This window comes from Xyrauchen texanus, chromosome 17 (genome assembly GCF_025860055.1).
Source record: "Xyrauchen texanus isolate HMW12.3.18 chromosome 17, RBS_HiC_50CHRs, whole genome shotgun sequence".
NCBI lineage: Eukaryota > Metazoa > Chordata > Actinopteri > Cypriniformes > Catostomidae > Xyrauchen > Xyrauchen texanus.
In genome coordinates, this window is record NC_068292.1 from 13290723 (window position 1) to 13362811 (window position 72089).

The following is a 72089-nucleotide window of genomic DNA, read 5'->3' on the forward strand; positions in this document are numbered from 1 at the left end:
AACCAATCCTTGTGACATTTTCAAGACAATCAAAACAACAAAATGTAAATAACTTAAGCGAAATTACAATTAAAAACCAATTGTTCGTTTCCTTTATCTATTTTGACCTGTATGAGAATAATCAGTTGTGGCATTTTAACATTCATTAATAAGTCTTTAACAAACATTGACAATAATTAACAGATAATTTTAATTCAGATATGAATATAGAAAATAAATAACTCAAAGTTTAATGACATTATTAACTATTTGAATCTACATTAACTGATAATCAAAGCATTATGTTATATAATCAGGCATGTTAAATTTATGAATGAAAGTTCTTATTCAGAGTTACCAAAATTATATTGTGAGCAGTTGCTCAATAAACAGTATTTTTATTTTTTCATATTCAATGAACAGCTGTTAGTAAGCTGGCCCGATGCATCTGTTCAAATTCATGGGAAAAACTTATAACACACACAGCTGATATAAATGGAATTCTTGAAATTAGCCAATAGATAATTACTGACTACCAATAAAAATTGGAAAGCATTTTAAGCCTTTACAACATTTGTTAGTCTCGGTTCATAAATGCTCAAAGAAATTGTACAAATCTTTCAAAAAGCCAAGGTGAACCAGTGAATCAGATCCCAAATGTATAGTATATTCTGTGCACACTGCATAAATCATTGGCGGATGGTTACACATTCCTAAAGACTGTCTGCACATGATCCAGTGCTGACATCTCATAGATGGACACCCATTCCACCAGATTGAAAAAATAACTAATCTCAGCCCACCCACAAATATTTCACAAGTCACATAAATGTTAAATAGACTAGGGCTGCACTAATTTGACGTACGGTCCACCCGAACTAGTCCTCAAATAAAGAACAGCGGCGTCTCACATTCTTCAACTTCCAATGTGAAACTGTTTGAGCAGCAGTAAAATTCACATGTTGGGCAGGACATCCATTACCACACAGCTAATTTATAAGGCATTCCACAACCTACCCTTACTCCACTGGCAGCAACAGCCCTTTAGGATCGCTCCAATTTCATTGGCAGATAACTCTTTAATGCTCAGACCCTGACGCAGGCATCAACGTGCATACATAAGGTGGAGCACAGCACTGATCTGAACAGGATTTTTGACCGAAGGGAAGAGAGGGCATCTCTCAAACCATTTACAGCAGGAAATTAGTGGTGCATCTTGTTCCCTACTTTCAGAGGACCAGGGATACAGTCCTAACTGTAACTTTTAATTTCAAGTCAGTCACTTTGATGTTGGCTATGGTAATGTACTGTATACATCACTCCGTGCTTCAGATCCGCCCACACTAGCAATGCCTACTAGCCATTAGGGTAGTTAAAATGCACCAACAACTCCTCCCCTTCGTATTGCCGAAGGCTGGACGTCCATCACATATGGCTCCCCAGCCCGTGTTGAAAGTCTGTTGTGACAACTTTGTGACTGGTCACTTGATTGAGTGCAACAACTTTTTTGTGATAAAACACAGGCATTTTCCCAATGGTTAGCGTGGCTAGGGAGCAGTGTGTCACCACAAGACACAAGTGAACGTATTTGATACTACTCGAGTTGACCATACACTGGAGAGGCCCCATATGTCATAAGACTAGGGGGTAACAGCTGTGCCGGCAACCATCAGCCCCAAGGCGCCGGAAAGTGTTCAAATGGAAAAGCCCTCCATAGATTGAAGTTCATCAAGTGTCACAGGATAGTCTGAGTGGGATTGTCTATCAGACATGCCAACATGGTCAGTCCTAAAAGTTTCAGTCTTAAAAAGGAACCTTGATGACTGGGCACAACACACTCTTCGCCCAATTGGAGGCCCAAACGCTACAAATATGTAAGCAACAGATCCCTATGTTTGCAAGCTTTTCCTCTAAATGTGCTAAAAACAACCAGTTGTTGAGGTAGTTAACTACATTGCAGTACATTGGGAGTTGAAATGAGCTTATTTTTGTCCATTAGTTTAAGCCTCAATCTTTTATTGGAACCTGACAAAATTTTAACAACAGCACAAACAGGAACAATGTTGTGAACATCTTCTCTCCCATGGCTAACAACAGTGGAGAAAGTGAGAAATTTGTTCCTGACAAATTTAGACAGAGGTGGCACTGTTAAGTTATACAGGGATTCTCAGCCTCAATGTCTGCCCAAACTTGAAAAAGGCTTCAATCAGCTTCAGAAGGCACATGGACTAACTCAAAAATCAGATTCTTCATCACCGAAGCAATTTATTGAAAATCTTTCAGTAACAACTTGATCTTCTTTTGCTTATTTTCAGTGCTTAATTCAGATATTTAGCTTAATAAAATATACAGAGAATATACAAATCATATATATATATATATATATATATATATATATATATATGAGAATCACTATACACAGCATTTAGATTATTTAAGGATATTTAACTCATTTAAACAACAAACAATGTTACTAGAATACTCACAAATCACATAAAGTATATATTTACATAGTGGTAGCAACACTAAATCACTGAACATGGCCAGTTAGCATATTAGATGCTAAACCCGCTAGCATTAACAAACAACTTCCAAGACATACACAACGTTCTTTTGAACAGTCTGTAGTCACCAAAGAAATGAGTCTTTATCCTACCAGTAGCATCTCAAAGTTGATGAACACATTGTGGCATTTCCTCAGCATTTGGTTTACTCCAAACTCAATGGCTACAACCATGCAGGTTTTAGCAATCTATTTCCTTTTATATATATATATATATATATATATATATATATATATATATATATATAACCAGCAACAACACCAACTTGGTAGGAGAAGCATATCCACTTTGCAAACAAAGATCCCTCTGCATGCTGGTAATCACACACACACAACTGGTTCAATGTCCAATCAGCTTCCTTGTTTCTTCCAGATTGCTATGTGCTCATAATCAATAGCCTCCATTCATTTTGATCTCAAATCTAAACAAATGTTATCTGATATAATTTTTCTCTTTTTTTAACAATTATTTTTATTCTTTCTTAAATTTTAAGTTTAGCAGGCACATTTATCAGTCACAACAAAGGTGGCAGCGCCAGAGACCTGAGCTCTCAATAAATAGGGAGAACGTGAAGTCAAAATACGCTGTTTGAGCAGCTCTGAAAGAATAGCACAGGCAGCGAAACTCGAAGGCATACTAACACGGTGAATACCATCCTTTTTTTGTTTTTAAGGCTGAAGCAAGAAATTTCAAGCAATGCCATCTCAGAGGCTGCTTTCACCTGTTTTCCTGCCCAATGGGGAGGGGGGCTTAAGGCAGGCACCTTACCTGCGTGTGTACATGTCTCACCAATGAAGTGTTGGTATATCCCTGACATAATCACCACAATGAACGATTGCAGCATGCCAGAGCGAGCTGCAAATCGTCACAGAACAGGTGAGGCTACTGGAGATGGAGAAGAGGGAGATGCAGGCTCAAGCTGGTGACAATCACATTCAATCTCTCAATGCTCTGTATCCATTCCTCGCTAGATATAGGGAGAAGAAGGAACCAGCGTCACCTTCCTCAAAAGCAAGCCAAGATCGAGCCACTTTGAGTCTCAATGAACACATTTACATTTACACATTTGGCAGACACTTTTATCCAAAGCAACAAATACAACATAAGTGATTCATCTTAAGGAGACAGTAGTACAAAAAGTGCTGCATTTCAAAGTTTCAAATGCATCAGAAAAATACTATCCACGACAGATATTAGACTGCAACAATATATATATATATATATATATATATATGTGTGTGTGAGTGTGTGTGCGCATGTGTGTGTTTATGAGTATATGGTCAAGTTCTCATGGAAAAGATGTCTTTACCTATCTTTTGAAGACAGAGAGGGAATCCGTTTCATGGATGGTGTTGGGAAGGTCGTTCCACCATCGATGTACAGTCAAAGTCCGAAAAAGTGATTTAGTGCCTCTTTATATTGGTATGGCAAGGTGCCAGATGGTTCTGGTGGGAATGTAGCTCTGCAGGTTAGGTAAGCTGGAGCAGACCCAGTGACTTCTGTATGCCAGCATCAGAGCCTTGGACTTGATACGTGGAGCAAGAGGCAGCCAGTGTAGAGAGAAAAGAAACGTTGAACAAGTTGTGTGGCATGTTCAGAGAGGAAGGGTTTTATTTTCCTGATGTTGTAGAGCGCAAACTTACATGATCGGGCAGTTTTTCAGATGTGGTCATGAAAATTAGTTGGTTGTCGATAGTTACCCCTAGATTTCTGACCATTTTGGAGGGTGATAATGACGATTAACCTAGCTTAACGGTGATGTTGTGCTAAAGAGCAGGGTTAGCTGGAAAGACGAGGAGCTCAGTCTTTGCTAGGTTGAGTTGCTGGTGTTGTTTTTTCATCCAAGCCGAGATGTCTGTCAAACAGGGAGAAATTTGAGCAGTCACCGTGTGGTCGTCGGGCTGGAAAGGCAAGTAGAGCTTTGTGTCATCGACGTAGCAGATGTAAGAGAAATCATATGCTTGAATTATGGGTCCCACTGGGTCAGTACGCACTGAGCCCTGAGGTACCCCAGTAAGTAGCTGGCATGACTTGGACACCTCAAAGACCTAGCTCAGAGATAAATGTGGCAGGTTGTGGGGTAGTTGGAGAGGAGGAGTTTCGAGAACTCAGTGTCAGTCAGGAGAGAACATATGGCACTTTTCCACTGCACGTTATGGTTTGACTTGCCTCAACTCTACTCGTTTTACATTTCTGATCTTGTATTTCTACTGCAGTTTAGTGCCATCTCAACGTGAGTGGGATTATAGGCTGATCGTCATAGTTGCGCCACCTCTACTCCCATGACATCATCTTAAACACGACACAAACTGACCAAAACAATATCACAACCACCAGCTTTTAGCTACTAGCTCATTGTGCTGCATAAAGCAGTTGTTGCATGGTGATTTTACACAAGTGTAACAGATAAATTGGCCTGGTTGTTTTAGAAGCAAGCTTCCAGTAGCTGGTCAACTAAATAAAGTGAAGCTTTCAAGCAGAGTATAGATTTAACATAACTAAATGTACCATCCTCCATCGTGGCTGAGTCCAGGGCACTCTCCCTCCCATTGCTCGCCGGTTTAGATAGCGTCCATTTGGTTGAAACACTTCCACTTTTCCTTGATGGTTCTGTAGTCATTTTCTTTTCTTTTTTTACTTTTCCCTACTCTGTTGGTAGGTCCGGTGGTAGCCGTGTGCGGGCAACAGCTGAGACACTTCCTGAGAGACTTTTTCGTTTCGCTCATCGCTAATGAGTGGACTGTCTGCAACTCGTTTATTGACCATGCCGTGGTTTTGCGCACATCCATTTCTTTTTTCACAATTCGAAATTTGCGTGAACAAATGATACTGTTATCGCTGTTGCTAACTTTAAAACTAGTGGGTTGATGTCACGTGTCGGAAATCCAGTGATGGTGGTTGTGACGATTCACCCTGACCAATCGGTGATCTGAAGGATTTTGACGTCACATTTAGTATCGGTGGTACTAAAAAAAGTATCAGGTACCAGGTACTATCCACAATGGAAAACCCCCAAAAAGCGAGCAGAGTCGAGTTGTACCGTACAGTGGAAAAGCCCCAATAGAGTGAGAAGGGCTGCATACTGGAGGTGGGTGTTTGAGAGGGTGTGGTGCTGAAAATATACAACTTATGACTGTAACCTTATCAGTAAAAAAAGAGGTGAAGACATCGGCTGTCAGCGAGGTGTTAGGGGGTGGAGGAGGAGGACAGAGGAGTGTGTTAAATGTCCTAAATAGGCTGCAAGTGTCTGTGGTGTTGTTGATCTTGTCCTTATAATAGGACGTTTTTGCAGAAAAGGAAGCTAGTAGAGACTGATACATACTTAGATCTGCAGGATCTTTAGATTTCCACCATCTCCTATCAGCTGCCCTGAGATCGGTCTGATGTTCACAAAGAACCTCAGAGAGTTGGGTGGTGTCATACGTGTTGATATAGACTAGAGAGGACAGATGCTGTCTAGATAGGTTGTTAAAGTGGAGCATAGAGTGTCTGTAGCAGTGTTTACCTCCAGTGAGGAAAATAGATTTTTTTGAGGGTCGAGACATCTGTGGAAAGGTGGCTGGGTGAGAGTGAACGAAGGTAACAGCGAAAGGAATGTGTTAGTCAGGGTTGGGAGGGTTACTTTTTAAATGTATTTCACTAACGTGAATTTTATTGATAAAAAAATATGATCGTGTCTGGCAACGTGCATGTAAAATGGCTAGAAATAGCATTTTAGCTTAGCATAAAGCTGGCAATTTACACAAGGTTTATTTCTATTTCTTCTGCTCCAAACTTACTCCAAACCTTCTTCTCTGTCTGCTCGTATGAATGTAACATCATAAGAAAGTGTTTCACAGCTGTTCAAACGCACTTTGTATTGCATCATTTATAAATGTTTTCCATCTAAATGAACTACATATTAAATTAAACAAACGACAATAAACTGCAATGTAACCTCTTCAGTAATCAAAATACATTTAGAATATAATGTCTAGGTTACGTATGTAACCTCCGTTCCCCGATGGAGGGAACGAGACGTTGTGTCAGAGAAGCGACACTAGGGGTCTCTCTTGAGCGTTGATATATACCTCTGTTCTATGAAAAAAGGCCAATGAGTAGTTGGCAGACGGTATTTGCATATCCCGCCCCCGGACATACGGGCATTTAAGCGGGGCGAATACGGGAGTTCATTCAGGATTTTTCTGAGGAGCCGGAAATGGTCCGGCCACAACAGTGGCTCGGCTCAGCGACGTGGCGGGGAAGACACAACGTCTCCTTCCCTCCATCGGGGAACGGAGGTTACATACGTAACCTAGATGTTCCCCTTCTGTCGCTCTCTCCACGTTGTGTCAGAGAAGCGACACTAGGGGTCAACCTTTAAACGTGCCATGCGTTGAGCCATGTACGTGAACTGCTGATACTGGAGCGGTCAGGTATTTCTTACGTGCAAAGGCGACCAGCTGTATCAGGCTGCACGTACCCTTCCCCAATGCCCCATTAAATCCATCAGAATCCTTCTGGTTACCCTGGAGAGGGGAACAAGGTGATGCTTGCCAACCTGGGAACGGGCCAAGCCTGGCTGGGCCAAGCCTGGCTGGGCCTCATTTCTCTCTATGTTTCTTGCATAGTGCAACTACGGCCAGGGCCCATACATGTATTATGGGAAGGGGGTCTTACCCCGTTTCCTATTCTTTCAGGGGGAGAAGACCCTGCGGAGACCACACCTACCCTGCAGGGGAGGCAAAGAGTGGCGAATACATCACATGGCCGCTTAGGACCTATGTGGGAAAGTTGGTGCGGTGGTAGATCCAGCCTCGTAGAGGGGGGCAGCTTACAGCACGGCGACCGAGGCAGCTGGAACTGCCTAAGGGAGTTACACCTCGGAATTACACACAGGGGGAGTCCGAACAGGAGGCCTTAACCTGTGGAGCACCTATTCCAGTACAGGGTAGATTGAGTGCCCATAGTAGCTTGGGTTGGCGAGTTCCTCCGCTGAACTGCAGACCCAAAAGGGCTAGGGAGGAATCAACCAGGGATCCGAAGATGGGGTCTCCTGGGAACAAAGGTGCACTATTTTACCACGGCTGAGGGAAAGGGTGCTAGGCACAAGCGATTCACCCGGCCAGATCGTCAGCATGTTACCGAGTTCTACGGGCTCGGACCTGAGAGAACACGGGACGATACTGACTCAATTCGGAGATTGTAGAATCTCGCGAAAGTGTTAGGTGTTGCCCACCCTGCTGCTCTGCAGATGTCTGCTAGGGAGGTGCCCCTGGCCAGTGCCCATGAGGACGCAACACTCCTGGTTGAGTGAGCTCGGACCCGCAAGGGGGGGGCACGGCCTGGGTATGATAAGCCAGTGAAATGGCGTCGACAACCCAGTGGGCGAGCCTCTGTTTGGAGACAGTGTTCCCTTTCTGCTGTCCCCCGAAGCAGACAAAGAGCTGCTCAGAACACAGCAACAAAAGGGCTGGGTCTGCCTCCTCCCAGGGCAGCGCTTGCAGGTTCACAACCTGATCCTCTGAAGGGTGTGGTAGGAACCTTGGGCATGTAGCCCGGTCACGGTCTTAGGATCACGTATGTGTCTGCTGGACCGAACTCCAGGCAGTATGACTGTGTCTGCTGGACTGAACTCCAGGCAGTATGACTGTTTAAAGACAGTGAATGCTTGCAGGTCCCCGACCCTCTTGATGGAGGCGAGCGCGATCAGCAGGGCCGTTTTGAGAGAAAAGGGCCCTGAGTCCAGCTGAATCTAGCAGCTCGAAGGAGGGTCTCTGGAGGCCCGTGAGGATGATCGAGAGATCCCAGGAGGGAAACAGGTTTGGCCGGGAGGGAATTAGCCTCCGGGCATCTTTCAGGAACCTGATAATTAAGTTGTGCTTACCTAGAGACTTGCCGTCTATCGTGTCGTGTTGAGCCGCGATGGCGACATACACCTTGAGGGTTGAGGGGGACAGCCTCCTCTCCTGTAGAAACACGAGCACTGACCTAACGTGGCTGTAGAAACCCTTCTTCGTTTCAGTTGGAGGGACAGGCTCTATCGCGTCTTTGATTAGCAGAGAGGCGATTTGTTCGCGCAGGGACTTGGCATGTTCGCCGTATACTGCGGAAAAATGGATGCCCGCGAAGGGGGGCGGAGGCCTGGCAAACTGAATTGCGTAACCGAGTCGAATGTTCTGGTGCAGCCAGCGTGACGGGTTGGGCAGTGAAAGCCACGCCTCTAAATTCCGTGCTAGGGGCACCCTTCGCAGAGGGGCGGAACAGGTAATACAGCGTCAGGAAGCAGTGAAGCGTCCCGAGGCTCTGGTGCTGAGAACAGACTTGAAGCACTTACCTTGCTCCGCGCACCCAGCAGGGGAACGTGGGGATGAAGGCGGACTGTGGCCGCGTCCAGCATGCCGGGACTGTTGAGACCTGGAAGCAAAGTGCCGTGAGAACGGCATTTGCGGGCCAGGTGACCCAGAGACAAAAGGAAATAGCTCTATTATTGAGAATGTAATGAATTTAACAAAAAAGATTCTCCTCCCGGCCCTCCACCGGGGAACGGAGCGGTCTTACCAGCTCCAGAGCTACCATCTCGGTCTCTGGGTCGGTCATCTCAGGAGTGCCAGGGAGCCTTCCGGGTCCTCGAGGGGGTCCGTGAGACGAGGGGTGTCCAAATTCTGCAGGGAGCTCGACGCTGGGGCTGAGAGCTGGGCCCACTCTCTTTTGTTAGTTGAGGCGGAGCACCACTTTCTTTCTTTCTTGAAAGCCACAGGATGACGCCCTCGGCGAGTAAACAGGGCATGGCCCCTGGCGGCAGGTTTGCGGCAGGGCAAGATGTGTGAAATAGCCTCCGTCTGTTTCTTCACCACTGATGTCTGCTGGGCGGAGTCGTCAAGTGGTGTCACTGAATGGACGGAGCTGGGAGACGGGGGCGTTTTGAGAAACGTGCTTTGTCTGCCTCCTGTACTGCGACCAGGTCCTGTCCATGCGTTGCATTTCTGGAGCACGGGGGTTTGGCAACATCTGTTTGAGTGCAGTTCCTGCGGCACGTCAAGAACAGGACTACCTAAGTGCAGATTTTGAAGTGCCTTGGCCCGGTGGACTTGCAGGAGGGGGCCATGGCATGCAGTGGGGAGCGGTCTGGGACCACTCTGGGACTACAAGAAAAAGTCTACGACCGCAATGCTGTCATGGCTTTGTTCTCGTACTGAAAACATAGACCATTCATAAAAACGAAATCAACCGCATCCAGAAACTACACAGGGGCGGAAAAATCGTTTTTAAAAAGACGCGTCCTGAGAAGGACGTTCAACGGCGCTGTGTTTTGCTCTTTTTAGAGTGAAATGACTCTTTTAGAATAACTCTTTCGAGTTGTCTGCGCTGCCGAAGCGCCCAGGGGCAACAAAATGAACAGCCGTGCAAGGAAGGAGAAAGCCGCTGTTATACACCGTAAGATCCAACAGCATGCAGAGCGTCAGAGGATTAAACAGGAACTGGTGTGTGACTCGCAGCAGACTGCATGCACGACCATCGGCTCCGAAGAAATTTTCGCTTAAATGCCCGTATGTCCGGGGGCGGGATATGCAAATACCATCTGCCAACTTCTCATTGGCCTTTTTTCATAGAACAGAGGTATATATCGGCGCTCAAGAGAGACCCCTAGTGTCACTTCTCTGACACAACGTGGAGAGAGCGACAGAAGGGGAACTGTATTCTAATTACCATTTATTGAAATTGTAACGGTAGCGGAATGCAGTTACTTATATTTTGTATTTTAAATTTGTAATCCCGTTACATGTATTCCGTTACTCCCCAACACTGGTGTTAGTGTACAGTAGATGGAAGTGTCATGTCGTTATGAATAAATTAGTGATAAGAAGCACGTAAAGGAGTAACAAGAACATTATTAGTGGTACAATTAAATGTAAAAATTAGGTCCAGCTGGTTGCCAAATCGGTGTGCTGCAATATTGCAAACCCTTTCCAAGTCGAACGAGGCAAGAAGAACATGAAGTTCAGCAGCCTGTTGCTTTTCTATGTGTATGCTGAAATCACCCAGAACCACAAGTGAGCTGCCATCATTGGGGAAGGAGGATAGCAGCACATCAAGCACCTCAAGAATGTTAGACAACTGATCTGGAGGGAGATGCATCACAATGGGTTGCAAACCCCACGGCCCAAAAAAGCAATCAATCCCAACAACGTGCATGCCTGCTGAGATAACATCAGCAATAAAGCACCCCCCTTACCATAATCTCCGCCGAACGTGATTGTTTCATGCTCGTCAGCGAGCAGATCATCACTGGCGTACTGGACACGTAAAGCCGCTTTAGAGGGAAGAGTAGAGACACACACCTGAGTAAGCGTCAAATCATCCTAAAACTCTTCTTACTCTACATTCTCCCTTGTGCGGTCCCTTAGGAGGCGCAGAAGGATTATAGAGGGAAGGGGACAAAAAGTGAGGCAAGAGTGAAAGCGAGCTGGGAGCAAAGTGTTTCCAGTTTCATGGAACAACAATGAACGCAGTCACTCTCAGTGAGCCCTGCATCAGCGTAGGCTTTTCCCAAGCAATCACAGCACTCATACTGAATGGGCAAAGCCGCTTGAAATGGAGGAGAGGAGGCACCCAGGCGGGGCCAGTGACAAATCCTCCTCAAATCTCCATGCTCTATATCCCATTCTCATACACCTCCCTCGGGAGAAGAGAGGAATGGCTTCAGCTTTCAGAAAAAAAGTGAGCCAAGAGCAAAAAGTTTTGAGGTTCATGCATTTACAGAAAACACAATCAATCTCAATGGATGCCGCTTATGAAAAACAGTGCTCATGCCCATAATACAAAGGGATATTTTGCTTTGTTTTCATGTGCTTCTGGAAACATTTCCAAAACGCAATCTTTATAAAGACGTTGTTAAGCAAAAGGCTCTTTTAGTTTCTTTCACTAAAAAAAATACTATACAACAAAATGTTAAAAGGATACCCAGACAGCACACACACATCGCCGAGATGTTTGTTTTAGATCTTTTGATCTGAAAAGAATCACAACCAAATATATATCTGCTAAACATCTTAAAAACATCAGATTTATGAACATTCCAAATCATAAACATCTCAAAGACATCTGCTGAATGTCTAATAGACATCTGAGAGGAAACAGATACAATACGTCAAACAGACATATTGCAGATGAACAAACAATATAAAACACACATATCTATGGACGTCTGTGAGATGTACCTGTGCTATAAGGGATACATTGTCCATTGAACCACAACATATCAACAGCGAAGCGAGGCTCGTCCATCTGTCAAAGCACAGTAGTGAAGAAGAAATTAATCCACTAGCTAACGATGTGCAACATCAACAGCGAACCAAAGTCTGTCTGTAACTATTCAAGGCTTAAACAAAGATGATTTGACTGAGTTATATTTTGATAAATAATCAAAATATAAACATTTCATTATAAATTTCCTTACATAATAATGATGTAGAATAAGGACAGTTTAATTTAATTCCTAGCTCACTTACTGTTCCAACAGTATGCAACAATATTGTCTTACAGAAGAACTGTAATGACATAATTAGTTTTCTCAGTTCTCAGTGTTGTTTGACGTGTCTGTGACTGCTCTTTTCATGTGACTGTATGCGCGCTGGTGTTGGCGCAGTGCCCTGCATGTTGCGGCTGTCCGGCTGTTTCTACAGCATGCAAATTGGCATGAGTCAATAAAAATTAGGATCAATCGACATCATTTGTGGCATAATGTTTATTACTACAAAAATGTATTTAGTCTTGTCCCTCTTTTTCTATAAAAAATATCCAAAATCTGGGTTGCAGTGAGGCACTCGCAAAGGAAGTTAATGGGGCTATTCCGTAAACGTTAAAATACAAACTGCTTCACAACTATAGTGATATAATTCCACAATAAAGACAATTTAAACAACTTTACAGCTAAAATAATACACGTTTTAACAGAAGAGTTAATGTAAGTGTAAGTTCAAACAGATTCAAACAGCTCTCCTTGTTCACCGTTCCAAGATGTGCCGCAGTTGACATATTCAAACCAGCCAAATGAGGCATCTATGTATGATTCTCTGTGATCCTCTGTTGTAAACAACACTGCGCTTCAGTTTGTTGTTTCAGTATTTCATGTGTCAGAAATTGCCAATGTGATTGACCTTGACCCTCGTGAATTTTTAGTAAAAAAAAAAGTTTTAAATATTGATCAATTTCTTACACACCTAGCTTTTGCTTCAGAAGACAATAATTAATGCACTGGAGTCAAGCTTTTTTGAGCTTAAAAATGTGGCACCCATTCACTTGCATTGTATGGACATACAGAGATGAAATATTCCTCTAAATATCTTCGTTTGTGTTCTGCTAAAGAAAGACATACACATCTGGGATGGCATGAGGGTGAGTAAATGATGAGCGAATTTTAATTTGTGTGTAAACTAATCCTTTAAAGTTGAGGAATGAGTTTATAAGATTATATAATTTCTTAAAATTTTGCCAATTTTTTTGTATTAAACTATATTTAACTTGACACAGTGACCTAAACATTACATTTTTATGACGCAACACACCCGAGACATGACACAAGCAGGTCTGACGCAGGTCGTATGGTAGGGTGACCACCAGTCCCGAAATTGGAAGCTTTGTCCCGCAAGTCATAAGCAGTGTCCCGCATTTCAATTTTGTCTGTATAATTTTTTATCTTTATTATTATTTCGGCATCATTTTATTTCATCGTCCTTTAATTACACAATCACAAAACAAAAGTTAATAAGAAAACACTGAACATGCGCAGCGCAGCCTTTTTTTCTTGCCAGAGCGGGAAAACACTGGAAAAAAAACTGCAACAGAAAAATGGGTCTATCCGGACCTCCCGAGAAGATAAAGTGTCTTTGTTCGTATAATAAAGAATTGGAGAAAATATATACATGGTTAAAACAAGTTACAAGTCACCCTAAAAAAGGAGAGTGCAGGGTATGCCACCGAAGTTTCACAGACAGCTCTGCTGAAGCAGTTCAGTGCCCCAAACATGACAGCTCTGATATCTTTGGCTTTGAGCATTCCTGTCACCAACGCGTTCGTGGAGAGGGTGTTTTCTCTGATGACTGCTGCGTGGACAGAGACAAGAAACTGAACATCTGTGGACCTCATCAAAAGTGAACTCCTGGTGAAGGTGAACAGCTACACCTGCCAGGAGTTCTACAGTCATAATGAATGAGAAGGCCCTACTCGAAGCAGCCAGATCAGACAAAAACATTTTTATTCAAGATGCACTAAATCTGGCATGATCGCATTTAATCTTTCTAGTCTTTAATAATGGAATTGATGTGCATATTTGGAAATGTGCTTTTTAACGATTAGATTATTATTTTCACTGCATTATATTTACATTGAGGTCTGTGCTGTTAAAATGAGTTTGTATGGTAGACCTTATGCCAAACTGAGTGCCGTTCACAGCGCCGTCATTAACATTTAACATCACTGCAAAAATACATCTAATATAAAATCAATATTTATCCACCTAGTACAATAATAGTAAGTTATCTCTCCCTCGTGTCCCGCATTGTCCCGCAAAATCAGGTCTGCTGACCTGCAAGAGAGCAATAGCCTAGTGGTCTCCCCTATGTATACCCCTGGCTTGTTTCTTAAAAAACAAAAACAAAATTTGTCTGATGCAGGTGTACATTGACGGCTCCTTAAATAAGCCCTCATAATAAATCTCCAACTGATTGACAAATTCACTTGTGAAATGGATTGCTGTGAACTGTATGCCAATGATTGACTTATGATCAATAATATGGTAGTAAACAATACATTGTATTTTAAAGCCGCTTTTATATTGTTTTATCAATGATGAAATCTTCTGCCACAAGAATGTAATGCATTTTAATTATCTGAATATTTTTTATTTTATATATATATATATATATATACATATAATTTTTTATATTTAAAGATAATTGTGTATCATTATTTCATCATTATGTATTGAATTATTGTTATATGAGGGGCTTTCTCTGCAAATATTTGTATATGCGATTAATCAGTACACCATGTAATTAATTCGATAACAAATTTTAATCGATTGACAGGCCTAAAATAAAAATTGCAATTTTCCCCCGCGCAATGTAGGCAGCAAAGACGGTGACAGGTCCACCTGCACTTGACCCACATGTGCGCAGTTTCATTGACATCAAACACAGACCCTTGATGACAGCCTTCCTGCTTAATTCATAGCCATTGGAACAATTATTTTATTGACATTTTAGATTTGTTTCCAGTGAGATGTTGAGTTTATATACTGACTTTGCTGTTGTAAACATTACTGTTGCTAATCTAGAAACAACCTTCTTTTAAAAAATTATATATTTTTATCAATTATTTAAAAATGGATAAAAAAACAAACCGATAAGTTGTATCGATCAGAGTAATAGTATTGATAAAATCCTAATGATACCATCCCTACTTATTAGGCAACTATATTGCAACCTGCTGGAATTACTAAAGGGCTTGCAATTAGCTCATTTTTAGGCCTGAAGTCAGCAAGAAAATAATCAGACTCTTCCTATTATATCACCCTCTATCAGAAACTGAGGGAGAGAGACGAGCATCCCCACCATGCACAGCAGGTCCACTGAGGGAGAGACTAGCATCCCTAAACAGTGACTGAGTAACACAAGGATGGGTGGGTGGTGGTGGATGGTGCTGGAGTGGGTGTGGATGAGGGCAGCGGTAAGTAGGGGTTGCTGTTTTTTTTTTAAATAAAAAATAATAGAAAAAAATAAAGAGTAAGAAAACGCTCTTTCTTAGAATATTAGTTTTTCATATTCAGGTTGGCAATGAGCATGTACAAGCAGTGTACAAGCACTCCGCACAGTCAAGGTCTGTCGCCAATTTGGAAAATGTTGTCCCACTGTCCGTAAATCCTGATGGTGGCCCTGCTTCCTGGGCAATCACAAGGCCGAATACTATGTGGAGCTGGATGAGTCTCTGGTGAAGAACAATGGGCTGTAGGATGTCCCTCAAAGTCCATATCCTTGATGCTCATCTTGATAAATTCAAGGAGAACATGGGAATGTACTCGGAGGAGCAAGGCGAGGGCTACCATCAGGATATACTGGACTTTGAACGCCTCTACCAAGGACAGTATAACAAGAACAAGATGGGAGACAACATTTGGGGGCCGATTCGTGAAAGGGATTTACACTGTAATCGTATATCTCGAAAAAATACTCACTTCTAAATCTTTTGTAGTAATTTTTGTATTACTTAAGTATAAATGCATGTTAATTTGGATTCAAACGCTGTTTTTTCTGACTTTATGTAAACGAAAAGACACAAATTCACCAGTTTTCTCATTGGAAATAGGTACATTTCTAAGTATCACTGTCCTGGTCACAAAGTTTGTGGGGAATAATAGCCATTTTCTGTCTTATATACTTTTGAGGCATAAGTAATTAGGAAATAACACTTACTAACCAGGAACAAAAATTGTGTTACATAGTGTAATTGATAAGTTTAGTGACCCTTTCTGGAGATTTCACTAGGTGGCAACAAATGAAAGTCTGATGTGCTATGAGCGAGTCATTGAATCATTTGAAATGTTCACGACCGAAATCTGACAAGAGACTTTATAGTGTTTAAGCATTATAAGAACAAAGCAGATCTATATTTTCTATTCAGTTTGTGAATGGCTGAGCATGACTTTACATTCAAAAAGACAACAATAATAGTCTAATAATGAGTATCAATAACGTCTTTACCTTCTACATTATTAAAACGCACATTTCAAATCTACTGACTTCAGTATAATGTTTAAGCATTATAGAAACAAAGCAGATGTACTGCATCATTTTCCTACAGTATTTAAACAGCTGAACATGACTTTTATCAGAAAAAAACAACAATAGCATAATAACAATAATTTTGAGTTTCAGTTACGTCTCTTCATCATTAAGTGCATTTCACATGAGTGGAGGGGTCAAAGCTCCGCTAAACACATGCATCGCTTGTCCTCCACATTAGGGTTCCTGCGCACTGACTAGAGTTTAAGCTGCGTCAGAGAATGCTGTGGATGCGCTGATTTCAAAGAGGATGGCACGTCGGAAGGACGAAGAGGGAAATTATGAGACGTTCAACATCTCTTCATTAATTTCATTCATTTTAAAATATTTAATGTAGCTTTGTACTCTCAAAGACATCATTTCAGGCAAAACGTGTGTGGAAAAACACTTAGGCGTGAAGTTGGAGCCGAGGTTGAGCTGACACGTCACTTCAATGATTTCGGCAGCACTGACACAAGTCATGTGACATCCCTTCAACGTGCAGAAACATCAGTCACTTTTACATATTAATAGCTCTTCCGCTCCTTTCTCTCCATAAGAAACAACGTAGACTCACATGCTGATGCTGAAGTAAACAAACAACATGCCCCTCTCACAGAGAAGTTGCAACGGGGTAGGCAAACCAGGCAATTGCCCCTAGGGCCCAGAGCTGGAAGGGGGCCTTGTTTTTTCAATGCTGCCTGTAACAGTTTGGGAACTGAAGCTCATTTAAAGAAAGCTCTACAATACAAATATAATTTGGTGGCAACAAAAACACAATGAAATAAAAGTTTATTTCTAACCAAATGTCTTTATGGTATGGATATGTATTAACAACAACAAAAACAACAACATTATTGGACAAGAAAACGGTTACTTTTGGGTTACTTAATAATAAAATCCCTACAACTGCAAAATATTAAAAGCATAGGTTTGTGTATGAAGGTGAAACTGGTAATAATGAGTAATGCCTCAAACTACAGTATTATTTCAAAGTAACAGTAGAGATCAGAGACAACTAGGCACCAATTAAATGTACTATATTCAATTGACTCTTCACTTTTCAGTGGCTAATGGAGCACCGTTGGAAAGATTACTAGCAGTAACTTAAGCAAAGAGCCCAAGGACTGAAATGTTCCCTTATAAAAGTACTTGCAAAATTTGAACATTTACCTTGGGAGACAGTGGCGGGTCTTAAACCTTGTGGTCGTGGGTGGTGAGTGTGAATATATGTATGTGCTGTTAAAGAGGCCACAAACCAGGCAGCCTTACACGTGGTCAGACAAAACACACTTTTCCTTAAACATCACATTTTAGGTTACAGAGACGGGAAAATAAGGGGCTTCCAAAAGCTTCTTTACAGAACAAATTAACAAAGTATTTAAAAGAAAACTAAACACGTACATGCTTAAAATGTGTATTTTCAGTCAGATAAAGATGGAGAACGAATGGAACGACCACTAGCAGGGCTGTTGCTGAAGGCACGAGAGTCTCTGTCTTTGTCTTTGCTCTCATGCTTGTGTTTGTGTTTGTGTTTATGCTTGTGTTTCTTCTTCTTCTTCTTGTGTTCGTGGTGGTGATGATGATGGTGGTGGTGATCTCCATGTTTGGAAGACATGCTTTCCTTGCTCAATATGGGCATGGGTGTTCCTGGCATGGACAACATGGGCTGCTCCACTGAAGATGGTTCTTTACCTGCAAAGAGGTGAGAGACAAGGTGAAGTAGTGTAGTACAAGGATTTACTCCATTCAAGGATGAGACTGATTTAACCAAAACTTGCAAACTTCAAAACATTTGCCAACAGCTTTACCATGTCCTAATCCAATTTGTGTAATCACATTTTTCAAAGCAGACCAAAAAGTCAGTCTTGTAGCTATACAAGTCCAAGACACTACTATGGAAGCAGGAGAGTTTGTTTCTTGCCTGGAGTTGAAGGTCTCTCCAGCATGTTCAAATGGTGGTAGATGAACGCCTGGCTGTCATGAACTGTTTCCATATCGATATCTTCCTCCTCCTGTGTGGGGAACTGATAAATGAGGGGGAAACATTTGGACCATACATTTGTACATTAAATAATAAATTGTTAACGCTACAGTATAAAAGTTATTTTTCTATGAACCTTTACAAGAGTAGGTAACTAGTGCTTTTGGCTCAAATGACAGATCTAACTCAAAGAGCTAATGCTAATAACTCACCCTGCTCTTCACAGATACTTTAACACTGGGCTCCTCTTGCATCACCTGTCCCGGTTCAGGAGATGAACCTAACGGAGTCTCCGCCTTCCTCTTTAAACCCTGAGGGGCCATGGCAACACCACTCATGGCTGGTTCCATGACAACATGCTCCTCCTCCAGCTGACGATAATCAAATGACAAATTATATTAGGAATATATAGGAAAAATAAATAGGATATATAAAATTAGAAATCTATACTGTAGGAATTATATCAGCAACAGTTAAAGATTTTAGATACACCTCAAGTCAGTGAAAATGCATGGAGAAGTGTATAATTTCTGTACCCCAAAGGCACCAAATGGAATTGCAAATGGTAATCCGGAATTTAAGTGGGATTTACAGTTTGTCCGATCAATAGCGATTTTGCCGCTAATGGCACAGATGCCCCCTCAAACTTTGTCAAAAAACAATATTACTTTGTTGTTGATTTTCTGATAACACTTGTCATACTATGTTTCTGAGCTGCAGTCTTTTTTAAATAGCTTTTTGTTTTAGTCATAGTTTGTCTTTTGAAACTTAGACAGTCAAGATACAGGCTACATTAGACATATCACGGTAATTAACGTGTGATATTGTTATTGTGGGCATTTTTTAATTCTGTAAATAACTCTAGATAACATTTTAACCAAATTGTTTATTTTTTTCTGATCGCCTAGTAGTTTTTTTTCATCATCAATGAATTCACAACATTGAGTGAATGGGGCACAAATGACACATGCGCAATCTGATGTAAACAAACCACTAGACTAGAGTAAGACTGAAGGAGGAACCCAGCTGACTCTTTAACCTCATTCTAATAGGGTTAAGTCGTAAGTGTGGAAGTATTTTGGTTCCATAAAAACGCAGAAGAATTGTTGGTTGAATGTGGCTCATCTTTGTGAAAAACTTATGGCAGATACGGTGGCCGTGAAGTGCAAAAACAAAACAACAAATCTAAAACAATGGCAAATCCAAAGACAAACCCATTCAGAAACACAACAACAAATCATAAAACACAACGGCAAATCCAAAAACACAACAGCAATTCAGTAGAAACGGAAAGGGTAGGTACCATAGCTTCTCACCTGATTGGCTGTGTGGAGAATACATTAGTCCTCACCTGGCTGGTTCTCTGCCACTTGAGCGATTATTTCAAAATTAATTCCAAATGCTTACTGATAATTGTAAGTGGTTTGTCCCTCAGTAAAACAGTAGTTGGACACTTTATAACACAGAGAGCAGAAACAGTGAGTGGGAAATATAGTTTTAGGGACAATGTTCACATACATTCTAAAAATTCCAAGCGTTCATTCAACTGACTTGCATATTCTAACATCATAAACACTGTTATTAAAAAAAGCATTTTCATATTCTAAAGGTGGCAGTAGACTACTGGCATGATGGCTCACTTTTTAAAAATAATTGACATAATTTTATAAAACTTGGAAAATCTATCCATTAGCAGCAAGCGGAACCTTTAGAATTTTTATATTTAAAAAAAAAAATAAATAATAATAATAATAATAATAATAATAATAATAATTATACAACAGTTTTATTTCAGTTAGAACATGCAAGTTGAATGAATATTTTAGCGCAGTTTGTAGACTTTAAGATGGTCCCTTATGCATTAGATGAATCATGAGACCATAGATGAACATCATACCTAAAACTAACTGTTTTTACACTGTGTTATATAGTTTCCTGTTACTGTTTTCCCGAGAGAGAAAAAAACCACTCCAAATGATTTAGTTTTTCAGTAAGTGACCTTCTGATTTTGATATAATCAGTGAACCAATCCTGAAGGACTAGGTCTCATTCACACAGCCAATCAGATGAGAAGCTATGGTACCTACTCTTTCCGTTTCGACTGCATTGCTTTCTGATTTGCCGTTGTTTTATTATTTGTTGTTGTGTTCATTAATTGTTAGTTTGTCTTTGGATTTCCCATTGTGTTTTTAGAATTGTTTTGCACTTCACAGCCACCATAGGCAGAAAAGTCGCAGCGAAACATGGGATCATTCAATCATTCCGTTCAATTCAGCAAGATAAAGGTAAGTTGAGCCAGTTCTAAGAGACAACTAAGCTAAGTGACACTAAGATGACAAGTGAACTGTTGTTGCCATTTGCAGGTAATGCATAGCTTGCTTTCAAGTGGCCGAAGAGTTGTCCACTGAACCTCCACTAGCTACACAGGAACGTTTGTGTCTTGACAACTTACATTATTTTCAGGGTTCTTTATCAATACTGTGATATTACCGTATACCGTGATAAAAGCATCAGCAGTTGTCGTGATGTGAAAATGTTCTACCATTACATGCCTAGGCTACATACAAAGCACTGTACTACTCTCCCAGTGATAAACTGAGCTCCTGAAATGACAGCATATGATGAATATACTGAAGTTTTCACTACTCTGGATTCTGAATTCTTGAGACCTAAAAATGTTTAGCAAGTTTAGGACATTGTATTGTGTGTAGCGTGTTTTTAACGGAAAGTTACATAATAAAATTTACGCATATTATGAGTAACTAGCAAGTGTTCGAGTTCACCTGTTCATTTGATTCATTGTCTGTGCAGATGCAAGTTGTAGAATAAGTTGTAGTATTACATGTATGCTGTGGATATAGTGATTATATCTGTGGTTCACTGTGTTCAACTCACGCAGCGAAAATCTCCAAAATCTCCGTTCATATCTTACAGTAATATTTCTTTCTTTTCATATTTTCATCAACAGTATGCTTTAGTAAAATAATTTAATTATCATCCAAATGCAGCTTTTCGTCTCTTATTCATTATTGTTGATGGAATAAAAAAACCTTAGTAAACAAACATTTTCGTCAGAGATTTAATTGAAAGATCTACACTGGTTCTGAGCAAGGGTTGATAATGCAATAGAGCATTTGACGTTTGAAGTTTACAGTGCTGGTGGAGGTCATGGTCGGGGTCACCTCTGAACCTCCAGGGCCCTGTTCAGATTTGATGGTGGGGTTGAGGACGGCCTTCTTCTCCTTCAAGTTCAGTACAAGACCCAGCTCTGGCAGTGGCAGGCATGAGGGCCGGGTCAGTCCAAAAAGAGTGTAGTACAAATTCACTGCATCACATCGCAAACGCCAATCATGAGAGGTACCTGAGACACAAACACATACAGAGAAAGTCAGACAGAGAGTAAAACATGTCAGATGTCATGATGTTTAGAGTCCAACATGGACTCTTGGAAAACTTACAAAGGATTTTGATTTCTGAAATTAATCGAAGATCTGCTATGACATGCATTCAGATTTTGCAAATGTTGGTGATCAATATTACGGATGCTCAAAGAGGCTTTGCATTATTATAATTTTTCTGCCTCGTTTCTCGTGATCTCAACATAACTATGGTTGTTTTCTCGTGATTATGACTTAATTTTCTTTTTTGCCTTTATTTTTCTCAAAAAACGATACAGTTTTAATTGACCTACATGATTTACAATTCAAAGTTTATTAAAAGGTATGAAAGCCAATGAGAGATCCTTGGCAGAAAAGTAAAAAGTATTATATGTAAATGTAAAGTTATGTTAATTCATTACACTTTGGTTATAAAATATTAATTTGCCCTATCCAAGAGTCTTCTAAACCAGTCACCTTTCACATAGGCTAAATCAAACTTATTAATAAACACCAGGCAGCACATCACAAACACTTAATAAATGCTTTTTCATCAATATAGTAAGACTCGCTTTCTTCTGCACTCAACAGGAGTCAAGAAGCACGTCTTTCTGTGCTTTCCGCAAAGTACCGTTATTTCTGCAATATGCGCACACTCTGATCTAAATCAAGGCTGGCTTGACCTGCATGTCTGACACTAATCTGGAAGTTGTCAATGACTGAGAGACATTGTAAGTCTTTAAATGTGTACTTCTCTCTTGTAGTGTGCTCATGGCTCAAAAGAATATTCCAGGTTCATTACAAGTTAAAAGGAATGTTCCGGGTTCATTTTAAGCGAAGCTCAAAAGACAGTATTTATGGCATAATGTTGATTATCACAAAATCAATGTCGACTTTTTCTCATTTTACTTAATAAAAGCAAAAATCTAGGTTACAGTGAGGCACTTACAATGGAATTGAATGTGGCCAATTGTGATTAAACAGAAATGTGAAGCTTATAATTTTATAAAAGCATTTACATTAATTCTTCTGTTAAAACTTGTGTATTATTTGTGCTGTAAAGTTGTTTAAATCATAATTTTTACTAGAGATGCATCGATCCGATAACTAGATCAGTCATGGTTCCGATAATGTTATCCAATACTGAAGCTTTTAGACAGATCGGGTATCAGTCCGACGAGCCAGAGCCAAATCCGATACTGTGTGTTAGTCATGTTCGTTACTGTCAAGCTCCAAAAATTACATAAAAAGCCATAAAATCATAAAAACACAATTAAAGTAGTTCATATGACTCGTACATTTTATTCAAAGCCACTTGAAGACGTAAAGTAAATATACAGTATGCGCAGTGTTAATGAATGATGCTGCTCTAATGACACAAACTCACGCACAGGCTGGTGATGCACTCGGGGCTATTTTTAGACTTCACAGCAGTGCGCAATATTCGAGCGCTACTCAAGAACAGAATCGCAGATGTAGATACTCAATAGTTTGGTTTACATAATATCCATTTAGAACGGCATCGAAAACTACTATTAAACTAATGTGAACTTGCCTACAAACAGACACATACAGGACTTCCTGGAGAGTTCAGTATGTCAAAATAAAAGTGTGATTTGCTTGAAAAGTGCACAATTTAAATATATTACTGTTGTATTTCAAATGAAAAGTCAATATTAGTAACAATTGATTGTCATAATTATTATTTGTTTACAATTTATAACAATATTTAAGTTGAATGGGTTCCAATAAATAACTGTGAATGAATATTGACTGATATCATACAACTAAATAAAAAAAATAAAAATTAAAAAAATAGAGAGATCTGAATCCTTTAAAAACCAGATACAAGTTGAAACATTTTTGAAAAAAAAAAAAAAAATGCAAAACGTAAACACTGGTTTCTTTTCTACTGAAGACTTGAAGACTAGAATTACTGTTAATTTAGCTGTACATTATCCAGTATACATGTGAATAATAAAGTGTTTCTTTATAAGCTATACATTTACATTGAAATAATGTGTAGTTAGAGGTTTGTGTTTCTTTACATATTCAAGAGCACACCCAATTAGCACACCTAAATGTCAGAACATATTGATGAAATGTAGCCTGCAAACATGAAGGGCGTTCAAGATTTTAGCCCAGTCAACATTGGTGAAATCATTCATTAAATCCAGATGTGCTCTATCAGAACTTGTGAGGACAAGAAATCAATGTGTGCGTTCTACCTGAGTTCATCAGCTTCCACAGTTGGTCCACTAAAGCTTCATTACACAATGGCGAATCTGCTGCTTTGGTGAAAGGTGGATTCTTGGCCATCATGCTTAGAATCTCGTGCCTAAAGAGGGCAGAAAACAGAATCCACACCAGGTAAAGAGTACTTTATATATGAGAAGGATTCATACTACAATCCTAACAAATACTTATCACTACTACTAAGCTTAAAACATATTTCTCAGTTACAAAGACTGAATATACATTGAATAAACACTCAAAGACTTGACAGTATTTGATACCACTGATCACTAACCTTATGTAATGGACTGGGTCATTCTGCACCAGCTCCAGAAGCCACTGCAGTTCACCGTAACTCCTATCAACTGTCAATAAACAGAACATATAATATACACATTTTACAAGACGGCTGCAAACCACAAAGCTCTCCATCACTGGCCACCCAATCGAGATTTGGGCAGGCTGACAGAGCTAAATTAATGGGCTTTATGTTAATTGCATGCTCCACATCCAGAATCAACTCTGACAGCAAAATCTTTTGGTGGTGTAGTCAAATTGGGGATGGTAAAGATCTGGGCTGGTAACCAAGATGCCGTGGTGTAAAAATTTTGAACTTGGGATGTCCGATGCTTTCATTATGGTAACATTTAAATCTAAATTTCATGTATACAACCAATGCTTTTAAAACGGCGGAGTTTATTCAAAAGGATTGTACTCCTTTTCTCTGTTGCAGTCGCTTTGAATCAAATGCATGCTCACTTGCTCAGTTAAGTTTAACAGAGACTCACTTGTGGCAAAGAAACAATATAAAAAATAAGCACCTAATTTTAAAAACAGTTATACTTTTAAAACATTATGGGCGTTGATTTATCTCATTAATTCACTTAATTATATAAGTAATAATGCGTTAAAAAAATTCCGCAATTAATCATGTCCCTGGACGGTAATAAGGAATATTCCTACCGTCAGAGTAATTCAAGCTTGAAGTATCACCTGTTTTAAGAAGGGGACAGTTAGCAAAACCAGACCACACTAAGACTTGGTTAAAGGGTTAGTTTGACCCAAAAATGTAATTCTCTCATCATTTACTCACCCTCATGCCATCCCAGATGTGTATGACTTTCTTCAGCAGAACACATTTGAAGAAATATACCTTAGCTCAGTAGGTCCTTAAAATGCGTGAGTGGTGATTTCTCTATTGCAGCTGCAAAAATCACAGACAGTCAGCATATACGTCATCCATACGACTCCAGTGGTAAAATGATTGTCTTCTAAAGCAATACGATTGCTTTTGGTGTGAAAATAAAATCGATATTTAAGTACTTTTAACTCTAAATCATTGCTTCCGGTCAGCAGCAGTATGCGCATGTGACGTAATCACATTGTCATGTTCACACGAGAACTGACGCATACTGACTGTGATTTTTGGAGTTTCAAAAGGTCTGATCCCCATCCACTTATTGTTCTATTTTTCTTCAAATGTGTTCTGCTGAAGAACAAAAATCATACACTTCTGGGATGGCACGAGGGTGAATAAATGATGATAGCAATAGCGTTAAATAGCAAACATGAGGATGTACGCATTCTTCCGTTCAAACACATCTGGACAGAGTGCAATTCCAAATGTAGGAATCTCGGGACATGTTTTTACTGAGACCCCGTTTACACCTGGTTTTAAAATGCATTTTAGGTCATCCAATCACATGTGGTCAGCACTAAATACAGGTCTAAAACATAAAACTTTGTGATTGGATCACAAAAATGACATGTGAGATCAAAAATGCATATGACTGCATCGCATTTGATGTGTAAACAGTAATCCGTCCTGAATGTGTCCTGGCAGGTCTTGACTTTTCTGACTTTGTAGCGCTATAATATCATGCAGTAACACAACAACATAGTGATTGATGTATATCGCCATGATGTAAACAGAGTCCCACCCCTCAAATCCAAACACAAATGGTCACAGGAGACACATTTATGACCAGGTGTAAACAGTGATTGGATCACCAAGACACATCTTAATACCAGGTATAAATGGGGTTTAAGTGTCAAACAACGTTTAACTTGACACAGTGACCTAAAAACACATTTTATGACGTCCGTCTGCCGCATGTGTAAATTGATGCATACTTGGATGAGCCCTTATACTAAATCTATCAACAACATATTGCCTTCTAAACCACTTTTTGTATTGCCTTATCAATGCTTTACTCATCTGCCCAAGAATGTAATGCATTTTAATAATCTGAATTTTATTTTTATATTATTTATAATTATTTAAATATAAACTATTTTGAGTCATTTAATAATTCTATTTAATTATTTTATTTGGGGGTGTTCCTTGAAAAATATTGATTATATGCGATTAATTCCATTAATTAATCTGCATATCATGTTATTAATTAAATTTAAAAAAATCGATTGACAGCTCTATAAAAAGCATAAGCACTCAAGATAACCTGACGCGGCTACCGCCCATATTAAACTGTTTGTTCTGATCTTTGAAGTGTTCAACATAGTGCTCCTGTGCACTTGGATCATGTTTTTTCTGCTTCAACTTGTCGATGCTATTTCTTCAACTATTTTTTTCATGCCAATACATTTTTCCACTATTGTTAAGGGAGGCCACTTACAAGTTTCTCTGTGCAGACTGCACATATCCGACTAATCGATAATGAATTTGTTGTCGATTATTTTTCATGATAGACTAGCATTTTTATCGATTAGCTGTTGCAGCACTAAAAACATTACTCATCGTGTCAATTAATTAATTAATTATCAGTAAGGATGTGAAACAGCACTGGTGTGAATTGTGCACTTTAGTGATTAAAGAATTTAAAGAAGCATGAAATGGTGACATAGTAACAAATACATAGTAAACACAAAAATGTAACTGGCAATTTGTCACTAACCATATAAAGCGAAAGATATAAACAAGCTCTAAAGGTTTCATGTAGAAACTTTAATAGTTCCTTGTATTTGACATTAAGGCCTGAGCTAATGCTCTGTCTAGAATATGTACAGATTTATTGATAAAAATCAAAGTTGGTTGTGATAATCCTGCTGATAAAGACCCGTTTCGCAGAAGCAAGAGTTACGTTATAAGGCCCATAAAGGAGAATTGTTCATGGAGGAAAAAAAAAAAAAAAAAAAAAGAGGAAAAAAGTATGAGAAAGCTAGGTATAAGGACAAAGTGTGTACCTCTGGTATAGTCTACTACAGCCTCCAGTGCTGCAATCCTCACATCCACAAAGTGGCCGTATTGAGCATACAATTTGAACAGACTGGGATCACTGGGAATGTGGCCGTTTCTCTGTAGCATGCGGATGGCCCGCAAGCAACTGCAATACAGGGTGATGACAAGTATTATGTAAGGCCAACAGAAGCGAATATTACATTCAGCATAAATTTTGTGCAATATTTTGCCTATATTGCTTCCCATTTACTTAAATTATACAAAAACAATGCAGATATGTTCATACGCTCACAAACCACTTTATTAGGAACACCTGTACACCTACATATTCATCCAATTATCTAACCAGCCAATTGCATGGCAGCAGTGCAATGCATTAAATCTTGCAGATACGGGTCAGGAGCTTCAGTAAATGTTCACATCAACCATCAGAATGGGGAAAAATAATGTGTCTCAGTGATTTGGACTGTGGCATTATTGTTGTTGCCAGATGAGCTGGTTTGATTATTTCTGTAACTGCTGATCTCCTGTGATTTTCACGCACAACAGTCCCTAGAGTTTACTCAGAATGGAGCCAAAAACAAAAGAACATCTGTTTGTGAGCAGAATAGCATCTCAGAATGCACAACATGTCGAACTTTGAGGCGTATGGGCTACAACAGCATAAGACCACATTGGGCACTTTATTATGACCATAGTGTTCCTATTAAAGGGCTCTTGAGTGTATATTGTTTGATGTACACTACTGGTGAAAAGTTTTGAAACACTTACTCATTCTTTATTATTATTTTCTTCTTTCACATTTTAGAATAATAGTAAAGTCATCAAAACTATCGAATAACATGAATGGAACTATGGGTATTATGTTGTGACTAAACAAATCCAAAATAAATAAAAACGGTGTTATATTTTAGCATCTAATAAAAGGTTCAAATGAAAAACTTTGAATCATCATTGAGAGATAACAATTTTGTCTTTATGTGAAGACTCACTGGCCAATTCAATGAAACAATGCTCAGAACGTGCATCTCTGTTCTTCCTTCAGGTTATCATAATAAGCTTAGTAAGTGCACATCACTGTTTCTGAACCATGTATCTGTAAACAGTGGATACTGTGACGCCATAATCATCGCATTTTTTAAACGCAGTGTTAAGTTGAAAATTGTTTTGAAGACCCTGTTTTGTTACATTCAGCTCTGCTTCATCTAGATCTCCAGAGAGTAGAGTGCCGTCTCTGCCACGGATAGCAAGTCATGCTGCATTCTGTTGGAGCTTGTTGCTGTGATGATTTATGCTTTCTCACGTTTAACTTTTAAACTTCATACTGGGAAAACTTCAATGGAACGGCACTTTATGTTGGACTTACATCTCGTGTGGAAATCTTCAACTCCGATTTCGCTGAGATGCATGTGTGTCACGCAAACATGTCAGCACTGATGGAGATTTATGGTTAATGATAAACCTTTACTTTTATTAACTAATATACATTAATGAGTCAAAGTTTCTACATTACATGATAGTAAAATTGTTCAGAACATTTTTGCAGAGACGTGTTCAAAACAGGGCAAATTAAACGTTCTACAACGATTTGTTTGTATAACAAACGATAGCATCGCAGCATTGTTTATCAGTTTGGTTGCTGTGAAACGTCTCTGTTGACAATCAAGGTACTGCTGAAAATGACAAAATAAAAATATGGCCCCTCTTTGACACGTTTGTGTTTAGTTGTCAGGTAATCGTCACAGCATTTTTTATTTAGTGAAATGTCCCGTCACATATTTTCATTATTAATCATCATTCAACCAATCATCAATCATCATGATCGATCATTGCTGTCACTTGCGAGTACTCATGCCCATCCTCATTTCTTATCGTGGGTTCCAATGGTGCATGTTCAGTTACAGACTCGAGTCTAACTGTTTGTGTTCCCAGAACTCGGTATGTTATTATCGATTGCTAGAGAATTTATTTTTGGATATACACTGGCGGCCAAAAGTTTGGAATAGTGTACAGATTTTGCTGTTTCGGAAGGAAATTGGTAGTTTAATTAACCAAAGTGGGATTCAACCGAACACAAAGTATAGTCAGGACATTACTGATGTGACAACAGCACCATCACTATTTGATCTAGACAGGGCCCATTTCCCGCAGCCATCCCTCCAACACCTTATCCTTGAGTAATCATGATAAATTGATAAATTTGGAAAAAGAAAATCACTTTCCATTATATCACACACAGTTGAAAGAAATTTGGTTCAGTACAGAAACAGAAAAACAAAAAGAAGAGGTTAGAGTGCACAAAGAAACAGACATCGGACAACAGATAATTGGAAAAGAGTGTTATGGATCTTAATCCTGAAATGTCACCGGAGTATCTGGCCAATCAGACAGCTAGAATGTCAAGGATCTGCAAAGCTGTCATTGCTGTGCGTGGAGAATTTTTTGAGGAGAACTCTTTGAAGTAGTTTAAGAAGTTCAATTTGTAATAGTAATTTTCACATTATTAATGACCTGACTATACATTGTGATCAGTTGAATGCCACTTTAGTGAATAAAAGTACCAATTTCTTTCCATAAGAGCAAAATCTGTACATTATTCAAACTTTTGGCTGCCAGTGTTATCTGAACTTTCACTTATTATTTTAGATCGAAATATGTTTTATGACTAGGGATTCTAGTTCGGATGTTGAGTGGACAGTTCGGTTTCCAGACAAGTTTTCCGTGTCAGAATTAAATTTCACTTGCGGTTTCACGAAGATGGAAATCTGGCAACCATATATGGCTGGTATAGTCTACTTTTTATAGCCATCTGGTATTGTGAGTGCATGATTGGTTGTCAGGGAAACCACAGAATCAGCACAATGTAGGCAATCTCTTCACTACACTTCAGCCGGTCAGCTGAGGTAAACTAGTTGACGCTCTTCAAAACACAAGGACACTTGATGTACACTTCTCAAGGCCAATTGAGATACTTGTTAAACAGATAGAACATCTTTTAAACATATTTTCAAACAGTAGGAAGAGGTCATTCACCACATTCTGCCTATCATGGTCAAAAGTCAAAACTGCCAAAAGTGGAGATATGCGTTTCTCCATCGGAGAGCTAAAATATTTTAATCTGTGTTATTTCATAGATTTGATGCCTTTATGATTATTCTAAAATCTGGAAAAAAGTTATCATAAAGTATGTTTAGGTGTGTCTACTTCAAGCTTCAGACTAGTTGTCAAAAGTAGAATTAGGAAGGCACACCCACACAGACAACAAAAACACACACACATGCAGGGAATTTCATGGGATTATGTAAGACAAAGTGGAGGATGTTTGTTGCCTAAACTGTTCTGTTATTGGAAAGGTTTGCAATCAAATCACATTTCCAAATAAGAATCCCAGCTGACAAATAAATACAGAAACTACTGCAGAAAATGAATAAAGTTTTCCATGATCATGACTGATGGATCAAGTACTCAACAGTCAATGAGCAACTACATCTAAAATTTGGCTCCTCTTAAATAGTGGTTGATAGTTGTAAGTCAGTAATTATACCATTTGTGTCCAAAAGACAGCGCTTAAAGGTATAAATAGCTGATTTCACAGTATTTGGCGAGTTTTGTAAAAAGAATCAGCAACATAGTCTACTACATCTGTGTTAATGATTAATCTGTATCAATCTATTCAAACTGTGAAAACTCTTTCTTAAGTAAATTATACTGTAAGGTATACAGTACCTCCGTACTTGCCACAGAACTAATTAGAAATTTGAAAATTGAAATTTGCTATATATGGCAAATAAAACTAGCATACTTTGAATGAGAATGAAATTACTGCTACAGGGACAATTATTAATTATGTAAACGTAGAGGAGATTTAAACTTTACTGTGCAAGTTTCGAAAGTAAGCATGTTTTCATTTCATAGATGAGACTAGTGATATCAGCCAGGCCGTTATATAGTTTTTTTAATTACAGTATTGGCTGATAACCATGCACACTTGGTCAATTGACATAATAGATTCCCTTTGTTGGTTTCAAATCATATGAAGCCTTGTTAATGGTTAACCATTTTCTGTTTTCATTTTATTATGTTAATTTGGAATATATATTTGGTTAGAGAAATGGGTTCTATATTTAAGCAGTTTTGTGCATCTCATTTGTCATGATTAAAATGTGTTGTAATGTATTATTATAATTGAAACACAAAACGTTAACTAAGGTGAAATATTTTGGATGCTGCAGTCCCATGCATGTGAAGAGAACCCACACCTGACAGTAATGGTGTTACGGAAGCTTGGCAGCAGTTTTTCCATGTTAAGGAAGCGAGTAATTTCCTCCAAGATCAGACGGACATCTGCGTTCAAGTTGTCGACCGTGCGGACCTCGTTGTTAACGCTGATTGCAGGTGTCAGCGAGTTTGTCAAGGCATCAATCAGCTCAGCACGATAATAATTATCAGAAAACTGTGGGGGGACACACACAATAACAACAGTAATGTTTTAAATTACATTTCATTTGTAATGTAAATTAACACAGCATAATAAAGAAAAATGATTGAAAGCTTTATATCATAGACTGATTGGAACAGTTGATTGCATTTAACCTTGCACACAGTTGTAATCTTTCCTACATACTGCCTTTCTTTGTTTTATTACCTTATTCTTCCGGTTGTCGTTGTATTTGATGAGGTCTAGAATAAAGTTCAGAACGTCTTTGGGACAAAGGTTTTGGACATCTCTAAGCAAAGCCATGGCCACAGGCATAGTCTACAAAAAAGAAATAGCAAAAATTACACGGATTAGATGTAAAATTGTAAGGTGCCAGGGCTCCAGTCACAATTCTACCCATTACATGTCGTGCTAACCAGTCACAACGAGATATAGCAATAATAGAAAGGAATTTTTTTGCACACTGAGCAGCCCATCCAGAGAGAAATCTTGTGGTCTGAAGAGACATGTCTCCCCTTAACATCAGATATGTTTATTGGCAGTGATTCATGCCAGCAGCTTTGCATTCAGTATGAACAATTTGCTTATTGCTGGAATTTGCCACATCACGCTTGGTTAGGACAGTGTTTAAATCACCTATGAGACTTGTGGTTGAGACAGAGGTTGTGTGGTACCTTTTGCAGAAAGTAGCTCTGAAAGTTAATGAAGTTGTTTGTCTTGACAATATTTGGGCAGCTCTTGCAGCAGAACATGCGGGTAAAGAGAGACTTCATGGCTGGGGGGCCAGTCCAGGTGCTCATCATAGAATTAGCAATCTAAAACACAAAAACATCAACACAAGTTTAGTTCAACTGATAATACCTTCTCAAACATTAGAAAGGAAATTCTATTGAAAATCAATTGATAGTAAATGCACCTACAGACAATGAGCAAACAATGTGGTGCAGACGGACTACTTTCCAATGCTTCCACTGTGTATAAATCCTTGATCCTTCTACTAAGCTTGTTAGCATTACTAATGTTATATAAATTCAAAGGTTCAAAAACACTGCTCATCCTCATTAAACATGCACAGTGTTTTACCTTAGATAGACAGAAGCAGGCCTGCATGCGCACTTTATAAAAGCACTGGTCCTGCTCTAGGATATCCGTGAGAGCGAGTCGTGAGGCCGGTGTGGGGAATTTCTCCAGTGCGAGGATAGCCTCCTCCTGGGCAACCACATCCCTCTCGTACCGCAGTTGATACTGCCACATGAAATCCGTCTGCTCGAACTCAACCTTCCGCATGATGGACATGTCCGGGTCAATTCGGATCCACAGCAGAGGAGAGTCAGCACTGTGACATTACAACAGCACGAGATGGGAGATGATCTCATTGTCGCTAAATTGATCACATAATTCCTTGACTAAGACTAAATAGACTCTAACTAAAGGCCATTACTAGAGCCTGATACACCAATCTCAGTTCTGACAATGATTATTATTTGAGAAAGGGACACTAATCTGGAAAAAAATAAAAAAGGCTTGATGAGTAGAATAGGACAGGCAGACAGAAAGAAAGATAGACAAACAGATATAGAGATGGACAGACAGGAAGGCAGGCAGGCAGGCAGACAGACAGACAGAGAGATAGACAGACAGACAGACAGGCAAACAGATGAAAACTGACAGAAGGATAGACAGACAGACATATTTCCACACTTTATACACTCTATAACATAAATTACATTGCAACTTTGCAAAGGGACTCCCAAGTAGAAATATTTGTTAAAAAACAAAATTACTGGATTTAAAATGAAGATGCCAAGATAGAAATTTAGGTTTATAAGCAGAATGTTGTATAAAACGATCATGCACTAACATATCTTTTAAATTTCGATTTCTTCTAAATGCTGCTATAACGGGTTAAAGGGTTTCAAAGCTTTGTGTCAGTCCTGTGACTGCTGGGTCTTAACAACAGAATTCAACTACCCAGCTATTGGTGAAAATAAACTAATCAATGGAATCAAAGAGGTTCCCTTATTTATATCCTTTGGGACACTCATATAATTTCTGTATACAAACCATATTGCCTCTTCAGCATCTTCTGGTTGGGAACAAATTCTATTAAATCGGATCATCTGAGATTTTATAATCCCCTTAAATGTATGTTTAGGATGAAAACTAGTTTTGTGCAAAAGTGCATGTGGCTCAATAGACTTAAACACCTTTGTATCCAAACCTTTCAATCTCCCAACCACATATTTAAAAATTACTTGGGTGTCTAAAAATTCCAATCTTTCTTTTTGGAGGTTGTACTTGATATTGATACTGGAATGATGTGTATTTAAAATGTCTAAAAATATATCAAACTCTACCTCTGAATGAGTCGAAAGCCCATAGAAGTTGTCCAAATATCTACAATACATGACAGGTTAAACAGGGCATTTGTGAAAGACAGTTTGCTCCCAGTCTGCCATAAAGATATAAGCATAAGCTGTGGAAAATATATTTCCCATAGCTGTGCCATGTATTTGTAAATGGTGTTTAGAATTAAATACAAAATAATTTCTGCTTAGACCCATTTCCAGCAGTGACAGAATGATCTCAAAAATATGTTCTTTACTGCCTTGAATCCCAAGGCTGTATCAATATTTGATTAGAAGCTATCAATATCAATAGAAAACAAAAACATATTTTCAGTTACTACAAATTTCTAAGTCTCTATACAAAATGATATGTATCCTTTTATCTAACTGGGATGCATCTGTGATAGAGGATTTAAAAAATAATCAATATATTTTTCTGCCCGACATGACTCTGATATTGGTTTTCTTTGATATTGGTACAAGTTCCCTCTGAGTTCAGCATAGCTGACGCTTTTGGGAGTAGGGACAAATGTAAGACCCTTCTCCAAAAGTTGTTCTTGGTCTCCAGAAAGAATAAAACACTTCCAACTTGTGGGGAAGTATATACACTCTTCTCCCATAATTCACATAATTCCTAGACTAAGAGTAAAGAGACACCATCTAAAGGCCATTACTAGAGCCTGAAACACCATGGAATCTCAATTCTGACTATGATAATTATTTGCGAAAGCGACTCTTATCTGAAATCAGTCAAGAAAAAAAAGCTTATGTAGAACAGGACAGAGAGACAGGCAGACAGAAAGCAAGAGAGACAAACTTATATAAACAGACAGGATAGAAATGTGGACAGACACACAAAGACATATAGACAGTAGTGTTGTCACGATACTAGAATTTCTAACTTCGATACGATACCTTGAAAAATATCGATATTCGATACCATTTTCGATACCACAGAGAAAAAAACTGCCACAATATTAAGAGGGTAGAACTGTCTAGAACATGACAATGAGGTATATTTTACATGAACAAAATGTCCTGAGGTATTGCACTTGTTCAAAAGCCTCTCAGATTGCCATACATTCAAAAACCAATAAAGTGCAAGTAAATAAAAAGTGCAATCTTTTGTATTTCCAAGTCAAATCAAATCCAATCTCAATGTCAACAAAAGATACTTAAACGTCAAGGGGGTTGGGTTGACTAGCTTTCATAAGGTCTTTCGCTCTCTCCCTCTCTGCACGTGCACGCTTATGTATGTTGTGTGCTGCGCTATCTATGTTATGCGTGCAGTATGTTCTGTCTCGCATGTGCGCTATAGATTCCGGAGATTTGAACTAAATTGCGGGCATCAGGGAGAAGCTATCAATATGCGGGAGACTCCGGAACTTCAGGGAGACTTGGGATGTCTGGCTTCATATCAAAAATATTTCCAGATAGCACTCCTGCTGTGTTCTTTATCAAACAAAACTGGTCGCTGAGCGCGCATGCACTCGCCATCTTTACATTCACTTCACTTTTGCTATTTAACCAGAGCGAATGAGAGGAGTGCGAGTGTGTGTGGTGTTTGTCAACGCGCCTTTGGAGAGAAGTGAAAGTGACAGCTCAGCTAGTATCGATACTTAGGGAAATTAGTATTGGTACCGTTCAGATATTTCAGTATCGATATTTATCGAAATATCGATATTTTTGACAACACTAATAGACAGACAGATAGATGTAATCAGACAGACAGATAGACACAGTTAGACAGAAAGAGGTACGCAGACAGACAGATAGATATGGATGAGTAGAACTTACTCCATGGCTGATAAGTCCATATCAACTTCCTCTCCATTCATCAGAGGGATTTTTTTCTTCTTGTTTCTGACAAAGAGAGAAATATAAGAGGTGCAAAACTATTTAAAGATAATTACCTAAATATTATTCACTACACAAAACACATTAGCACAAAAACAAATCAAGCCACGTGCTGGACAAAAATTTAAATACAACACTATTAACAGTGTGCTCTAGTTTAGACTCATGCATCATCTGTGTTCTGGAAGAAAGCGAGTCCTAATACCTTCTGCTTTTAGAGTGGCAGGGAATGTCATGTTTAAGACTGTTCTCCTCTATCTGCAGGGTGTGATTAAAAGACCCATCTAGCTCCTGTACGGTCACCTTAATGGGGCCCTGTTGAAAACACGTAAGGTCACAATAAGTCAATCATTACCGCTTGGGCCACTTAGTAGGCCAGTTTATCACTTTCACCGCACTTACTGAAAGTCTTTCCTTTACCCATCTATCCATTCACTCACACACTCTTCTTCCTGATTCTCTCATCACTCACCACGTATTTCTGAGTTCCAGATGATGTGTAGTCCTGACGGATCTCTAGTTCCAGGACATTTCTTTTCCTGTTGAAGGCAAAACTGCCAAAAAATTTTACCACCCCACTCTGATCTCTAAGGTTGACAAGTCAAAGGGAATAAAAATGATGGTTGAAGTATGCAAGTTAAGAAAACTCGAAATGTTACCTTTTCTAATGTTTAGAAGAGTACTGCTTAAACAACAGTATGTGTCTGCCTTTAAATTATGTGTAATACTTCTGTACTGCAAAAATAATAGTTTGAGTTTAAAGTTTCGATTTAATATCACTGCATTTAATGTCACTGCATAATACCCATACTTCCATTTGTTATATGACAGTTTTGATATTTTAATATTGTTCAAAATTTTTGAATGAGTACGTAAAATTAAATGAGTAGGTATGTCAAAACTTTTGACTGGTCCAGGATACACCCATTGCTTGATGAGGGGTCCGATGTCCTTTCCTGACACGTTGGAGATGGATTTGAGGAATCCCGAGGTGGATACCAGCATCTGGCTCCACATGTGAGACTGATATTTCTGGGATGATGCAGTGCTGGCCAGACTCAAAAGCTTGTTAAACACCTGATGAGAGATTCAAATTCTTCTGACTGAGCTTCCACTATTTGACTAGTTTACAATTAACCAAAAGAAAATTTAAAATTTAATATGAAGAGCTGTTTGTGGATCAGTGCATGTGGGCAGTCTGAAACTGATCTTGTGGCTGTATAAGAATCTATTTACTCAGTTACTTATTCTGAAGTTATTCAGAGAAACGAGCAATGGAAAAAATTACACTTGACTGAAATTTGGAGCTTCCATTAATAAATATGATATCTTGAAATTGCATCTATTACATTGCATATACAGTATATATATATATATATATATATATATATATATATATATATGTTGTTTGAATACCTGCAGCATGAACTCCATACTGATCCTGTTCTCAATAAGCCTCATGACCAGGTGGGCTTTGCACTGGAACATCTTATAATATTCCCAGGACAGTGTGTGGGGGTGTCTGATGGAGAAGTGCAGGTGGGGTGTTGGACTGAAAAGAAGAGAAAGGAATTGTTATAAACACTCTCTCACTCTCTGTGTAAAACTCCCGAAACAGTTTAAAACAAATGACTAAGGGGGAAAGTAATCTGAAAGAGCTCTAAAATGTAATGTCACCACAGCAAGTGTAGGATTTATGGCCAGTGGGCAGCTGAAAGGTGTTGACAGAAATACTGAACCATACAGAAATACTGAAAGGGATTACTCTGTAATTTATTAAATGTAATTAGTTACTTATAACATAATTGCGTTACATACTGTAGAGATTTCCAACAATTCTATATAAAACAATATTGAATTTAAAATCTAAATGTAATATCTAATAAGGCTGCAACTAACGATTATTTTGATAATGGATTAATCTAACAATTATTAGAATGATTATTAATCATTAGCTCTTAATGGACTATTCAGCTTGTGCCCTGACATAAAAGGTTGTATTAAACGTGCTTACTAACAACAAAGATGTGAAAAAAATCATCTTTTAAAAATACCTCCTAAATTACATTCACTGAATTAAAGGGGAAAAATACTTTTTATTTTAAGTTTGATTGAGTAAAGAAATTCACTGTAAAAAAAAAAAAAATGTATGTTGTTATCAAGTGTTTTTGTCTTGTTTTCCATTTTAACTCTTTCCCCGCCAGCGTTTTTAAAAAAAGTTGCCAGCCACCGCCAGGGTTTTTGATGATTTTCGCTAAATTTTAATGGCCCGCAGAATATTTTCTTCCATGAATATATGAAGATGCTATATATCAAAATAAAGATCTGAGCCTCTGCTTTCAGGCAAAAAAAAAAAAACGATTTTATTTTATCTTCATTTGTTCTTTTTTTATTGCCACTTGAACAGAGGTAGGTTTTGTCAAAAACAACATTTCGGACAAAAAGCTGAGAAAAAGGCATTTTTATCAAACAAGTGCTTTAGTATTAGTATGGTGTTCCACTTCACGTTTGAGACGATCGCAGTCTGTTTCTTTGATCAAAGAGTTGCATACTCTTTCAAAACATGCGTGCGGGTCTTCCTTACCGTATACCACCTAAAACACGGATACCCGGAAAATTCCGTGTTTGGCGGGGAAGCGTTTTTTCATAAAACACGGAAAATTCCGTGTTTGGCGGGGAAAGAGTTAAAATTGTCTTAAAATCCTTAAACCAGATAAATTGACTTGAGAAGCAGCTTATAAGACATTTAAACTTGCTTTAAGAGAATATATCTTAAATATACTGTAAGTGTATTTTGCTTATTCTGAGAGTGCAGTAAAGACAAAATATACTTAAATTCAAGATCTATTCTCTAAAAGTGAGTCTAAATATCTTATATGCTGCTTCTCAGGTGAATGCATCTTTTTTTAAAGGATTTTTAGATATTTTAAAATGTTAGAATTTTTTATAATATATTCAACATTCTCAGATAAAAAAAAAATATTCTGCAGTACAGCTGCTAATGTAAATGTATGTTGTTTTAAAAGAGTTATTTTTATTGGAAAACAAGCCAAAACAAAAACAAATCATAAACGTATTTTGTTGCAGTGTATAATGGGGCGAAGAATTCCTCATCTTTGTTCACGTCAATCCATCTTTAACACACAAAAAAACAACTCTCTTATTAATAAAGCTGCTTATTACCCATTTTAATCACAATTAGAAATGCACAGTGACTTATTTTATGATTCAATAATTTGCGAGCCATCGCGTTATAATCTAGCTGCATTAAGCGCGCTCGAGGAACCAGCGTCCCCGTGACAGAGTGTGCATCAGCCAGAAGCACATTTAATCTCCTCCTTAGATTAGGACATTTGTGCAACTCAGAGAAGCGGTGCTGACCGCACAGAGAAATGCCAGTTTCAGAGTTTGTAGTTAATTACATGATCTGCTTCCATATTATTTGAACATTAATAAAGCTATAACGTAATAAAACTGCATTTAAGATGTAACACTGGGGTGTTTCCTTTAAAGAGCTCCGACTCCACTTATTCCATGAGAGTGCTTCTGTATTTACTTATTATTATTTTTTTTTTATAATTCCCTTGTACTTTATGATCTACATCACCTGAAGCTGTGAAAGTTTAGAGTGCATCTGGACTGTGATCTGTGTAATTCTTCCTCTCCTCAGTCAGATCGAGCTGCAGTGCTGCTCTCACGCGTCATCATTAGAGTTTAATGTGATCTCATGTTACGTTAAATGAGATCAAATTACTATTCGACAATGAAAATTCTTGTTGACAATTTTTTTCTTGTTTAAGTTGTCGATAACATCGACTAATCATTTAAGCCCTAGTATCTAATGATAAAATCTAATTATAAAATCAGTTTTCTAATTTAACTCGGCTCCTTTAAATTCGTTGGCCATACACCAGCGTGTGACTTTGCGCCAGTGGGCTTCATGTGTTAAGTTGCTCAAGTGGAAGGATGTCAGCAGAAACGAGTGGCTGTTTTGCAAAATGGAAATGTTCCCATTACTTAGAGTTTGTGACACATGCAGACAAGAACATCACGGTAAAATAAATTATGCCTTGGTAAAAACAATACTATTGGCCTCTCTCCCCGAAGCACAAGTGAAGCACCTGACATGAAAACAGGGACACACACACACTACGGAGTAATCAGTGTACAGCCACTGAAGAAACAGAAGATACAACCATTATTTCAGAAATGAGGCAGCACAGTCAACTGAGTAATAGCTCAAGAAATTGGTTAATTTTGTTGAAATACATTTGAAAAATTTTATTGAATAAAAAGTAATCTTTGCTTTGAAAAGTCTATTAATGTTTACAGTTAATGTTTAACTTCAGCTCTTGTTATTGGTTATTCAGATATCTTAGGAGAAATTTCCTTGGTGGACTGAGAGGTTATTTTCACTATTCTATGTGATTTTATAAATTGATAATTTTATCTGCATAACTTGATCTCATACTTTTGTCAAATGCATACACATGCTCTCTAGCAACTGTGTTGTTGAAATAACTGCAGTTTTATTATAGCTTAGTCAAGCACTTGCTTTAGTTTTTGGTAACTCGTTAACACAGTTTATATAATTTGTTGACATTTTTTATTAAAAATGGTTTACTAAAGCCATGCTTTATAGGCTAACCTGTTCCAAGTTTGACTCAAATTTAAAGAACTCAATAATGAAAGAAGAGTTTTGTATATATTGTCCATCTGGTCATGGTTGATACAGATTTTAAGTAGTAATTAGTAATGAGTAATGCAATTACTTTCAGTAATTAGTACAGTCATTTAATTACAACATAGACAATGTAATTAGTGATTAGTAATTAATTACTTTTTTGCAGTAACACTGTTTGACATATTATAAAACGTATGAATAGAGAATGGTTAATTTCAAATTCTCGCAGACAAATGATGGAACTGTAATTTAAGTGACTTTTGAAGTCATACTTGTCTTTTTCCTTTCCTCCTGAGAAGGTGGGATGCAGCAAGACTCCACCGATCTTTAGCTCATAGTCCACAATCTTGTCCAGTTCCTGTGGGCCAGGAAAAACACAGAGACTGGCATTTGCACACATACAACTGAAGTCTTTCTTTTTGAAAAGATCACTAATTTATGTTTTAATATATAACCCTAAACAAATGTATGATATTTCAGTTTACAAGCTTAACACTATACCTGCTTGATCCAGTGACGGTACTCATTGACTCCAAAAGTTTTCTTCAGGTAGAGGCCATAAATGTATCCTGATATTCCCTTTAAAACCCACTCATCAGACCTGCAAATACAAATACACAAGATTTGCACCGTTGAGATCCAAAGTCCACTGGTCTGTGTTCAGATCTAGCTCTTCTTATCACATTTCACTTTCTTCAGAAAGTCCTTGATTTAACAATGCTGTACCTTTCATAGAGTAACAATGGCAAAAGAGGTTTTCTTCAATGACATGACCCCTAAATGCAATATACAAAATGGACACATTTTGTTTTTAAAGAGTAGTTGTGGTCTGAGCTCATGACCTGGTCTAGAACAGACAGGAGTGAGTCTGTTTGAATGGATTTCACTGGCAGTGCTGGAGACCGTCCTCTCTAAACGTACTGTCTTCAATTACAGGGTTGAACGGCATTAAACAGCACCATTAATTGTAGGCAGGTGACTGTTCTCCATTTCAAAGTTGGTTCGATTATCCAGTTGGGGCCCATATAAACCCAAATAAATAAAGTCTGCTATACAAGCCTCCACATCTGATTTGGATTGCAGACACTTAGCACACAAGGGGGTCCACTGTAAGAGGTAATCAAAGTGTTGGATAATGCACTACATCTTCAGACCACCCACTCTCTCGTTCAAACACATGCATGCACACCATTTTAGTTTAAACGCCAATAAGAGGAGAGGAATTGTCCTTATGACACACAACAGAAAGAGAGAAACAAAATTAAAAAAAAAGTATTTATTGAGCTTGACTGACAATGATAGAACACAACGCTAATGCAGTGACTATTGCCAGAGCACAATCCACAATCACACCCACATGTTTTTCACACTGTGTTCTTTGTTTTAAAGAAAAGGAAAAATTAAAAATGTATAACACAACTGTATAATCACACTACCTAAAAGGCACCTACACAGCTCAAAACAATAAATAGAAAGAGCAACAGATTATAACTAAGCAATGGAAAAAAGGGTTGTTTAACCAAAGTGGTTAAAATGGATAGTTCACCAAAAAAATGAAACTTCTCATCATTTACAGCCCCTCATGCAATCCCAGGTGTGTATGATTTTCTTTCTTCTGTAGAACACAAATAAATATTTTTAGAAGAATATTTCAGCTCTGTAGGTTCATACAATGCAAATTAATTGTGGCCAGAACTTTGAAGGGCCAAAAAAGAACAAAAAGGCTGCATAAAAGTAATCCATATGACTCGAGTAGTAAAATCCATATCTTAAGAAGTGATAGGATAAGTGTGGGTGAGAAACAAATTAATATTTTTACTAGACATTCTCCTCCCTGCCCAGTAGGTGGCAATAAGCACAACGAATTTGAATCACCAAAAACACAAGAAGAATGTGAAAGTGGAGATTGACAGTAAAAAAGCACTTAAATATGAATCTGTTTCTCACCCACACCTATCATATCACTTCCTAAGGCATGGATTAAACCACTGGAGACATACAGGTGAAACTCGAAAAATTAGAATATCGTGCAAAAGTTCATTAATTTCAGTAATTCAACTTAAAAGGTGAAACTAATATATTATATAGACTCATTACAAGCAAAGTAAGATATTTCAAGCCTTTATTTGATATAATTTTGATGATTATGGCTTACAGCTTATGAAAACCCCAAATTCAGAATCTCAGAAAATTAGAATATTACATGAAATCAATTAAAAAAAAAGGATTTTAAATACAGAAATGTCGGCCCTCTGAAAAGTATAATCATGCATATGTACTCAGTACTTGGTTTGGGCCCCTTTTGCATTAATTACTGCCTCAATGCGGCGTGGCATGGATGCTATCAGCCTGTAGCACTGCTGAGGTGTTATGGAAGACCAAGATGCTTCAATAGAGGCCTTCAGCTCTTCTGCATTGTTTGGTCTCATGTCTCTCATCTTTCTCTTGGCAATGCCCCATAGATTCTCTATGGGGTTCAGGTCAGGCGAGTTTGCTGGCCAATCAAGCACAGTAATACCATGGTCATTGAACCAGGTTTTGGTACTTTTGGCAGTGTGGGCAGGTGCCAAGTCCTGCTGGAAAATGAAGTCAGCATCTCCATAAAGCTTGTCTGCTGATGGAAGCATGAAGTGCTCTAAAATGTCCCGGTAGACGGCTGCGTTGACTCTGGACTTAATAAAGCACAGTGGACCAACACCAGCCGATGACATGGCTCCCCAAACCAACACAGACTGTGGAAACTTCACACTGGACTTCAAGCATCTTGGATTGTGTGCCTCTCCATTCTTCCTCCAGACTCTGGGACCTTGGTTTCCAAATGAGATGCAAAATTTGCTCTCATCACAAAAGAGGACTTTGGACCACTGAGCAACAGACCAGTTCTTTTTTCTTTAGCCCAGGTAAGACGTTTGACATTTGAAGCCCATGTCCAGGACCCGTCTGTGTGTGGTGGCTCTTGATGCTGTAACTCCAGCCTCAGTCCACTCCTTGTGAAGCTCCCCCACACATTTGAATGGCCTTTTCCTGACAATCCTCTCCAGGCTACGGTCATCCCTGTTGCTTGTGCACCTTTTTCTTCCACACTTTTCCCTTCCACTTAACTTTCTATTAATGTGCTTTGATACAGCACTTTGAGAACATCCAACTTCTTTTGCAATTACCTTTTGAGGCTTTCCCTCCTTGTGGAGGGTGTCAATGATGGTTTTCTGCACAACTGTCAGGTCAGCAGTCTTCCCCATGATTGTGAATTCAACTGAACCAGACTGAGAGACCATTTAAAGGCTCAGGAACCCTTTGCAGGTGTTTAGCTGATTAGAGTGTGACACTTTGAGCCTACAATACTGAACCTTTTCACAATATTCTAATTTTCTGAGATTCTGAATTTGGGGTTTTCATAAGCTGTAAGCCATAATCATCAAAATTATATCAAATAAAGGCTTGAAATATCTTACTTTGCTTGTAATGAGTCTATATAATATATCAGTTTCACCTTTTAAGTTGAATTACTGAAATTAATGAACTTTTGCACGATATTCTAATTTTTCGAGTTTCACCTGTATGGATTTCTTTCATGCAGCCTTTATGTATTTTGTAGCTTAACAAATTTGGCACTCATTCACTTGCTTTGTATGGACCTACAGAGTTGAAATAGTCTTCTAAAAATCTTAATTTCTGTTCTGCAGAAGAAAAAGTCTGGGATGCCATGAGGGGGAGTAAATGATGAAAGAATTTTAATTTTTGGGTAAACTATTCCTTTAAGTAATTTGCATTCTTTTATGGTGACAAGTGAAATATCAACCACGAGTTGAAAAACCATCATTTATATAAATGCAAGCCCCAGCAGAGGACTTTGCGCAGGCCAGCGGCATCTGTACACACGATTACAAAAAGGTCCTATATTATTTAATTGAATGCAGGTTTTAGTTCCGTGCTTGCATTTTTAGAATGTTTTAATGTGGTTAGAAATAGAGACATGTTGAATCTGTTATTCTTATGTGAGAATGAATGAGACAATTAAATGCATGCATTTACTCTAGGGATGTGCACGAGTAATCTATTAATTGAGGACTCACCCAGCTTTAAACATTCCAGTAAAAACACTTCTTGAATATTGCAATTTGATTTTCCATGCACAACAATGAAACTGCTTCTCTCACCAGCGTAAATCTTGCCATTGCAACTCAATGGTTAATGCATGACGTTTTTAGAGGAATAGTTCTGGTACATTAATAGTACATTCTGTCGTTATATGATGTACTTTTGTTTGGTTTTTTTTGTCATTTTTTAATCTATATGTTGTTTATGCATTGTGCTCATTTTTCAAAGGAAAAACGGGTTCTAAGGTTGAAAGTTAATTTAAATGAAATTTAAGTAACTTAAATTACAAATGTCAAATAATCGATTACTCATTTTCCCATCTCTACTCATTGCCCATCCCTAATTTACACCATAAGTAATATCCATACAAATGACCGAACCCAATAACAACACATAAGCCCAGACAAAAATTGCCACAGAATGTCAAGGAAATAAAAAAAAATAAAAAAAGATTAGCAATGATAATCTAATTGGAATCGTTCGAGTAACGGTCAACTAAAAATTACATAATCGTGACTTGCAAAAAATGTACTATTAGAAGCTTATCTAGAATGCTTTTTATGTGGTAAATATGTGAAATATTCACTGCAATCAAAAATATGAGTAACAATTACAATGGGTCTATGTTTTTTGACAGGTGCATTGACGAGTGTCATATGAGAACACTAGGCCTATGCAAAGAAAAAAACAGCTAAATAATCCCACCGACATAAGGATAAAAAGTACATTTGTATGGTCATTATTAACAAACATTTAGGACCAGTTTACCTGCAATTGTCAGGTGTGGCAATAAGTAACGCTGGACCCTGCCTACAACTTTTCAGTTACCAGCTCACAACTTTAGCTTCTAGGCAGCACCACCTCTCCCCACTTACCAGGACATTCGAGAGATGAAGCAGCCAAAGAACTGCTGGGCCAGAGCTTGAGCCAGACAGCGCCTGGTGAGAGGGGTCTGATCTATGATCAAACCACTGTGCAGGAGGTTGGTACTGAGAAGAGACCGCCACATACACAAAATCATAAGCAAATCTAACAGAACATCAAATCATATTCTAGAATTGGTTAACAAAGCCTTGCATATTTCAATTATTGAATGCCCAGAATCTTGTATTAAAATCTTCAGAAGAAAATATAAACAGCCAATTACAAAATTACCTGAAAATACTCATGGACGCATATGATGAGACCTGCACATAAGCCTCGTCGACAAAGACCGTCTTGAAGCAGGAATACGGGTAACGACAGGTGAGGATCTCCTCATAAAATTCAAAGATCTCATGCAGGTAGGACATGCTGTGTTTCAGCAAAGGTAGGAGCTGAGGCAGGCAAAAATGAGTCACCTGTGAAAGCATATATGAAGGAAATGTATGTATTTACTATAAACAATGCCTGAACATGGGGCGTTCAACCAGGGTAGTATGTTAACTAGTATACAACCAGATAATACTTTTTGGAATACTGTTTCGCAACACTACAAGTAGCTAGACTAATATTTCCATTTCAGGAAAAAAACTCACATAATCTTAACGACCCAGTATCCAGATGAGTTTTTCATAGTCTGGACAGCAAAAAAAACACATGAAAACTGATTTTTCCGAATCTGATTCAAATCACATCTGGAGGTGGTTTCAAATGCAATTGAAATCTGATTTTTCTCAGTCCGGATGCTTTGGCCGCTCTTAATACGACACACAACGATGACTTAAATCGGTGACTGCTGCATGGAACATCGCAATATTTACCAGACTCCTCCGTCACAGAGTTTTTCTTGAGCGACGGAGGAGTTCTGCACCGTGACTGGACAGGGCGCATATTTGGAGAGCGAGATGATGCGCCTCCATTTTCCCTGCATTTGTTTTGAAAGCATCGTCATGTGTGTACGCCTACATCGTTACCAAAGCAACCCATGCAGATCAGTTGGTTATGTCTGAACGCACAAATCTGATTTGATCACTTGCAATTAATAGTGCGGACAGTCTGCCAGAAAACATCAGATTCTGAACATAGCCTAATTCTTAAAGTTAGGAACAAATCAAGATTGTAAAATCAATTTCTGCATTGTAATGCATAGACACCTCTTGTTGGTGTAAAAATGTAACATACTGAGGTCATTTGAAAACAGTGTGGCTTTATTATTCCATTCTGAAGCATCACATGCAATTTTCTTAAAATCATATGCAGAAGGCAGCTCCTATTCTGAAAACACCCTTGGAAATTGCACACCACCATCTAGTGGCCAACTGTGAAAGTAACATTTGATGAAAAAAACAGACACGTCTTTTTTCCTATTTTATCCATTCTGTGAACTCATCCTAATTCCTAAACTATAATCAGATTTCCTCTTACACACCTCATGCATGTAGGGGTCCACCAGAATCTCAAAGGGCCCCACAGCCAGAGAGATGTTAGGGGCTGCAGTGGGGATGGGCAGTATGTAGTGGAAGGTCTTCTTGCGCATGTCATGGGTATAAACTGTCTCCATGAGATCCCCACAGGACACTGCCACCATAGATGCATCCACTGTGAACTCCAGCTTCCATGTACACAGCTCTGAGTAGGAGTCAACACATGGAAACCAGAACCTAGTACAAGAGGTTTAGAGATTTTGAGGGTCCTTTTTCCACACACAGACTTAACACATTCAAAATCAACCAAAAGCAGTGTTTTGTTTAGTATATATTTAACAGCAATAATGGGAAAAACATAACATTGGATTTCCATACCACATCTGCAGCTTACCGTGTGGAATTCTGGTTGCCGAAGGAGAAGACGTGTGCTGCTCTTTCTGCCATACTTCCTTCCACGTCAGGTACAACAAAATGCAGTCCACCCTTCGGCTGATCCAGTGAGAACTCAATGTACACCTTCAGAACTTTCATCTCTGCACACAAGCACCAACAGACAGACGGTTATTAAAAGCATGTTATTAAAGCTACATTTTGTAACTTTTGCAATTGTTATGAAGCATAGAACTGCAATTTACTTAAGGAACAATATTGTTTTGGTAATTACATGAGCTGGGCTTTGGCTCTGCTCTCCAACACGGATGAATTTGATGGTTTGAGGAGAACCAATGTAACCACGGTTACAGGTGATTATCTTATCAAAGCAAATGCAACTAATGACAATAAATCTTGCTTCCCCTCAAAAAATAAAACAATGAAAAAATGTATTTCTGAAAAATACGTCCTATTAGCAAGTAAGTCGCTTATTTTCCACTGTTGATTTTACGTTGAAAACAATTGTTTCAAAATAAATAATGTTACATAGTTAGGCAACGCTGACATTAGAAATAAAGATTCCTAGACAAATCAAGTAAAGTCAAATGGTGGAAACTATTATAAGTTAACTAGCTGACAAATAGACTAAACGTGGCTCCAGACTGCCACTAAAATCGTCGCAAATGCTAGCAAAAATAATTGCGACAATTATTTAAATTCTAGTCACGACTGGCGACAGTCGGGTTGTGTGCATTCATATGCGGTTCTGTCAGATATCATCTTGTGAGTTATTGAATACATTTTTAGAGCACCAGCGTGTCTCGCACCACTTTTCATCCGTTCTGTTTCTGATGAGCTCGCTGCACCACACGCATCAACAAACTCAGCGCAAGAGAGTCGTGAACAAATGACTCTTTTTTTTTTTAACCAGATCTTTTTCATGAATCACCCGAAAAGAACTGAGGATTTGAACTCAGAAGCTCAGGTTAACAGTGTGAATCAGATTCACTTTCTCAGCAAATCAACCGTCAGTGAGTTCACAACTGGTAGGGCGGACATTTCAAAATAAGAGTCCTGTGTGTATTTCAGGCCTCTTTATAATTAAAAGTCCCGCTTATGTAGCTTTTTTAAACTTCTGGTAATTATTGTTTGGGATCGGAGTAGCAGAATAAACTGCAGCTGGGATTTCGTTCAATTTTCACTATTATAGTCTCTTTGTCTGGTCCATTGTTAGAAGGCAATATTTTCAAGCAATACGTTTATTTATTGCTTATTTACTTATATCTGAGATCCAGCTTTTGACACAATTGAGGGACTTTGAGGATTAGTTCACCCAAAAAAGAAAATTCTCATCATTTACTCACCCTCATACCATTCCAGATGTGTGACTTACTTTCTTCTGCAGAACAAAAATTTAAATTTTTTGAAGAATATTTCAGCTCTGTAGGTCCAGACAAGCCAAGTCAATAGATGTCAACATTTTGACACTCCAAAAAGCACATAAAGGCATAATTAAAGTACTCCATAAGACTCCAGTGGTTTAATCCATATCTTCAGAAGTAATATGATAGGTGTGGGTGAGAAACAGATTAATATTTAAGTGATTTTATGCTAGAAATTCTTCTCCCTGCCCAGTAGGAGGCGATATGCATGAAAGAAATTTGAATTACAAAAACACAAGATGACTGAAAGTTAAAGCGGAGATTGACTGAGCAGGCAGGAGAATTTCTATCATCTGTTTCTCACCCACACCTATCATATCACTTCTGAAGATATGGATTAAACCACTGGAGTACTTTATGTCTCATATTTGTATAAATTATGAAAGGGGTGTGAACACTGATGAGACAAAAGGGAATGCAAACTTATCTTAACTATATATACTGTTTATTTAAACCAAGCAATTCTGTGATTTGGTGACTAAAAACAGCCATTTGGATCCTTAATGTTTTAGTTCAGGAGCCAATGGCTCCAAAGTATTTTTTTTTTTAGTCTGGAGCCCTGCTAAGGCAGTAACTGGTTTAGAGATTGGCATTGTTACCAGCATAAAGTAATTTTTTTCCAGTTGTCCTTCCTCGAAATTGAAAGCACTACAGTACCACAATCCATGATAAAATGTCCCATTAGAGTGGCTAACGTTACCTAACGAAGTACCGTGTTAAGAAAGCTACCTGGTTAACTATCGGTCCAATAAAATATCTTACCTGTCAAGCAAGAAAAATGACATCTCTGTGTCTGTTTTTAATCCTCTGATTTCTTGCATTTGTCGCCACATCTGAAAAGCCAATCCAATGTTGTTTTGTGTTTTATTATTACTGGCTCTCAGACTCTTCTCGGTTCGTTTTTATTTTGAAAACGGGTGATTTCTCTGACTGGTTGCCTTTTTGAATGATCCATGGTCAATGTTGCACATTTGTTGTGGCTACAAGCTTTCAGCTTCAAACTACTACCACGCCTTTCTCCACACATTTACATGTGCTGTATAGCTGGACCTTCTTTTCTTTAAGGACATAACTTAAACATGCATGGAAGACCGACAGAATTATGCAATTTCCCACCAAATCCATCCTGACTGCTCTAAAACAAACAATTATTATATACTTACCATAGTGAATCGAGTCAAGTACATGGTTTGGAAAAATATTGCCTAGTGTAGCTTTAAAACACTGAAAGTCCATTTTTTTATCATTATTTTTTAGCTTATGAGGGACATAGAATTTACAGCTCTTAACGTTGTAATTATTTTGATACTAAGTTGTCACTGCTGTTGTCATTATACTCTGCATGTAATTATTGCAAAAACAGTGTGCATTTTCTTGCAAGTACAAAAAGTTTTGTCATGAATAGAAATGGTTAATGCCATTAGAATCAAACACTATTCAGTGCTGGTCGATCTACTCACCATCTCCCTGCTTCCAGAGTTCTGATGGGACTTTAATGGAAAGCTCTCCATTCCCAGCGTCTGGGTCCACAGCACTGACTGCTGCTGTGCAAGCACTAGAAAAATAGTTCAGGTTCCTCCTGTAAAGCACATGAAAAAAAAAGATTTCTTCAAGCTAAATAAATCCTTGTTGTTATTTAAGTTGCTTGGGGAAGAACACAAGTGAAAAGGATATAGCAAAATGATTACATCTGTGACGCCAACATATATCATTTCTCCAGCTGTGAATTTACTTGTTATAGAGGCTGCTTATTCTTTTGTTATCATTCCTGTTATCTTATTCTCTTCTCCAGCCCTTTGCACCATTGCAAATGTGGTGAATCTACTTGCTGGCATGTACTTGCTGTTTGTTTGTTTTTTCTGTTTTCGTTTTTTGCTTGGATAATACATTTACATTCACTCTCAAAGCCATTGATTCCATATGTTGTGAATTAGATCAGGGGTTTTCAAAAACCCCAAACCCCACTTTGAAAACCCCTGAATTAGAAAAATCTTAAATGAGACCTATTGTAAGCACTGTAGATAGATAATTTTATTTTTCATCTCATCTGTTTCAAGCAGTTCAATAACGTTTTCCTTCACTCTGACTATACTTCTTACTGGATTAAATCACTCATAATTGCAAATATTTTTGTTAAAAAGAAAATGAAATAAAGCTTCACTTACTGTTTGGACTCATGATGGCAGACCTCCAGCGTGGGGTCGTTGTAAATGAATGGAGCCTCAAGCTCATTCACTCTGACCCTGTAGATTCGGCACTGTTTGCTGTTTAGTTTAATGCGGTTCAGGTTTACCACTGTAGGAAAGATAGTCAGTTCCACATAACCCTATTGAGATGAGGGAAAAGTCCATACAAATATAATTAAGCATTTAAGAGTTATTTTCAACCTATTTTTCTCAAAGCCGATATCAGCAAACGAGGAAAGATTTTAGTTTTGGTAACACTTTATAGTACCTTCGACAACCTTTTTTTTATATTAGGGGATTATACTGGGTTTATTTTGAATAATTTATTGCTGCCGCACTCATTCCATTCTGATTGCTACTTATTGGTGATATACGAGTTTAATAATGGCCTGAGGTCAGAGGGTGGTATCAGACATTGAGATCTCCAAGTTTAATGCCCCTTTTGCAGCTGTATCTGCTTTTTTCATTTCCTATATGCCCCGGCACCCAACAGAGGATGATGTTGAAGTCCTTCTTCAGTAATCGATGTATTTTAGTCAAGATGATTATGAAAATGGGGTGATCAGTCTCCATGGATTCAAGTGCTTGAAGGTAAGACTTTGACTCTGTAGCAATTAAAAAGTTTATTCCTTGGCCCTGCTCAATGTTTTCCAGTGCCAGTAGCAGCGCTCTGGCCTCAGCTGTGAAGATAGAGCTCTGTTCTGGAATATGTATGCCATATTTTTGGTCTCCAATCACTACTGCTGCTCGACAACCTTTATTAATAAGTCATTAGCAAATATGATATAATGCTTAACTTATCAGTTACTCATGTACATTCAAACATGAATATGTATGAATCAAAGTTTAACGACACTTTTAACTAATTATGTACACTGGCGGCCAAAAGTTTGGAATGTACAGATTTTGTTCTTATGGAAAGAAATTGGTACTTTTATTCACCAAAGTGGCATTCAGCTGATCACTATATATAGTCAGGACATCAATAACATGAAAAATTGCTATTACAAATTGAAAAAAAAAAAATCAAAACTTCTAAAAGAGTTCATATAAAAAAATCCTCCACACAGCAATGACAGCTTTGCAGATCCTTGGCATTCTAGCTGTCAGTTTGTCCAGATACACAGGTGACATTTCACCCCACACTTCCTGTAGCACTTGTCATAGGTCGGGCACTTCTCACACACCTTACAGTCTAGCTAATCCCACAACAGCTCAATGGGGTTAAGATCCATAACACTCTTTTCCAATTATCCGTTGTCCAATGTCTGTGTTTCTTTGCCCACTCTAACCTTTTCATTTAGTTTTTCTGTTTCAAAAGTATAAGGCTACACCCCTGAGTCTTCTCTTTACTGTTGTACATGAAACTGGTGTTGAGCAGGTAGAATTCAATGAAGCTGTCAGCGGAGGACATTTGAGGTGTCTATTTCTCAAACTAGAGACTCCGATGTACATATCCTCTTGTTTAGTTGTACTGGTCTTCCACATCTCTTTCTGTCCTTGTAAGAGTCAGTTGTCCTTTGTCTTTGAAGACTATAGTGTACACTTTTCTATGAAATCTTCAGTTTATTGGCAAATTCAAGCATTGTATAGCCTTCATTCCTCAAAACAATGATTGACTGATGAGTTTCTAGAGAAAGCGGTTTCTTTTTTGCCATTTTTGACCAAATATTGACCTTAAGATATGTCAGTCCATTGCATACTGTAGCAACTCAAAAACAAACACAAAGACAATTTTAAGATTAATTTAACAAACCAAATATCTTTCAACTATGTTTGATATAATGGCAAGAAATGTTCTAGTACCAAATGATCAATTTAGCAAGATTACTCAAGGATAAGGTGTTGGAGTGAAGGCTGCTGGAAATGGGGGCTGTCTAGATTTGATCAAAAATGACTTTTTTCAAATAGTGATGGTGCTGTAATTTAAACCAGTAATGTCATGACTATATTTTGAGATCAGTTGAATGCCACTTTGGTGAATTAAAATAACAATTTCCTTCCAAAATAGCCAAATCTGTACATTATTCCAAACATTTGGCCACCAGCGTATATCCAATATTGATCTATTAAGCATTACACAATGTAACAATGTTATTACTAAAAGTTTTACCAATTTTCCATGTATTAACTTCCTCTTTAGCTTTCTGCACAATAAACCACAATATAAAAATCAGCTCACATCACGTCAGGGATTTCAAAGTCTACCAATTCCTTCGAAACAAATAATTGTACAAATCATACAAAGTAACAACTTACAATGACAGACTTCCTCTGAAAGTTGATGTTGTTTATGCAGACAACCTGATGGGTCGTAAAGAGATAAACAGCTGTGTGTTAAATCCATGCAGTGGCACACTTGCATCATTTATAATCGTGCTTTGTAAACATATAAGCATGCATGCAGTGAGAGGAGTGTATTGTGATACTTATAGTTTATATGGTCTAGGGCTCTCAAAGCCCTTGTCTTTCTTGCGGTTCATGCTGATCTTCAGTTGATTCACTCGAACGCTTCGAACAGATGACAGGCGGTATTTCAGATCAGCTTCATGAAATCCGTTGTTGTGTTCCTTTTTTGTAAGAAAAGACAAGACCTTTCTTGCTCAAGCATCACTGTAGGCCATTTTGTCATGTTTTGATTTTCAAAACGACCTTGAAATGTTAAAAATTCCGTAAAATCCTCTAGTGTTGGCGGCAACACCACTCTCACGCTACGTGTGTTCGGCCATCTTGTTTGTAACCTTTCCCCCTCCCGCGCTAAAGTGTCCCGGATGTTTAGTGAGCGTCAGGAGATTTTGGTTGAGAGTGTCGACCTGAAGGGGGCGCTTATCGGCTCAGATAGGCCGAATTCTGCATTGAGCCCCTTTCATCTAAAGACGTATTTTCAATTATTCAAGATATGTGCAGACCAAAATGTATAATATTTTACATATATTAATTGGTACCTGACATACAAATGGAAATCTCTATATGATTATTATCATTACCTATTGTTATTTTTAATATTACTATGAATATTTTACGTTTTCATTCATTAATCAAAACTTTTGTGATTGGTCCACACTGACCAGTACTGAAAAAAGTAACAAACAATAAGGTCAGGACACCTGAATAATGACACTCTTGAAAGATGACAATTGTGTCAATTAAATTTCTTTTTAAATGTAAAAAGAATGTTTGTATTTTTTTTTTTTGCTTGCAAATGTACTATATGCCTATCACAATTTTGTACATGTGTAATAACTGTACAATAACAAAAAAACAATTCAAGCAGAGTCAAAACAGTTACATATTTCAAGCTATATTTCAAGCTCAGCCCAGTGTATTTGGGAAGCTGTGGTGACTGACCTCTCTTCTATTAGTGATGAGCAGTAGCGGTTCTAGCTTGTTTGGCGCCCTGGCCGAAACCCGCTTCAACACACCCCCAAAGTTATGACCGAGGTGGGGTGGGGGGTGCCGCCGCCACCTGCCACCCTGAGCGAATGCCCATGTCGCCCATGCCTAAATCCGCCAGTGGTGATGAGCATAAATAAAAATTACATTGTGTGATATTTAGATAGGTCTTTGGATTGGGTTTTTAATTCTCAGTATGAAAGACAATAACATGGTCTTTACATAGAGAAAGATTAAGGATCATATAGCCTTATTGTATAATCAACACTGGAAAGTAACTGAGCGTATTGTTGATTCGAACATATTAGAAACTCAGAAAAGTATGGAATAATTTAGTGAGAAAATTATGTGAGGAGCGCTCCTGAAGGCAATTTTATTAATTCCTAAAGGTGTTTAAATATGTCTCTAACGATCCATGTAGTCAAAGTGTTGGCAAAGGTATATTTGTCCCTAAATTTAAAAACAAAATGAGTCTAAGAGTAACAAATTAATTGTTTGTATCAGTGGCATAACTTGGACCTAACGGGCTCCATTGCAAAGTACCTATCAGTAGTTTGTGGGTGGTCCTCCTCGTTCGTTTTCACCCTCCATGGTGGGGTGAGGTGTGTGTGTGTGGGGGGGGGGGGTATGGAAGTCCCTCTGTTGTTTTCAGGTGGGGGTGGGGGGGTTGTGGTGCTCCCTGTGCTGTATTTCATCATCTGTCGGATCCGCAGTCATTTTTTACTGTTCACTTTTATGGATAACTTTAGGATACCCTCTCACCTCAGGCCCTAGGGAGGTTGCCCACCCAGCCCTCTCTGTAGTTACGCCACTGGTCTGTTTACACTACAAAATGAACAGCCTTAAACTTAGATTTGCAATGGATTGAGCACGTTATGCCAGATAAGGTGGTAGTATTCTTAGATTCTTCTTCTATATCAGCTATATTATCTGATAGGGAAAATAGAAGGAAATCTATACTTTGTTGCACAGGTTAAAGGAAGTTGTTGTAGTGGTGTATTTATGCTGGGGACTTAGACAATGAGGTAAACTCTATTTTACAGAAAAGGCTGATAAATAAATGGCAAGAAAGATTTTACACCCAGTGGTGAGCAAACAATATGTGGAAGGGAATAAAAGGGAGGAGGTTTTGTTAATTAGATTCAGATTGGGGTTAATTAAATTCAACATGGGCTATTATAGGGAAACTTGGAAATGGGTAATGTGATACTTGTGGTGTTCCAAAAACTGTACAGCATGTGTTGGTGGATTGTTGTAAGCATTCTGTTTCATATGGCACGTCTCAATCAGGACCATAGCTCCCTATGTCGTGAATAAAATATCGTGAACACTAATTCAGGCACCAAGGTTGTTAATCCACTAAGCATTGGAACCCATGACACGATTACGAGCTTGCACATTAAACGCAACTCTCTGCAACATCACTGTAAATGACACTGCCATGCATTTTCATTGTAGATATTCAAATGTACAGTGTCATTACGAAACAAAAAAAAGAAATAAAAATATAAAGGTGTGTATTTTTTACCTTCTAGCAACTCTAATAGCCTAAGATTGTTTCCCTCTTATGTTCAAGTCAAGTCAGTCAAGTCAAGTGGTTTTTATTGTCGTTTCAACCATATACAGTTAGTACAGTACACAGCGAAACGAGACAACGTTCCTCCAGGACCATGGTGCTACATAAAAACAACATAGGACAAACACAGAACCACATGAGACTACACAACTAAATAAAATACCAATATAAAATACCTATATATACCTATATAAAGTGCATGTGCAAACATTTTGGATGAAAGACATTACAAACTAAACCTATTTTAAAGAGAAAATAAGGCATTGATTTTAGAGTTTTACACTTCTGCTCATCTTCTAACAACTCGAAAAACTTTACAATACATGACAACATAGTGAGCAAGGATGCTCCATGGTTTTATGGTGCATTGTGGGATTTTTTTAGGGAGCGAACGTTTCAGTGCACTGGAACGACTATGCGATTGAGACAGAAATGGATGACTCCCCTGATAAGTGCCCTGACTACTGAACTAGGGAGCTGATCGAGACGCACTTATAGTTTGGTTGACTGGATAGTAGGCAAGTGTGTGATGATGTTGATATTTTGGGGGCAGATTTAAGGTTAATAGGGCACTTTTTTATATTGCACAAGTCTAGGCTCTGTATGTGTGTGTGTGTGTGTGTGTGTGTGTGTGTGTGTGTGTGTGTGTGTGTGTGTGTGTGAACTGGGGGAGCTAAATGGCAGCACCAGTGGATATCGGGAGTCCTCACTCTACTGATTGATCCGGAGATTGGGGTGAAGCATGTAGTGTTTCAGGTCCTGAACAGTAGGCGGCAATACTGCTCCAAGAGGAGCGAGCAGTTACAAAACAACAAGAAGAAGATATTCAGATATAGGGCTTTAACGGTATGCGCGCCGAACCGAACGGATACGGCCATTTCGATTCTACGCGAGATCGCGCGGAGCCAGGTACCGTCAAATATCAAGCGTGTAGGTAACCTGGCTTGTTCGCTAATTTGTCTAACTGCTTATAACTAAAATGGACACAAATATACCAGAGATTGAAGACGCTCCGTCGTCTCTAAAATCGGTTGTTTGGAAACATTTTGGTTTGGCCGTAAACTACACGAACTCTGGGCAGCGAGTAGTGAATCGGAGGATGGCCGTGTGTCGGCTTTGTTTCACCGAAGTTGGGTGTCTCACGGGAAGCACATCTAACTTGATGAGTCATTTGCTTCGACATCACCCGTTTTTGTCTTTTGAAAATGCACAAAGTCAACACAGAAAGCCTATCAGTGCGTACAAGCAGCCTCACGCTGCGGGTTCAGACCGAGCTGCAGCAATAACGGACGCCATTGGAGTGTTTATGGTCACAGATATGCGACCGTGCTCGGTCGTGGAGAACATGGGATTCAAGCGTATGCTCAACGTGCTCGACCCACGTTACAAAGTGCCCACGCGAGAGCATTTCAGCAGTGCTGTAGTACCCTCCCTGTATAAACAAACACGAGCTGTAGTCATCTACGAGTTATCCGCTGCACCTTCTGTTGCTCTTACTGTAGAAGAATGGACTTTACGTGCCACAGAAAGCTATTTAACAGTGACTGCCCACTACATCAGTCCAGACTGGGAGATGAAAAGTCCTGTTCTGCAAACTCGACCTGTTTATGAATACAAAAGCACTAATTATGCAGAAAAACTAAAGGAGGCTGTGGCAGATTGGAGTTTGGAGCGGCCAAGATGCACCATACCAGTCACAAGTGACAATGCCAAAAATATTGTCAGTGCTGTTGGCGAAGCCGGACTGGGTCCACAAATTGATTGCTTCGCACATACTATCAATTTGGCTGCGCAAAAAGCAACCGCAGTCTCCAAGGTGTCTCGACTCCTTGGAAAAATCAGACGGATTGCGTCTTATTTCCACCGTAGCACAGCCGCTGCACATATTTTGCTGACCAAGCAGGAGATGCTTGAAGTCTCGAAACAGCCCCTGGTGCATGACGTGCCCTCCCGCTGGATCTCCAGCTTTGACATGGTGGAGCGATACATCGAGCAGCAGGTCGCCGTTCAATCGGCGCTTACAGAAAAGGGCCTCAAGAACAAAGACATTGTTAGTTTGACCGACAAGGATATTGCCGTTGCAGAGGGTGTCATTGAAGTTCTCAAACCCCTGAGAATCATCGCAACCATAATCACTGAAAGCACACCATCCGTGTCCATGATCCTACCTCTTAAAACCCGGATTCTGAAATCCATGGAGCAAGATGACGGAGACAGCGCCACTGTGAGGGAAATGAAGGCGGTCATCACAGGGAACCTGCAGGACAGATACTCGGGGGATGATCTCCAAGATTTTCTCCACAAATGCACTGCTCTGGATCCAAGGTTCAAGAGTCTTCCTCATGTGGTTCGTGCCTGTCGTCAACGGATCTATGACACTCTCACTAAAGAGATTTTGGCTAATATAGAGCAGGTATTGTATTTGTGTTGCTGGTCTTAGATTTTCATTTCGTTTTCATTTTTTTCAAACAGCCAGCCTTGCTGCTACTACACATGGGTCATTAGACAAACATGGTTATCTGAGGGGATTCAAAAAAAAAAGAATTACCTCTGTGTCCAATTTGGTTTCATACATTTAAAAAAAAATATTTATAGCATTTACACACACACACACACATATATATATATATATATATATATATATATATATCTTTTTTACAAAAATTATTGATAGTTAATTAGTTATCAGGTTTAACCATTAAGAAAAGGGTATTAAAATACTTTCATTGTGCCTTGAATATATTTGTGTATATAACTTAATTATTCATTTCAAAAGATTTCAAACACACACCCATATATATATGTATATATATATATGTGTATATATATATGTGTATATATATATATATATATATATATATATATATATATATATATATATATATATATATATATATATATATATATATATACACACACACACTGGGTTTAAGTGGTTTACGAGGAAATTTTTCTTAGGTTATAAACTGTTAATTACAAGTGTATTATGCTGTGAATGTGGTGTATGAGGACATTTCTTGTGTCCCCTAATTCAAATTGCTTAAAAAAAACATACTAAACAATGCTTTTTTGAAGATGTAAAAATGCAGAAAGTTTTCTGTGAGGGTTAGAGTTAGGGGTTGTGTTATGGGTTAGAATCTATAGTTCGTACAGTATAAAAATCATTATGTCTATGGAGAGTTTTCATAAGGATTGCCGCTCCAACAAGATGAATCTGCCTGATTTCAGCCTTGCTGAAGCACCTCCTGATCATCACTGATCTTATGCCAAATTTCACAGTGGGTGCGAGACACTGTGGCTTGTGGGCCTTTCCAGGTCTCTGTCTAAACATTACACGACCAGGTGGTGGATCGGTGATGATCTGGGGGTGCTTCAGCAAGGCTGGAATCGGGCAGGTTTGTCTTTGTGGAGGACGCATGAATCAACAAGGTTATCCTGGAAGAAAACTTGCTTCCTCCTTCAACTCTGAGGGTTGTTTTTTCCAGCAAGACAATGCTCAATGCCACACAGCCAGATCAATCAATGTATGGATGGAGGACCACCGGATCAAGACCCTGTCATGACTGCCAGCCCAATCTCCAGACCTGAATTCCATTGAAAACCTCTGGAATGTGATGAAGAGGAAGATGGATGTCCACAAGCCATCAAACAAAGCTGAGCTGCTTGAATTTGTGTCCCAACAGCAATGTGAATGACTGGTAGAGAGCATGCCAAGTTAAAACATTATTATTGTGTTGTTTAAAAATTAATGTTAACTTGTTTTCTTTGCATTATTCGAGGTCTGTAAACACTGCATAGTTTTTTATTTTATTTTGACCAGTTGTCATTTTCTGCTAATAAATGCTCTAAATGACAATATTTTTATTTGGAATTTCGGTGAAATGTTGTCAATACTTTATAGAATAAAACAAACATTTTCATTTTACTCAAACACATACCTATAAATAGTAAATCCAGAGAAATTGATGATTTTGCAGTGGTCTCTAAATTGATTCCATTGTTGTGTGTGTGTGTGTGTGTGTGTGTGTGTGTGTGTGTGTGTGTGTGTGTGTGTGTGTGTGTGTGTGTGTATATACAGTACTCTGAAAAATATTTGGTGAGGATTTCTTAAAAGAATTATGACAAATAGTTTTCATTAATCACTTAATGTCATACAAAGTCCAGTTAAACATAAAAAAGCTAAATCAGTATTCAGTGTGACCACCTTTGCCTTTGAAACTGCCCCAATTCTCCTAGGTACACCTGGTCTCTTTTCTTGGTTTTTGGCAGATATGATGTTCCAAGGTTCTTGGAGAATTAACCTCAGTTCTTCTGTTTAGTCTGTCTCCATTGTTTCTGTCTCTTCATGTAATCTCAGACTGACTCGATGTTCAGGGGCTCTGTTGGGGACCATGACATCTGTTGCATGGCTCCATGTTCTTCTATTCTATTTGCAAAAGGAATGTTTGGGAGTATAAAATGTATATTTTCTATTGACACACCAAAGTAGCAGATATAAATAACCATCTTAAGACATCTTGAAACATCTTATGTGCATAAGACTTTTGCACAGTACTGTAAATACACACACACACACACACATATAGTTGTGTATGTACATTATGTATATATAAACTTTAATTTCTTGACTCTTGTTTTTATATATATATATATATATATATATATATATATATATATATATATATATATGTATGTGTGTGTGTGTGTGTATTAACAAATATATAGATTTTTTGAGTCAAGAATTTAAATAATTTTATTTCCCCCTAAGTTACAACACATGATTTGATTCTGAACAAAAAATGTTCATGGTCAAATGGTCCTGTTTGTTTGATGTTTTTTTGTCAACGTAAACAACAAAATGTCAACCTACATGTTGGTTACAACACATGACTTTGATTTTCAAATTGCTTATTGACACTATTGTTTCACTGCTTATTTTTATTTTTTTGGCCTGTCTGTAGACAGTTGACTTTTACTTTAAAGTAATTGTTTTGTGTGAATTTATTTTTTAATAAATTGAATATTGAGTTTCACATTATTGACCTTCTGTTATCTATTAACTAAATATTATCTATCTTTAAATATTCTATCTATCTATAAAATATTTTTTTATCCTCGTACTGCAGGGGGAATCTACTGTGGAGATGGAGGCTGGCTTTCCCCCAGTGAAAGAGGAGGCAGAGGAGGAGGTAGAAGTATCCCCCCCTCCTGCCAAGAAGTCAGCCATGGAGGAACTGTTCGGGCCCCTCTTCAGGGATGAAGGGAGAAACAAGCCAGCTTTGCCCCATCAGGTGGAGGAGGAGGTGACCTCATACATGGCAATAGACTGCGTTCCACTGGATTCCAACCCTCTTGCATGGTGGAAGAGTAATAAATCATTATATCCTAATCTAGCCGTTTTAGCAAAACACTACCTTGCTGTACCTGCGACCTCAGTCCACAGTGAGAGGCTGTTTTCAGCAGAAGGGGACATTGTAAATGCAAACAGATCTACTCTCTTGTCTGATGATGTGGATGTTCTTATTTTCCTGAAAAAAAACTTGAAAATGGACTGAGTGATCTGGACACCTGGTGAGCTGAATAGCAAAACAAATACAGCAGAAATCTGCACTGCTATTGTAGGTTTATTACAATCATTATAAAGCCTTATTTTTTTTACAATGTTCAGATAAAATTCTCATTAAAACTTTACTACATTAGTTAAACATGAACTAACAGTTAATGCTTTACAGCATTTGTAAATCTTGGATAACTAATTTATACATATACTAACACATTATTAAAATTAAAAGTTGCATATTAACTTAACGCATTATGAACTAACAATGAACAATCGTATTGTAAACATTGACCAAAATTAATAAATGCTTAAAAAATGATTGTTTGTTTGTTGTTACTTCATGATACCTAATGCATTAACTAGTATTAAAGAATAGAACCTTTTTGTAAAGTGTTACAATTTCCTTTTAGTTCTGTATTGTAATTTATTTGAAATGCATAGGGTGTTCATATGCAAATGAGTGCCTTTACAATAAGAATTGTTGCTGCCAATTGTGTTCAATGTTCATAAAACTTTCCAAGACAGATTATTTGTTTTACTGTACCTGATATTTAAAATAATAAAACTTTTTTTTTTAAATCACACTTAGTTATAATGGTCTACAGGGGTCCTCTGTTGTATGTGGGTTTTTATTTTATTGGTCTCATGGCTTATTTGAAAAAGTTTTTCAAATGTAAATATATATATAAAAAAAAACTTTTTTAAAAAAGTATTGACGCTCACTACCACACCTGGAGTTGCAAATGTGACTCCAGCCAGGTCTCCTAAGCAACCAAATTGGCCCGGTTGCTAGGGAGGGTAGAGTCACATGGGGTAACCTCCCCGTGGTCGCTATAATGTGTGGTTGTGTTTGCAAAATTGTATGGAGCCCAACAGATGAAGAAGACAATCATCACCACAATGACAATGCGCATGGCCTACTTTCTGGAAGAGCTCGGAGGAGTCTGCTCAGAATCATTGAGTAACAAATTACAATTACAATGAGTGGGATACACCTAAAATATTAATCTTGAAGATACCAGAAGTCTTTGGCTTGATCATCTGGGGTTTTCTGTGTAATTGTAATAACTGATTTTCAGGTACATTAGCTGTGGAAAGGATGATGAAATCTGTCACCTTGAAATACCGTTACCCACTGCCACTTATCCCCTCAGACCTTGAACAACTCCGTTGATCAAACTTGGTAGAAATCTTAGCCTCACAATGTGCTTATAACCTCATCAGAATCAGAGATGGAGATTGGCGTATAACTGCAATCATCACCACCAGGGGGCACTATGAATATCTGGTCATGGGGTATGGACTTGCTAACACCCCCTTTTTTTCCAGTCTTTTGTCAGTGTGATTTTCAGAGACCTACTGAAACGGTGTGTGGTGGCCTACATTGATGACATCCTCATCTACTCTTAAAACAAAAACAACATGTCCAGCATGTCAGGACAGTCCTAACACTTCTCCAGGAATACCTGCTATTTGTCAAGGCAGAGAAATGTGAGTTTTACATCTCCCATACCACGTTCCTAGGTTACAATATCAGCCATCAAGTTGTAGAAATGGATGTCTCTAAAATCACAGCAGTTACCGAATGGCCTCGACATTCCACAATCACAGAACTACAGTGATTTCTGGGCTTTGCCAATTTCTACCGCCATTTCATAAGGAACTACAGTATCATTGCAGCACCACTCACGTCATTGATAAAGGGTAAACCCAACATGTTGCCATGGAACGATGCCGCATACCAAGCCTTCGTCTCCCTCAAGTCAAGCTTCACGACCGCTCCTATACTGAAACACCCTAACTCAATCTTCCTTTCGTCGTTGAAGTAGACACTTCTCACACTGTCACGGTACCCCAGGCAAGCTTTACACTTGTGCATTCTTCTCCAGAAAGTTAAAATCAGCAGAACGAAACTATGATGTGGGGAACAATGAATTACTTTCCATGAAGGCAGCACTTGAAGAGTGGCATCACTGGTTAGAGGGGGCAGTCCACCCATTCAAAGTTAGCACTGATCACAAGAACCTTGAATACATCAAGACAGCCAAGAGACTGAATCCAATTCAAGCCCAACGGAGAGTTCCAGAGGGTAAGGACCTCCTTCTTGATGGCGCTGTACTTAGTCTCTCTCAGCGAGAGTTTGTGACTTGTTAACAGCATGGGATGCTCCTCCCCCTCCAACATCTGGGACAGTACCACTCCCAACCCCTTGTACGATGCATCCATTTGCAAAATAAAAGGGAGAATAAATTCAGGAGAGTGCAATATAGTGCAGCTTTCATCTGCGTGAATGCCTGCTGACATGGCTCCATCCACTGGATTGATCGGGTGCCCCCTTTTTAGTAAGATCAATGCCTGCTGACATGGCTCCATCCACTGAATTGATTGGGTGCCCCCTTTTTAGTAAGATCAGTCAGCGGGCTGATGACAGTCAATAGTTAGGCACAAATCTACAATAATAACCAGCCAGCCCCAGGAACTGTCTCACCTCCTTTTTGGTCTTCAGTCTTGGGCATGCTGCAATCACTGCAGTTTTATCAATTTGGGGCCACACCTGTCCATGACCCAAGTGGAAGCCCAGAAACCATACTTCCACCCTTCCAGCTGCATACTTCTTAGGGTTTGCAGTGAGTCCTGTCCATCTGAACAACTTCAGGATAGCCCTCAGATGCTGCAGGTGCCGCTGCCAATCATTACTTGAATAAGGATGTCATCCAGATAGGCAGCGGTGTAAGCAGTGTGCGGACAGAGGATTCTGTCCATGAGCCGCTGAAACGTAGCCGGGGCCCCGAACAAACCGAAAGGTAGAGTGACAAATTGGTGTAAGCCAAACCGTGTGGGATATGCCATTTTTTTCACAGGATATGGAGTTATTGGGATCTGCCAAATCCCTTTGTCAAATCTAGTGTTCTATAATCCACACAGAACTGGACTGGGCCGTCACTCTTCAGAACCAGCACCACTGGACTGGCCCAGTCACTGCGGGATTCTTCTATTACCCCCATATCTAGTATGGCTTTTAATTCTTCCAGAACCACTTTTTTGTATTCAGGTAACCAGTAGGGATTACCTTAGTAGTGTACCACTTCCCCTGGGGTCATTTCGATATGGTGCTCGGAGATTTGTATGACTGGGAAGGGGTGAGAACACTTCACAGAATTCTCCTTGCAACCTGGCAACCTTCGTGACTTGTGACTCGATCATTGGCTTTTAAGTTCATCTCTAGTCTGAGCTCCTCCCTCTCCAGAACCACCATTGCCAACATCATGGGGACTGCCTCCCTCCATGGTTTTAGGAGATTGTGGTGGTAAATCTGATGTGCTACACATCTATCTGTTCATTTAACCTCATAATCGATTTCCCTGACTCGCCGTGTGACCTCAAAGGGTCATTGTTACTTGGTGAGTAATTTAGAGCTCAATGTGGGCAGTAATACAATGGTGCAAATTCCCAAAGCGAGTGCCCCTATTACACAGCCAGCTTTGACATTCTTGAGCCTGGAGCAAATTCTCCTGTTTTAATTGCCCCAGTGTGTGGAATTTTGTTCTCTGGTCAAGAACCTATTGAATTTAGTTTTTGCTGTTTGAAGTTTCCTCCTCCCAATTTTCCCGTGCAATGTCGAGCACACCACGCGGTCGATGCTCGTACAATATATCGGATGGTGAGAACCCCATGGAGGCTTTATATATATATAATATCATGGATTGTAACATTTTGTTTAACAAATAAATGTATCTACTTTTCCTGTAAAGGATTAAATGTTTTTTTTTTTTTACTTTTTTCAATTTGTCAAAGATACTATATACAGTATTCAGCACAGTTTTTTTTTTGTGCTACTTATATAAATTGTAACAAAAAAAATATTTCAAATTATTGACAAATTTATTTTTATAGATTCCATGAGGAGACCTTCAAAATAAATAACAATTGTAAATATTAATAAAAAGATCATTCATACTATTCCAAGTTAGATTTATGTGCATGCTTTAAAAATGTATAAATCGATATGGATGTGTAGAATTCATGTATTTCTATAGGAACTGTGTAGGCTACATTGAATTTTGATTTTTAATGCATGACATCTGCCATTTGCAATTGTAGAATGACCCTTTCACATCATGTGCTGCAAGCTTATAGTGAAGTATTAGCAAAGTGTTTAGTCGTTTATGAGGAGAAACATTTTTGAAAAGGCATGAGGTAGGCTACACAAGCACATTTGTCAATGATGAAACTTCCTGTAATGTAACTAGAATAGGGGAAAAGAGCGACAGAAAACAAAAAGAGTGGTTCAGTTTGGTGCCAAATGAATTATGTGTACACAGGGATTAGAGGCCCACACAATCTTGCTGTTCACTGAGAGTATCTCTCCAAACCCCTGTTCAACTCCAAAAAGAGTGGAGGTGGAGGGAGTTACACTCATTGATCTGCCATTGCCAAAGTGATCTCTATGAGAATTGCAAGACATATTCCAGGCCTCTGCCAGTTTACCTCTCACGTGCTGTCCCAAATATGGATGGGGAACAAAGAATCTCTCACACCATAAATCATCACACAGCTCTGAAAATGTGAATAGAACACACGTGTTTTAAGTACAGCCATCATTTACAACTGTTTTATGCCACGTGTCCGGGTCGCATAAAGAATATATATTTAGCTTTTTTTGCATTAATGGCAATTAAGCACATTTTCCCCCAAAACTTCTCATGCATAATTGTTGCTTTTGTTTCATTCTTATTTTTCTTAAAGGTTATAGTTGAGGATTTTTGTGTATTCCAATAAAAAATATAATAAAAAGCCATTCAAATCAGCAAAAATGGCATTTCAGTTGATAACATGCATTGGTAAAAACTGAAGTCACATTGTGAAAACTCTTAACACAGTCAGTGTAACAGAAGTGTTTGTGGACCAAACTGTGTACTGTATGAGTTTCATTGCTTTCACACAAAATTCATTCAATGACCACTTTTCTCTTTTCTCATTTATACTCCACCACCTGCAAAACTAGGGTTATGTGCAGCACATGTTTTTAAATGCTAATACTCTGTTTCTACAACTGTTAAAAACACATTCAAAACAGAATGATGGCAAATGTCATGCATTTCTGCAGTAACCAGACTGAAATATATAGAAAATCTTAGCAGAATATTTAATCATTCCAAACACAGCTGATTGCAGTTTCAGCTGAAATCCTACCCAAGTGTTCTGTTTTTAGTCTCGTTACCAAACAGACAAAAGATGATGAGCTTCAGAATTATTTAGTTTGGAAACTTGGATCAAGGAAGACAGGTTGGTGGGGAAAGAAGAGTGGCAGAGAGAGGGAGAAGTGTGGAGGAGAGGAAGACCAAGAGCGGTGGTCTCTCATGAGATAAGGGCCACAATTATGGTCACCATCCACATGACCAGATGTCCTTACTGGATGCCATGAATGTGGGGTGTGGAGACATTTCTCCTGAAGGCTGCCAGGTTTGGATTAGACATTCCAGAAGATACTTTCCAAGATCGCCAGAGAAGACACAAGATGTGATGTTGATGAGAACTTGTAGCCAAATGCAGGAGAGAGGGAGAACTAGAACTCTCACAGTACTGTACAGTATGAGTGATTATACTATACATATTGTTGATATTTTTTAATGATTATTATTGCAGCCCTGGATTTACACCTGAGCTAAATTATGTCTAACACCTGTCTCTAGTCCCAGTGACCATGGGGAGAGCGGCATATAAACGGCCACGCCACCACCACAGAGCGAGAGAACGACACGAGTGGCCAGTGCCTGGCGTGTCTTATTAAATGTTACTGTGAAGTTGAAGAGTTTATATTGAAGTTTATATACTGTGTAGCTGAAGTCTCAGAGACGTTTGTTGACAAAGTTTGTGTGACACTGATCTGACTGAACTGTGAAAAGCTCTGAGAAGAGTGCACGCAGAGTGTTGAAGCTCTCTGAGCAATGATGCAGTCAAGCAAGGCTCTTTATTTATCTGCCTTCAACACTCTGCCTGCACTCTTCTCAGAGCTTTTCTCAGTTCAGTCAGCTCAGTGTCACACAAACTTCTGAGGCTTCAGCTACACAGTACATATAAACTTCAATATAAACTCTTCAGATTCACAATAACATTTAATTATATACATTATTTTTTATTTGCATTATTAGGGACCTCCCTAAAAATGTAATAAAATAATATATATATATATATTTTCTAGCACTGTTCACTCAATTTGAATACTTGTTCTTTTGTCTATCGCTTGCAATTTCTTTCCTTGTTCTTATTATATTATGGTTAGTTGACTTAAGATCTTAGAACAGTTATTTTTGCTAGAAATTGGTATTAACTACTGACATTTATAACTACAACACTATAAGGCCATGTAAAGCTGCTTTTGAACGACATCTTGTGAAATTACTAAAATCTTGTTTAAATTAAAATTGTATATATTTATATAATCAAATATTGTAACTTACATAACCACCAAATCTGCAATTTCACATTTCTGAAAAACCTCTTATAACAGGGATTGATGGGATTTTCTACAATGACAAACAATGATAAAGGTAATAAATGATTAATGATGATTAAACATAACAGGATTGACAGGGTGTGATATTTTGATGTTTTATGTAGGGTGAACAGAGTACAAATGTAACAGTGTGCCGTTGTAATGCAAGTTTGAACATTATCAGTTTTCACATTCTCTTTTTGCACTTATAATTTTTAGGACATAGGCTAGTCCACATTATTGTTTTGATTTATTTATGTCTGTTGATTGTAGGGCACTATCAAGTAAATTAAACATATTGCAGTTTTTGTTGATCGCATTGGTACTATTATCACAAGTATGTGGTAAATCCTCACAACTGCTAGTACAAAACCCAAAGCAGATCATCAAAAAAACACATTCAATTGACTAAGTACAACACACAAAATTACACAGTAACTTTTTCACCACACCTAATCAGTGTGTCATCAAAGAAATACCTTTCATATGAAGTAATTGTCTTTCACAATGCAATGCTCACAATACTTTTGATATGCTTCTCTTCTGACTTGCGTAAATACATTTGACCAACACTTAATCCAACTGCTCTTAATGGTTAATCACTGAACCGTTTGGTAAACCTATAGATTTTAAATTGGTTTGTCAGCTTTATACAGTATATGGATTTCAAGAACTACACAAATAAAAGGTGTGTTTGTATGAACATCTAAATAACATGTAACCACACATAATGAATACTCGTTATTGCTAATTGAATTCACATAGAGGTAACCACAATTTGTTGTCATATAGGTAAAGGGGGGTAAACACTGGCAATTTCTTTCAACACGGAGCAGGATAGACAGCAAGGAATAGGAAGAGCTGGTGGACAAGGGATACAACAGAGAGGTGGGCATGGGCACCAACAGAGAGGTCAGAGAGGTAGGCATGGACACCAACAGAGAGGTCAGAAAGGTGGGCATGGGCACCAACAGAGAGGTCAGAGTGGTGGGCATGGGGACCAACAGAGAGGTCAGAGAGGTGGTCATGGGGACCAACAGAGAGGTCAGAGAAGTGGGCATGGGCACCAACAGAGAGGTCAGAGAAGTGGGCATGGGCACCAACAGAGAGGTCAGAGAGGTGGGCATGGGGCCCAACAGAGAGGTCAGAGAAGTGGGCATGGGGCCCAACAGAGAGGTGGGCATGGGGCCCAACAGAGAGGTGGGCATGGGGCCCGTCAAAGGGTTGGTCATCAGAGAGAGGGAGGCCATCATCGTTGATCATGTGGTGAATTGAGGCCTTACTATGGCAGAGGCTGCCAGATACGTTTATCCAAATCTAAAAAAGATCAACTGTCAATTCTATCATCCAAACTTTTCGCCAAGAAAATCGGTCCTGGAGTCCGGAGGATATATACTATGCTTTAACATTACATTTACAGTAAATTGTAATGGATGTAAATTCATAAAACATGTTACAGTATTCTTACAGTATGATCTATTGACAGTATACTCTGTTCTGTGCTTAGAATTTACAGAAATCCCCATAGTGGTGGCTGGGGCTGTGTGTTGGCTGACCAGAAGGAGTGGGCATTGGTGGAAATGGTGAGGGCCAGGAATGATATACGGCTGTCGGAATTAAAGCAGGCAATTGAGGAGAACAATGACACATTTGCCAATGTAGCATCCATCAGCCTACCAACAGTAGTCCGCCTTTTGAAGAGGTACCAGGTATCAATCAATCACATTTACCTGGTGCCTTTTGAGAGAAACAATGACCAGGTGATACAACTGAGGGTTGAGTATGTTAAGGTACAGCACTATTTACTGTGTTACTGTTACTATTTGATGCATTGCCTTCTTCATATATATATATATATATATATATATATATATATATATATATATATATATATATATATATATATATGTTGGAACTACACTGTAAAAAGAACTAACCAAAATATATTTTTTAGAGCGTGATGGTGCTTGATGCTGATGTGAACATCACATGTAAATTTTTGTTGATGAGGCGGGCTTTAACCTGGCCAAAACTCATCACCGTAGACGGAACCTCATCGGCCAATGGGCCACTGTCCAAGTGCCTGGACAACGTGGAGGAAACATCTCCATGTGCGCAGCTATCCCTGGAAATGGTGTTGTAGGATGGCCATTACGTGGCTCCTACAATGCTGCACACCTCATTGAGTTTCTCAATGAAACTGAACCAGCCTGTCAAGGTGAAGGGGTCACCTATGTGATTGTGTGGGACAATGTCAGGTTCCACCATGCAGATGTGGTTCAAGCATGTTTCATGAGCCTCTACCTGCCCCCATACTCTCCTTTCCTTAACCCTATTGGGGAATTATTTTCAGCATGGAGGTGGAAGGTCTGTCATTGCCAACCCCTTGAGCGCACCACCCTCCTTCTGGCCATGGATGAGGCATGAGATGACATCAGTGTAGACCAACGTCAAGCATGGATTCGCCATGCCAAAGGATTTTTCCCAAGGTGCAAGAACAATGATGGCATTCATTGTGATGTGGACGAGAATCTACGGCCAAATGCTCAAGACAGGCTTGATCCAAATTAATATAATGTGTGCTAAATGTTATGTTTTGTTTTCATTTAATTAATTTGTTTTATTGAGCGGTGTACATTTGATTATAGAGAGTAAACCTATTACAGTCATATCTGAAAAACACAATTTGCCCAAATGATTGTAGAGGATGTCTTCATTGATCACATCTTGATTACACATGGGACATATATTAAGGAAATTTTTGATTCTGTAAATGTTGGGTAAGGTAAGTGTATTGCCTAATGTGACAACTGTGTAATCTGTCTTTTACAGTACTATAGCATATTATTTAAGCACTTCTAAGGGCAATTTGAAACATGTATCTTGCATTGTTTGTTAATGGATTCACTGGTAGTTAAAATGACTAAACTGAAAAGATATCATTATTTTGTGTTTTGGTGATTAAACCATATGTTCTCATGACATTTCATGAGAAATGTATATTTTGAATCAATGGTTGTGTGGTCAGAGATGTTTACAATCCAAATGAATGCACAATGGCAAGTTTTGAATGAAAGACTGGCTGCGTTACAAGCGTCATGAGTGTTGTGAGGTTTTACCACATAATTGCGATAATAATACCAAAGCGATCAACAAAAACTGTATTACTGTGTGAAGTGGACCAAGGAAGGGACGGAAACAGATGTCAGCTTAAGGGGTAAGCTTTATTATTACAGTTAATTTACTTAATTTAGTTTACAACTATTCTTTGCTTCGTGTCAGGCTCTCTCCCCATGCTCTGTGGCTGCTGGCTTTTTATCCGCTCTCCTCACGCTACTGCAATTAGAGACAGGTGTTAGACATAATTTAGCTCAGGTGTGGGCGCCCTTACCGCTTTTCTCTCCCGGACGGGCGCTTGACCACACCCCCGCTGCCACATACCCCCACCGCCCGACTCAGGCCGGGGCGTCATCCGGCCTGCCTACCACTCCCCCCCCCATTTCTGGAGAGGAAGTCAGCGGCAGCCATCTGCACCCCCGGTCTGTGGACCACCTTGAACTTAAAAGGCTGGAGGGCCAGATACCAACGGGTGATCCGGGCGTTAGTATCTTTCATGCAGTGGAGCCACTGCAGTGGGGCATGATCCGAGCAGAGGGTGAAGGCCCGCCCCAGCAGGTAGTATCGGAGGGTGAGGACCGCCCAATTGATGGCCAGACACTCCTTCTCTACGGTGCTGTACCATGACCCAAGTGGAACCCCAGATACCGCACCTCCACACGCCCAATCGCGCACTTCTTAGGGTTTGCTGTGAGCCCCGCCTGCCGCAGCGATCTCAGGACGGCCCTCAGATGTTGCATGTGCCGCTGCCAATCATTGCTATAAATGATAATATCATCTAAATAGGCAGCGGCGTACGCGGTGTGCGGTCTGAGGATCCGATCCATGAGTCGCTGAAACGTGGCCGGGGCCCCAAACAAACCGAAAGGAAGCGTCACAAATTGGTTTAATCCAAACGGTGTAGTGAAGGCTGTTTTCTCACGGGACATTGGTGTCAAGGGGATCTGCCAATAACCCTTTGTTAAATCCAAGGTCGAATAAAATCGAGCAGTACCTAACCGATCGAGCAGTTCATCAACACGGGGCATTGGGTACGC

At 38.8% G+C, this 72089-nt stretch overlaps 2 protein-coding genes across 5 annotated transcripts; one reads left to right on the forward strand and one right to left on the reverse strand.

Moving 5' to 3' along the window:
* Positions 1-16901: 16901 nt before the first annotated feature.
* Positions 16902-53637, reverse strand: taf2 (TAF2 RNA polymerase II, TATA box binding protein (TBP)-associated factor). 3 transcript variants are annotated; one of them, XM_052146438.1, is made up of 26 exons: positions 53344-53637; positions 53170-53224; positions 50890-51050; positions 50185-50303; positions 47302-47443; positions 46913-47144; positions 45718-45902; positions 45438-45551; positions 40966-41065; positions 40737-40822; positions 37197-37332; positions 36703-36857; positions 36253-36367; positions 35986-36095; positions 35721-35786; positions 32659-32911; positions 32250-32390; positions 31783-31893; positions 31397-31590; positions 27143-27282; positions 24234-24303; positions 23932-24041; positions 21509-21687; positions 18539-18697; positions 18267-18369; positions 16902-18037 (listed from the first exon to the last, which is right to left on the reverse strand). In XM_052146438.1, the coding sequence occupies exons 1-26, from the start codon at positions 53391-53393 to the stop codon at positions 17766-17768; spliced, it is 3558 nt and encodes a 1185-aa protein (XP_052002398.1). In that variant the 5' UTR covers positions 53394-53637; the 3' UTR covers positions 16902-17765. The 3 variants fall into 3 exon arrangements, with proteins under 3 accessions (XP_052002398.1, XP_052002397.1, XP_052002396.1); XM_052146437.1 differs by having other exon boundaries at positions 18267-18357; positions 21479-21687; XM_052146436.1 differs by having other exon boundaries at positions 21479-21687.
* A 3045-nt stretch (positions 53638-56682) lies between these two features.
* LOC127657580 (E3 SUMO-protein ligase ZBED1-like) lies at positions 56683-61891 on the forward strand. 2 transcript variants are annotated; one of them, XM_052146440.1, is made up of 2 exons: positions 56683-58292; positions 61006-61891. In XM_052146440.1, the coding sequence occupies exons 1-2, from the start codon at positions 56859-56861 to the stop codon at positions 61432-61434; spliced, it is 1863 nt and encodes a 620-aa protein (XP_052002400.1). In that variant the 5' UTR covers positions 56683-56858; the 3' UTR covers positions 61435-61891. The 2 variants fall into 2 exon arrangements, with proteins under 2 accessions (XP_052002400.1, XP_052002401.1); XM_052146441.1 differs by lacking the exon at positions 61006-61891 and adding an exon at positions 59365-60503.
* The last annotated feature ends 10198 nt before the right edge of the window (positions 61892-72089 follow it).

What these genes read in the sequence shown, in the direction of transcription:
- taf2 (XM_052146436.1), bottom strand. Translation starts at nt 53,393, where the DNA reads ATGAACCGCAAGAAAGACAAGGGCTTTGAGAGCCCTAGACCATATAAA. An exon ending in ACCGTCACTGGATCAAGCAG is followed by an intron (nt 40,823 to 40,965) that starts GTATAGTGTTAA and finishes CCTGGCCCACAG; the next exon opens with GAACTGGACAAGATTGTGGA. An exon ending in GTATGGAGTTCATGCTGCAG is followed by an intron (nt 36,858 to 37,196) that starts GTATTCAAACAA and finishes ATCTCTCATCAG; the next exon opens with GTGTTTAACAAGCTTTTGAG.
- LOC127657580 (XM_052146440.1), top strand. Translation starts at nt 56,859, where the DNA reads ATGGACACAAATATACCAGAGATTGAAGACGCTCCGTCGTCTCTAAAA. An exon ending in TTTTGGCTAATATAGAGCAG is followed by an intron (nt 58,293 to 61,005) that starts GTATTGTATTTG and finishes CTCGTACTGCAG; the next exon opens with GGGGAATCTACTGTGGAGAT.